The 72,089-nt window shown below is 40.9% G+C and overlaps 1 pseudogene; it reads right to left on the minus strand.

Moving 5' to 3' along the window:
• Positions 1 to 7,402: 7,402 nt before the first annotated feature.
• Positions 7,403 to 39,425, minus strand: LOC147886204 (2-methylene-furan-3-one reductase-like; annotated as a pseudogene).
• Between the last annotated feature and the right edge of the window lie 32,664 nt (positions 39,426 to 72,089).

Below are 72,089 nucleotides of genomic sequence, written 5' to 3' on the forward strand. Positions count from 1 at the left end.
GGTACATGATTTTGATTATTAGGATACTTTTGCTCCCACAGCTCGACTAACCACAATTCGCAGTGTTTTGGCTTTAGCTGCCCAGGGAAGTTGGCCCATGTTTCAGATGGATGTAAAATCCACCTTTCTGAATGGGGATCTCAAGGAGGAGCTATACGTGGAACAACCACCAAGTTTTGTGATCCTTGGTTTAGAAGGTAAAGTTTGTAAACTAAAGAAGGCACTTTATGGGCTGAAACAGGCCCCACGAGCGTGGTACCAGTGAATTGATGCCTACTTTTTGCAAAACGGGTTCAGGAGGAGCCCATCAGATGCAAATTTGTATATCTTCAGAGAAGGAGGCAGGTGTATGATCATGGTCCTTTATGTGGACGACCTTGTCATAACAGGGAACCATGAAGAGAAGATCTCGTAGACAAAGCATTTGCTAGGAAGAGAGTTTGAAATGACAGACCTCGGACTGATGCATTTCTATTTGGGGATTGAAGTTTGGCAAGAGCCAAAACAGATCTTCATTTCACAGCTGAAGTACGCTGGAGAGATACTGAAGGCATTTGGCATGGTTGAGTGCAAGACAGTTGGTACCCCTATGGAGGTTGATGTGAAGCTCTCAAACGAGGATTTATCACCATTGCTGGATGAAGCGAAGTACAGAAGGCTTGTGGGCAGTTTGATTTACTTATGCAACACACGGCCGGACATCAGCTTTGCGACTGGTGTACTAAGTAGGTTTTCCAATAAGCCTCGGGAGAACCATTAGAGGACAGGGATGCGGGTGCTAAAATACATCAAAGGCACACTTGATTATGGCATCACCTATGCCAAGGGCAACATCTTGGCCAGATTCTATGAGTTAGATTGGGCAGGAGACATGGACAATAGATCAGTGACAGGTTACTATTTCTCACTTGGATTTGGAGCTGTGTCATGGGTCAGCAAGAAGCAACCCACAGTTGCTCTTTCTTCTACCGAGGTTGAGTATAAATCAGCATGCTTTGCTTCTTACGAGGCAGTGTGGTTGAGGAGGATTCTGGGGGACATGGGTGTAGTGCAGAACAAGCCTACACAGTTATCATGTGACAATCAGAGTTGCATGGCAATTGCAAAGAACCCTGTGTTCCACGCTCGCACAAAACACATTGTGATTCAATATCACTTTGTACGTGAGCTCATCATGGATGGAGAGGTCAACTTGGTGTACTGTCTGACTACAGAGAATGCTGCGGACATCTTTACGAAGGCTCTTGGAAGAGACTTGTTAGAGAGGCATCTTCATCGACTTTGCATTGGACCAAAAAAGTAAGTTCACTTGCTGGTGGACATTGAAGGGGGGTATTAGATATCAATGCTCCACTCTTATGTAACTACACGGGAACGAGCTAACTCTACTTGTAAGCCCCCCATATGAGGAGAAGGCATTTTGAGTAGCTCAGTTATTAGGTAGGTCTTGGTTTGGACACCAGATGGGGGCCATGTGTGGCTTGATGGTTGGACGGAGTTGGCACACTGCCAACTAGGCTACATGCAAGTGCAGGAAGGCATCCCAGACCGCATTGAGGGTGGACGGAGCTTTTCATGAGGTAGCCCACTCTCGGGTTGCGAGGCCCGTTTGGAGTCCCAGATGATCCCGGATGGTTGTGGGCTGAACGGAGACCATAGGTTAGTTGCTCTATTTTGCGCACCGGTTCTATCGTGTGGTCGGTGGCCTATTTCAGGACCGACCCCCAGTCGACCGTTTTGGGTGGATTGGGTCGGTCACCCAATTGAGCCCAACTGACTACAACTGGTGGCTATATAAGAGCAAGCCCATGAAGCCCATTTTATCACTAGCTATAGCAACCCTGATTCCTTAGCATCCAACCTCTGTCCTCTATTGTTCCCAGCTCACCATCGAAGCTTCTTTCACAGGAGCGCACAGTTCGGAGGCAGCGCCATCTATTGTATCAGTTCTATAGTAATCAAATTTTTTATTCTCCATACTATCTCTCTTGTGTAGAGATCCTGTTATCTGTTGAGCACAGACGTTGTATTGTTTTCTTACAATGAATCGATGTCCTTTCATTCGTCTCACATGAAGTACTTGATGGTATGTGAAAAATTACTTGCAAGTTACTTGATGGTATGTGAAAATTTGCTTGTGAGTATAACTTGATGGCATGTCAAATGGTGCTGCCTCTAAATTTAAATCAACTCATGGATTCTACTTTGTCTCAAGGTTCAAATTCGTGATTGGTCTAGACATGACGTGGGATTTATTTGGGTCTAGCCATGGGAAGGGGCAAGGATGAACATGATGGATGTGGTGCTATTATTAAGCAATCTCTATTTAAGCACCAATTAACATGCCCTCAAGAAAAACTTAATGATGCCCATGATGCTGTAACATGGCTCATAGCCAACCTCTACACAGGCACGCATTCAACATACAATAAACAAAACCTTAAGAATAGTGTAGTACGCAGAGTGTTCCATGAAGTGAAAGTGGATGAAGTACAAAGGAGAAGCCGGCTTGATTACGAGAAAATAAAGGAGTTCATGGTTTGCACAGCATATGGGACTTTTCAAACAACCAACTAATTAAAACAAGAAAACTTTCTTGTTTCTAGAGTGCGTGCATCATAGGGGATCATGATGATTGTGAGAACATTGCAACTCTGAATGGTATGGGAGCAAGTTCAAGTTTTCCCTCTACGTTCAAATGGAGTGACAAATAATGGAGAGACAAACAATGACTTGCCATATTTGGGGAGAGTTTTGATGACCTCACGGATTATTTGGAAGAGGGGGATAACTTTGTAGTTGTCTCTGCCTCTAGGGAGAATGAGGAAGATGACCCATACTTTTTGTTACAATGCACAAAACCTAAGCACAAGGTTGAGCTAGCATTTAAGGGTATTTGGGGAAAAACCTATGAGCAGTGGGATGTAGTAGTCAGAGCTTTTTGGTACAAAAAAACATCCAAGAGAGGCTGCAATTATGAACTGCTACATAAGAGTCCACAAACATTTTTGTACTCTCATCTAATAAGAGCTATTAAGTTCCAGATGCAACATGTGCCACAACAAAAGAAGGGTAAGAGTGTATTCAAATTGGATTTAGACATGCATGAGCACATCTTAGGGTGTCTTGGAGCGGTGGACGAGGATGACTAAGATGGTACTAAGAAAATCTAGTCTCATTGCAAGGAAACAATATTCCACTTATCTTGGAAAATGGAAAATTTATTTGAGCCTATGATTCTTTTCGTAAATCCCAAACTAACCACCGTACTTGTTTTTGTAAATCCCAAACGATAAATCCCATGCACGGTTTTTACTATATCCTAGACAACCACCGCACTAGTCTTATTAAATTGTTTTTGTAAATCCCAAATGATAAATACCATGCTTGTTTTTAGTATATCCCAAACAATCACCGTGCTGGATTTATTAAATCCCATAACCTATTTTTAGTATATCTTAAACAACCACTGTGCTAATTTTATTAAATTGTTTTTGTAAATCCCTAATGATAAATTCCATGCTTGTTTTTAGTATAACTGCGTTGGTTTTATTAAATCCCATAACGAATCCACACATCCACAAATCCATTCATCTTGTAAAAATAGAAGAAAACCACTGCGTTAGTGGTTGTTAATATCCTAGTGTGCAATCAACCACCGCACTGGCGACCACTTATCCTGCACTACCACCGTGCTATCCTAAAACTCGTTGTAGAGTGCTATACTAAAATAGTCCCCTTTAGATTGGTTATCTTTAACTGTCATATTTCAACCACCTGGCTACTTAAAACATTTAAGTATTAACATGGAAGCATGTAAAAAAAAAATTAGTTATTTACGAGCACCATAGATCATGGATGATGGCAATCGGAGAGAGTCCACAAGTCCAAGAAATGCCTGCAAGATTTTTACTTTTTCAAAAATACAATGAAATTTTGTGGCTCGAGGAAATTTCAAACTCCCAACTATCTGATCCACCTCTCTATAGCAAGCATCTCCCAACTCTTTAGGCCAGTTTGATGAGCTATCGCAGACCTCGTTACACACTCGAACCACCAACTGCTTGCTTGCCTCTACCAACTTGTACACCCATAGTTACTCCTCCTTTTTATGAGTTTTTTTTGCCCTTTGATTTCAAAATTCTCCCACTTTGAAAAAATTGCCTTTATCAAATCCCAAACTTCTCCATACGAAATGCAATTTGAAACATCCCGTCCCATGATTTGAAGCTATCACTTGGCCTTGATGGATCTTTAATTGTTTCGGAAATCCTAGTCTCATTCAACAAAGACAGATCAAAGAACGATCCTCATTGAGTTTTGTAGCGAACTCATTGTGATAGAAATGAACCCATTCTATCCAAGACATGGACTTCCTATAGTCATTGTCATTATTGTGATCAAAAGCTAGTAAGTTTGCCTCCAAATTAGCAAACCAGCATAAACTGTACAATTACATGTCTTGTAATGAGAGTTGCACGAAAACTCAATATTCAACTGCCTTTTTGCCTCTGCTGAATGGAAGCCTCCAAGAACAAAGTATTTATAATCATTTGCTTTCCGACGATCAAAAGATGCCTTGTCTGGAAAATCTTTTGGATCCACGAGCATAATGTAGTTCACAACTTGTGCATGCGGATTGTCCTTCATTCGTGACTTCAAATTCTCAATATGGAAAGGATGTATTGCACACACCTCAAATGGCTGAAGGCTAGTCCTAGGATCAATAGGAGGTTTGATGACATGATCAATGTGCAAGAAGAAAGTCTATTGATCCACAAGGTTATCCTATTGTACCTTTGCTCAGACTCTATTTTGTTGTGTATCTGAGGTGCCATCTCCAATGTCAGCTCCTGGTACTTGTAGCAGACTTCAATGATCTCCAATCACTATACTCTCCTTGGAGCCTTTGATCTCGGTTTACTCCGTTTTTTCCCTTGTGCAATAGATGGAGTCTCCTCAACAACATCCTCATAAGACTCAAGAGGAAACGCACTTGCAGCCAATAGAGGTCATTTTTGTGCTCAAACCATGCCCACTTGGGGGTGCACTCAATCCATGATGGCCTAAAAGAGAAGGTGCTCTCAATCCATGTGAACTCGTGGGAGTTTTTAATCCTTGTGTATTAGACCAAAATTTTTCAGCTTCAACACAGGAAGATCCCTTTCCTTTTGACTTTGAAGAGTCTCTTGGTTTGATTGGTGATGCTACGGTAACCCTCCTTTGTATGCTCCTCAAAATCACTATTGGAAGTTGATACCTCCATCTCCTCGATTATTTCATCAACCTCCACAATTTGATTTGTCAAGTGATAAATAAGATCCTGGGCACACAAAACAAAATTGAATCTCTCATCGTATTCAAAAGAAATTACATAAACATAGAAAATTAGAAATTACTTATGGATAGTAACTAACCTTCCCTTCCTCTTTAATTTGTTTTAATCGTTCTGCTACAGTGAGCGGAGTAACAGCTTTCAAAGAGAACTTCTCTTCCATAACAATACAAACAATAGGTTTCTTATTGTTATCAATCCCAAGCATTTCAACATTTCAACACATTCCTCGTTGGACTCACTTCTTGCGATATCTTTAATCTTTATCATTGGCTTAAAAACTGATCTTCCAGTGGGAAGTGTCTTTGGAAGCAACAAGTAATCTCTTCCGTATCAGTGTCAACTTTGATGGTCCATTTTGAATCAATGTTATTGTGTACTTCCGCTATGTCCCATAATTTTCAAATTTGCAACAACAAACCTTCATCAAACGAACATCATAAATCTGTTGAAGCCGTTGCACCTCAAGACTTGGATCCTTGGCACTTTTCTTTGGTTCCTTGGTGCCTTTCTTTTCCACCCTTATCTTTTGGATCCTAGTGGAAGCATCCTCCGATGTGGGCTTTCCAAAGACACAGATTTCTCCAAAAGTTTGTTTGTTCGACATGATACCTACAAAAGACATAAACAATGTCAAAATATTATGATATCATGGAGAGAATATCTCAAGTTGAAAAAAAAAATGCTAGTACAACAAGCTTGATGGTTCTAAAAACACTTTGAGCTTCTAATATACATTCTTCATGGAAAAAGATGTCGACATGCTGACTACTGGAACATGATTTTGGACTAGAGAATAAAAAACAAAAAAGCATGAAAAGTAACAACACTATAATGCAAAAAAAACAAAATTATGGCCAAAACGCCTCTCTCTCTCAAATTTAATTAAAAAACACTAAAAACAAACTCCATAATTTGAAGAGAAAATTCTGCTTTTCAATACAAATCAACCAAAAAATAAACAAAATTTACAAAAAAACCCTCTCCTTCTCTCCAACTATCCCTCTCTCCCTCTCCCTAATTCTCTCTCTCTCTCTCTCTCTCTCTCTCTCTCTCTCTCTCTCTCTCTCTCCCTCTCTCTCTCTCTCCCTCAAACCCTCTCTCTCTCTCCCCTCTCGCTATTTCTTTCTCTCTCTCTCTCTCTCCCTCTCTTTCTCTTTCTCCCTATTTCTCTCTACCTCTCTCTCTCTCCCCTCTCACTCTCTCTCTCTCTCTCTCTCTCTCTCTCTCTCTCTCTCTCTCTTTCTCTTTCTCCCTAACTCTCCCTCTCCCTCTCTTTACCTCTCTCCCTCTTTACCTCTCTCCCTAACTCCTTAACTCTCTCTCTCCCTCTCTCCCTAACTCTCTCTCTCCTTCTCTCCCTCTCTCTCCTTCTCTCCCTCTCTCCCTAGCTCTCTCTCTCCTCTCCCTCGGCTAATGGCACGCCTTACACCATGCATGCAACCTAGTAGCCTGATCAATGATATCATCGATCGGGCTGCATGCATGGTGGAAGGCATGGCGAATTTGTGGGAGCACAGGCAAAAAGAAGTTGGGGAGGAGAATCGACGGGCGCATTAGCGAGGAAGCTCAGGGAAGAAGAAGATAGCAAGGAAGAAGAGGATGGCAGGGAAGAAGAAGATGGTGGGGAAGAAGAAGCTCCCTTCAGTCCAAAAAAAAATAAACAAATGCATGAGGAGATGGAGAGCTTACCTGGCAAAGCTAGAGAGCTAAGAGGGGTAGATGGTAGAGGGAGAGGTTAGAGAAACTAACAAGAAGGGATTGGGGTAGAATATAGAGTAATTTATTTTTAAAAATGTTTCTTGCATTGGATGTATCTTGTACTAGTGGTGGAACCGCTTTTGCCACCTTGGATGTGTCTCCTACTCCTTCATCTAAGCATGATGGTGGACATAGAAGCCCAGGTACTCAAATCCATATTCCCATTGAAGAGAATGAAATAATAGATGTTGAAGCAAGCACGAGAGGTCAACAAGTGTTATCAGGTATGTGGTCCATGTCTAAGTTCATTCAATGGATCTCTTTGTTTTGTTTTTGGAGCTAGAAATTATTTCTTACAAGGGACATCTAATACAATCCATTACCGATTGTGTCGAACACAGAGTCATATTTTTTCCGGCAGCTCGAAGTAGTTGGATTTTGTGTAGTAGATGACAACATCGGCTCCCAGGCTTTTCACGAATTCAATCTTCCCTGTGCTAGCTGTTGTGGCCACGAGCGAAGCACTGTAGACCAACTGGGGAATCACAACAGAGCATCAATCTCAATGTCGGTTCCTCCTTGACTCAAAGAGCACCGATATCAACAAATCTACGCAATTTTCATCTATTAGCTGGCCTGCAAATGCCTAATCTGATCGTACAACAGTTGCTACGTACCTGGATGGCCAAGCTGCCTACTCCTCCTGCGCCTCCTATTACCAACACCGTTTGCCCCGGCCGAACGTCAGCTCTGTCGAAGGCTTCTTCTGCCGTCTGAACTGCCAGGGGAAGGCTCGCTGCCTCAACAAACGTCAGTTTCTGGGGTTTCAAGGCGAGCAACTTCTATTCCACGGCAGTGAATTGAGCTAAAGACCCAAGTCGCTTGGGGAGATCCTTAGCACGTTCAGACAGGTCCCTATATACTTCATCGCCTTCATTGAGCTGCGTGACCTGGCTTCCTGCCTTGACGGGGGGCAGCCATAACACACACACTCTAAAAGTATTATCCCTTTCATGCTTTCTCTCCAGTCTACACGGCGTTTTCTTACTCCAGCCCCGTGTTCTCACTCTTCCCTCCCAAGGGGGCTCAAGGACTCCAACTACAAAGGAGTCAAGTCATAAGAGTAGTCTATAATTTCAAGTTTATCTTATTTGCAGCACAATTTCATGTTGATATTGCTCTCTTTCGAGATAACTAGTGCTTGCAACTAATGTTGGATGGAAGTGGTGTTTGTTGTAGGATTCTTCCTTGTGCATTGGGTTGGCCAAAAGCTGAATCCTTGCCAGCCTCAGTCTTGGAGCCATTTTCTCTAGTCTCTCTCTCTCTCTCTCTCTCTCTCTCTCTACAATTGTCCCCAATTTAAATATCTGCCTGAGTCCTAGTCATGAATTGAGTTCTTAGTTTGGGAGGTCCATTTGCAACTTGCTCTTGTATCTCCAATTCAAGAAATAAAGTGAGGCTGGGGGCACCGTCTTGGCCCCTCAACCATATTGCAATCTCAATTTGTTTTCAACAATTGTCAAGCTGTGTAAATCTTAAATTCAGCCTCCCCTCCAATCTCTATATTACAGCATATGTGTGTGAACAACTTGCAATAGTTTCATTAAAATAAAGTTGTAAGATTCCATTGCCTAAAGTGATAGAAAGCACTGAGTGGTTTCACTTCTGGCAACCATGTTATATCAGCTACTTACCACAAATAACACCCACTGCACTGTGATTTAGAAGCTCTACCAGTGGGTTACATATGTGCACTGATGTAGATCTGCAAGGTTTTTGAGACTTGATTAGATGCTATATCAGCAATCCTGTTTTTGCATGGTAAAGCTTTCTGGAGGGGGTATTTTGAAAGTTCATTGTGACGTATCTTTCACATCACTCGAGCCTATGGCCCTTCTCTCCTATCATTTGTGCTAATGTACTTTCCTTTTCCAACTAAGTTAAATAGAAGTGAAGCATTATGGAAGTAATAGAGGAGCTGGTATTATAGGTAGATTTGAATCAATCTTGCCTGTTGATATTCTTCTTTGAATACAAGATGAATCTCATTCTTATAAGCTCCAATGTAAGTTCTACAATGCACCCATGCTCCTACATGCATAATAATAAGCATTGCAACCTACCTATCTTTCTTTCACCATAGTGAAGCAAATGTTCACCTCTAGTTCTAGCGAAAGTGATATATACCTAGATGAATCTGGGAAATTGCCCAAACTCATCACATAGAAAAGTGCAGTTTATAACTTCATGGCGGTGATCCACTAGATTATAAACCATCAACTTCATTATGCATAGTAGGGACCAGCTACAATGACATCCACACTAACATCATTCAGCACGCAGTAGTGGATGCATAACTTTGTATTGACGTATGCTCACACACACCACAGGCACACACAAACCCGAGCATAAAATTCATACCAAGGTCTGTGCATAGTTCAACTCATGAACACACATTCATCAATTTGCACAAAGGTGCAATATATAACCTCATGTAGTCATCCATTAAACAAAAGATCAATTGCATTACGCATAGTAGTCAATGTTTAAATAGTAGTCATACTAAATGAGCATTGCAACCTACCTATCTTTCTTTCACCACAGTGAAGCACATGTTTACCATCAACTTCATTATGCATAGTAAGGACCAGCTACTATGACATCCCCACTAACGTCATCAGCACCCAATAGTGGGTGTAGAACTTTGTATCAATGTATGCTCACACACACCACATGCACACACAAACCCGAGCATACATTCATACAAGGGTCTCCACATAGTTCAACCCATGAACACACAAATTCATCAATTAACACAAAGGTGTAGTATATAACCTCATGTAGTCATCCACTAAACAAAAGATCAACTGCATCACGCATAGTAGTCAATGCTTATAAATGAGCATTGCAACCTACCTATCTTTCTTTCACCACAGTGAAGCACAAGTTTACTCGAGAAAGTGAGATACATAGTGGAATGTTCATATACATAGATGAATTCATGCACACACACAAATTCATCAATTTACAAAAAGGAAGTATAGAACCTCATGGTGGTCATTCACTAAACAAAATAGTAACTGCATCAGACATAGTAGTCAGCACTTAAATGGTTTAACTCATTACAAAACCCAAATCACAAAACTTATTGAACCCGATGAGATTGCACATCTCAAATCCTAAAATAAGATTATTCAAATGATATGAAATGAGATCACAAAAGATTAGACTATCAAAGAAATTGTAGCAAGTTAGAATAAAGTTTACAATACTTGAATCACACAGCAACCTCAGCTCTAATTGCAAAAAAACACCCAGCACACCTCTCTCTTCATAGCCCCGAGGAGTCTCACCAGTAACACCTTCTATGGCACAGCCCCAGTCATTTTCACTGGCATCATAGACACAAGCAATGATCCTGTGTGGCTGTAGTGCCAACTTGCAAATTGTGATACCTCTGGGGCCATCAGTAGCACTACTGGACCATCCACTTATAGCCCAGCTTCATGTAGCAATGAGCGCTCTATAGTTGATTATTAAGAACCCCAGGAGGAGAAGGGAAGAGGGGACTGGATTTGAAAAAAGCTATGGAGTATAGATGACATTAGAGGCAGTCATTAATTGGACTATAGAGCTCATCATTCAGTTTGCAATTACAAGCACTTGCTGCTATGTCATCGACACCATCACTAGACTGCTATCCCTTCACTCAATCTGTCACATGCTTGATTCTACCTCTCAACGCGTACTTAATTTTCAATGAATAGACGTCTTCAATCACAAACCAGCACTCAGAAGACACAATGTATCATTGACACCCATGCACAGAATTTACAACAGTAGCATGGGCTAATGGGATGACAATTTTCAACAGAACCAATGTCCGAGAAATATCAGAGATTGAAGGTATCACAAGAAGCAACAGACATTGCACCATACAATGGGGATTCATGCACTTGGGGAGATAGCCAATGTACAGAGCTGCTCTCATATAGCCAACATTAAGCTGGGTAGATTCATGCACTTGGGGAGATAGACGAGAGATAGACAATGTACAGAGCTGCTCTCATATAGCCAACAATTCCTCATCCTTTTTCTCTCTTCATTCGCATATACAATTCCTCATTCTTGAATTCGAAATACAATTTTGTAATGAGAATATGAACAAATTGCATGCTATATGACATGCTACAATAACCTCTGACACCTGGTACCTACAATCCCACATTCTTGAATACAACATCGAGTTCAGAAAAACACCATTTTCATTATAGCATGCCTTGTTATTGTCATTCTTGTGTTTGAAAAGCATATCCTTCATTAGATCCATTCATTTTCACATATTTTGCAATTCTCTTAAGGAAAATGCAAGTGTAAGCAGGTCCAAAGCAACGCAGCAGATACCAAGCTAGAAATCAACACACTTGCCTTAGAGATTTTGCATTCAATATTTTCTCATCTTTTAAAAAAATGCCTCTCATCCATAGGCACCTCTGGATTCACTGGCTTGGGAATTTCTCGATCATATGTCGTCCACATAGACCTCCTTGCAACTTTATACTTGGTGACTGTATTATCTTCAAGCCTAAGGTTGCCCTTGCATTCGGCCATTGGGTCCTTACAAAATCTATGGGGAGTTACAAAATCTATGGGGAGTACATTGTGGCTATGGGCATGGAAGCTAGAGTGCATTACGTGGTTGGTTTTGGTGAAGCATGAGTTGGAACACTGACAATTTTAGACAGCATGGATACTGTCTTCACAGCATAACTGATGAACCTTTTGTTGTCAATACAGTATCTCTAGAGTGTGCTCAGATTGGCCTTAGGAACGCATAAGATTTTGTGAGGTTTCATTAGTGTAATCCCATGCAACCAAAGGTCGTCATGGGTGTAATAACTGATCTCTTAGCCATGTGTGCACTATGTATATACCTAGATGAATCGGGGCCATGCCCAAACTCATCCTCTAAAAACATAACACCTAGTGCAGTTTCAATCTCATGATAGTCATTCATAAAGTTGAAGCCATAAACTCCATAACGCATAGCAGGGACTAGCTATTATGACATCCCCATTGACATCATCAACGCCCAACAATGGGTGTAGACCATAGTACAAATCCACACACCCACACATACTTGAGCATCCAGTCACGACTCCTGTATAAGAAGCTCGATTAAGGTCCTCGTTTGATCTTTACGGTCGAAGAAGCCGATAGCATCTTCCTGCTTCAGCTTTTGGATGGCATTTAACAAGCCCTCAACACACTATTCAAAATTTTTGGACTTGTGTAAAGTCCAATTTGAGAAATGGACTAAAAAACAGTCCAAAAATTTTGAATATACTAGTAATGTTGTTTTTTAACTAGATTTGCCAACTCAAAACAAAAGATTTAATGATTTTTAACTAGATTTGCCAACTCAAAACAAAAGATTTAATGATTTTGAACTAGATTTGCCAACTCAAAACAAAATATTTAATGATTAAGTACTAAGAACATCAATGCATAACCAAATCTCTTACAAAGGTGGTCTACATAAACATCTTCATAACTTCACAAAAATCTCTTACAAAGTGTTCTACATAAACATCTTCATAACTTCTTGTGAATTGAGCAACTATCACCTAAGAACATCAATACATGACCAATAATAGATGACCAATTCTCTTACAAAGTGGCCTACATAAACATCTTCATAATCACCTAAGAACATCAATAGATGACCAATAATAGATGACCAATTCTCTTGGAAAGGTGGTGTAAATAAACACCTTTATGTATAAGTGGTGTGCACACACCTTTATGACCATTTCTTTTAGAAAGGTGGTGTACATAAAGCCCTTAGAAAGGTAGTGTAGATAAATCCTTTTATGTGTAAGTAGTGTACATATACACCACACTTGGTATTAAAAAACACCGTTAAGTATAAAATGGCCCTCATAAACAATCTTTATACACAATAATGAGAGCAAAGAAATCAAAAAAGTAGTAAACTTTTTATTAGATATTAGCTTTACATAGAAGTTCAAAACTTGTGATTACAAAGCCGTTAGCCAACATGTTACTCAGTACCAATGTCCTCAATGCCAGGCCCTTGACTACCAGGGTCCTGACTAATAGGCTGCTCTAAGACTGGAGTCTCAGTAGCAAGGTCCTTAATAGTTTGCTCTTCAGTTCCAAGCACCTGACTAGTAGGGTGCTCTAGAGTCTCATGACCAAGTTCTTGGTAAGTAGGGACCTGGCTACTAGGTTCCTGACTAGTAGGTTGCTCTGGAGTCTGTAAGGTCATGGTTGAAGAACCATCTATGCCTCCTGGTAACTCCTTTTGGTCATGCTTTGCCTCGTCCATACCTTCTTTGAGTAAGGCTTCCTTGCTTGATCCACTTGCCTGTCCTTCACCCAAGATCGATCCACTTGCCTGTCCTTCATCCAAGATCAAGGGTGCCTTCCTCACTTTTAATTTTAAGGGAAGTGCTTCCACCTCTTTAGCCTTACCTTTACCTGTGACGTGCTGTACTACTGTAACTTATTGCTGCCGCGAACCTTCCCGTATGATGAGTGGAACCTCCTTGACTCTAGTTGACAATTGATCACCCTTATTCTTTGTGCGGATTTCTTCTTGCCGTAAGTCATCGGATGCAGAGCTTTCATCCTCATCATCACCTAAGCTAGAATCATCACCCTCAGACTCACTACACTCTTCTTTGATATTTTCCTCCTCAAAGAAAGTAGTGCAACTGTAATATGTGTCAAAGAACTCAATTTGATGGGGGGTATCAATGACATTTACATTTTGACCTTGGCGTAGCAATTTCTCAGCAGCAAAACCCATTCGATACAATGCTACTTCCCACCCATCATTCAATAAATTCTTTGTCATCTCTAGTATCACATCAGGATCCATCGGCTTTCTGTAATCCACCATTGCTGCATCAAGCTTAACCTTATGGTCCTCAAAGTAATGAAGCTCGAGAGTCCTTAAAGGAGTTTGGATTAGATTAACACCACCCCTCAATAAGAAGCACATCAAGAAAGGCTGCAAGACTTGAATGGCAGTGCCTTCCAAGACAGTCATATGATTACGCAGGACTATACCATGGTATACTTTTGAAAGTAAATACCCAAATGAAGATGTCAAACTCGCATATAGGGCATCCCTTTGTGATTTTGTCACGAACAGGACCAACGTTGATCTTTTCTTATCTGCCATAGGACCTTCAACAATAAACCGCACAAGTTCAACTATCCGTGACACTGCAAGGTCTTGCAATTCATCTATGAAAAATACGCATGGCTTCTCCCAAGCTGACCGCTCATTGTTATGAAATGGTCCGTATCAATGCCATTGATGTGTGCAAATTTTGTATCATTCTCTGATAGCAGGATATCATAAGAGAAGCTGAATGGAGAACCATCATCTAAACCACCAATTGCTCTACCTTGGGTACTGGACTGCAAGGCCTTTTTCTTAATGTCCATATATTCTGTCTCAACAACCTTTGGCATTTTAGCTCTTAGATCCTTTGTTGGTGTGGCATCTGCATCCATTGAAGCCAACCACTTTCTAGCCCATGTCTTATCAAGGAGTTGACCTAGGCTAAGTGCTTTCTTCATATCCACATCAATTGACTTGCCAGCTAACTCATCATCAGATTTCAATAAAAATAATAGTGCCGAGAGAGCAGCCTCACTTTGAATCATTCGGGTGACCACTTCATCTAAGTTGCTATGCTTGCTCTTCTTTCCAAAGAAGCAGTCACCACTTAGGATCTTCTTGCATACTTCTTCTGTTATTGCATCTGGAACAAACCTTAAAGCTCTCCACCAAACAATAGACATCGGTTTCTTTATTTCTTTCCTCTGAGTTGCAATGTGCTCTGGTGCCTCAAAGGATATCTTTCCTGTTTCATATGCTTGGCAAACATCCACGATGCTCTGAAACACTGAGTCCTCACGGAAGACAATGCAGGTAACATCCCTGTATCTTGCAACAGCGGTGTTCAAATCCTTTGCCTCAACCTTATTACCTGGTATGCCTTTCAAGCATCTATAGAACCGAGTCCTCTTTGCCATGTACTCCGATGTAGGTCTCCTGCCCTTCACTGTTTGTGGCTTTCCACAGCCCATCCATAACTCCCTTGCCTTTATCAAGATCTCAGAAAGAGAAGAGCTTTTTTTCAACCTAAATGGAGCAGAATTCAGCCTCTCTGATTCTAGAATGTACTTCGAGTCATCATTAAATATGCATATATGACAAATGACCCGTTGAAACTTTTCCATCCACTCAATCCGTGGCAAGTTTCCTTTTCTTCCCTCATCAAGGGCGATCCTGCAAGCCTCACAAAAGTGTTGCCCATCAATGGGCTCAAACCTGCATCTTTCTAAGAATCTATTCTTTGCCAGCATGTATCTCTTCTCGATGTCACTCCCATATCGGCTTTGGTACAAAGCCTCTCCACGAACAAAGTCACTCCTTCTAAAGTTCTCAAAAGCATCAAGAAAGTCCACGCGCTTTTGAAATGTGACATCAGGCAATGTAGGATCATCTTCTTGAAGTCTCTTAAACGCCATAGGACGAAGAGTGATATTAGTGGCAACGGGAGTTCTTGTTTTCCTTATATCTTCATACAATTTGCGTGCAAATATCTTATCGAGCTTTCTTTGATTTGTGAACAATGAAGCTCGATCAATAAGCATTGTGGCCACGCTGAATTGTGAAAATCCCCAAATGTATCCCTCATCCTCTGGAGGATGTAAGTCCGCCACACTTATAGAAAAGTCTTCGAGACTTATATCTTCTTCTTGCTGATCTTTCTCTTCATCGCTATCCAATTTTTCGCCTGGTTTTAAATAGCCTACACTTGAGCGATCTCCACGTGGAGTAGGAGTTATTTTTGCTCTCTTTCTGGGAATAGCTATAGCACTTGAGTCTGCTCCACGATCACTCCTTCTTGTTCCTGTAGTTGTAGCAGTCGATGGCGTAGGTACAATTGGAGATACTGTAGTTACACTTGTTGGAGTTACCGGAGTTACCGCCACAGATATTGACGGTACTTGAGGGTTATATGTTATAGATGGCATACTTAGTGCTGCTGAAGGTTCAACACCACCACTTGGAAATGCATCCCACATTTTCTTCAATGCTTCTAAGGCATTAAGTAATTCTTGGGATCCCTCAATTGAATCTGGTAACGGCTTCAAGAAGTGCTTCGGAGTAACTCGTAACTTGTAAACCACCTCGTCATTCTTTCCTTGGCACACAATTTCTATCAAATTATTTTCTTTAATATTGATGTTTGATACCATGCCACCATTTCTTACTGCCTCTGCAGAATATTTCGGGCTTGATATGTTCTCTGAAGTGATCACCAAAAAATACTTTGATTTGCACTCCATAAAATACCAAGCATGTTCAAGGTATTTGAAAGACACCTTGGAACCAAAACTGAAAGCCATGGAAGCTATAGTTTTCTGAAAAACAATCAAAAATAAAAAATGAGAAATACAATGATTTTCAAACTCAAAATATTAAATAAATTTTTAATTAAATATTCTTTTAAGTTTTATTTATTTTTAATTTTTAAAATAAAATCTTTTTTTTCTTTTTTAATTATTTTATTTTAATTAATTAGTTTATTTTTATATTTAAAATTTAATTTAATTTTTTGATTTTTTTTAGTTTTATTTATTTTAACTTTTTTAATTTTGACGGGATAGGACGCATGAAAGCGCGGGGAAGGGGGAGCGGGAGGGGACGGGCGGGAGGGGACAAGGCGGGGGCGTGGGGCAAGGGAGAGACGGAGGGGGCTCGGGTGGGGAGGGGGAGGCGGAGGGGCATTGTTGCCCCGCAACAGGTGAGCCCCTCCCCCTCCCCGCCCGCGCTCCCTCCCCCTTGCCCCATGCCCCCTTACCCTCCCCACAATCACCCCTTACCCGCTACCTTGCGATGTCCCCCTCCCCGCCCCTCGCCCGTCCCCTTGCCCTCCCCACGCCCACCTCTTCCCTCCGCTCGCTCCCTTCCCTCCCCATGCACCCCCTTCCCTTCCCCTTGCCCCTTCCCTTGCCCTCGCCCCGCACCTGTTGCGCACGCAACAGGTGTCCTCCCCCTCACCCGCCCCCTTGCCCTCCCTGACCCTCGCCCGCCCCATGCCCCCCTTCCATCCGCCCACCCCCTTACTCTCCCCACGCCCCCCCTTCCCTTCCCCTTGCCCCCTGTTGCGCACGCAACAGGTGGGGGATCCCCCCACCTCTTGCGTGCGCAACAGGTGAGGGGGGCGATGCCCCCCTCCCCGCCCCCCTCGCCCACTTGCCCTCCCCATGCCCCCCCTCCCCTCGCCCGCCGCCCCGCCCCTCGCCCTCGCCCGCCCCCTCGCCCCCCCTCCCCCTTGCCCCTCGCCCGCCCCCTCGCCCGCTTGCCCTTCCCCCCTCCCCTCGCCCGCCCCCCCTCCCCTCGCCCTCGCCCGCCCCCCCTCCCCTCCTCCCCCCATCCCCGCCCCCCCTCCCCCTTGCCCCTCCCCCCCCACGCTCCCCCCAACGCCCTCCGCCCGCCCCCCCCTCGCCCCCCCCTCCCCCCCCACGCCCCCCCCCCACGCCCTCCGCCCACCCCCCCCTCGCCCCCCCCTCCCCTTCCCGCGCCCCCCCCGCGCGCCCACCCGCCCCCCCTTCCCTCCGCCCTCCCCACGCCCCCCCCTGCACGCCCGCCCCCTGTCGTCGACGACAGGGGGCGGGCATGCGGGGGGGGCTTGGGGAGGGCGGAGGGAAGGGGGGGCGGAGGGGTCGACGGCAGGGGGCAGGGGGCAGGGGCCGGGGGGGCGTGGGGAGGGCGGGAGGGAAGGGGGGGGCGTGGGGAGGGCGGAGGGGAGGGAAGGGGGAGGGCGGGAGGGAAGGGGGGGGGGCGTGGGGAGGGCGGAGGGGAGGGAAGGGGGGGGGCGGAGGGGAGGGAAGGGGGGAGGGACGACAAGGAGGGGGAGGGCGGAGGGAGGGGGGGCGGAGGGAAGGGGGGAGTGACGACAAGCGGCAGGGGGAAGGGAAGGAAGGGGGCGGGAGAAGGGAAGGAGGAGGGAGCAGGCAAGGGGGAGGGGAAGGGGCCTTGGGGAGGGAGGAGAGGGGAAGGGGGAAGGGAAGGGAAGGGAAGGGAGGGGAGAAGCGGGAGGAGAGGGGAAGGGAGGGGAAGGGGAGGGGAGAGAGGAAGTTGGAGAAGAGGGAGGGAGGGAGTACCTGAGTGGAGAGGTGGTGGAGCTCCAGGAGAGTTGTGAGAGAGAATAAGAGAGTTGTGAGACAGAATAAGGAGAAGTAGAGTTTTATAGGAAATGGATAGCTTTTAGGTCAAGTCAGCTTTTTTTAGTTTTTAAGGTTTTTTTAGTTCTTTTAGGTTCACTATAAGTAGAACATTCTTCATTCTCTCTTTCATTCAAAGATCATTCGTTTACACTCCACGCTTCTCTCCTCTCATCAACCTGTTGCAGGATTCGCAAAAATTTTCAAAATGTTGCAAGAGGTGAGTTCATTTCTAACCTATTGCGTACACAAGAACTTCTAAGAATCAAGTTTTTATAAATTTGAATTTTTTTTCAAATCCGATCTTTTTCTCAAAAACTTGTGTGTACGCAACAACTTAAAAAACCATTTTAGCATTAAATCTTTTTTTCCACAAATTTTTCTCTTTAACTCAAACTCTCACAACCCCTCCCTACCTATTGCATACGCAACAACTTCAAAACAAAATTGAACACTCAAACCCTACCTATTGCGTACGCAACAACTTCAAAACAAAATTTAACACTCAAACCCTACCTATTGCGTACGCAACAACTTCAAAACAAAATTTAATCATAAATCTCTCAAAAAAACTCATCAACCAAAAAAAACAATCTATTACAAATTTCTCTCTCAACCTCAAAGCCACTCAAACCTCCCTACCTATTGCGTACGCAACAACTCCAAAACAAAATTCAATCATAAATCTCTCCAAAAAACTCCTTTTAAAAAAAAAACAATCTATAACACATTTCTCTCTCAACCTCAAAAGCACTCAAACCTCCCTACTTATTGCGTACGCAACAACTTCAAAACAAAATTTTATCACAAATCCTCCAAAAAACTCTTCTCACTACACTTTATTACAAATATCTCTATCAACCTCAAAACCACTCAAATGTCCTACCTATTGCGTACGCAACAACTTCAAAACAAAATTTAATCATAAATCTTTTCAAAAAACTCTTCTCACTACACTTTATTAATACAAGAAATCCATTTATAATATTTTTACCCCATAATATAATAAATTTTTATTAACTAATGTTAAAATATAATTTTGCTAAAAATATATATTATTAATCTATAAATTAATATAAATATTATATAATTATTATATAAATAAATATATAAATACATTAATTTAAGAAAAAAGTTGCAAGGAGATCTTCTAGCATATGTGCTTTATATAATACTTAGTCTTAAAACAATGAAGAATTAGTGAATATATTGCTCTTTTATACATTATTAACTTAAAAACTAATATAAATATAAATTAATTATTATATAAATTTAAATAAATATATAAATAAATAATATTATACATTAATAACATTTAAAATTATGTAGATTATATACTAATAATCTTTCAATTTTAAAAAGTAGTCAATAAAATAATTAAATTAATTTTAAAATTAAGAAAATATTAAAATTTACACACTTACTTTTAGCATGTATGCTTTTATTCCATGTATATAATACTTGTTAGTTAGTCAAAAAATGAAAAATTAGATAATGTATTTGTAAGGTAGGTATTTAAAACCATAGAATCTAGCAGACTATACTATCATTGCATCCATATCATTTTTTAACTTTAGTAACCATCAGATATCCATGATTCCATGTGTATAATACTTGTTAGTTAGTCAAAAGAATGCAAAATTAGATGATGTATTTGTAAGGTAGGTATTTAAAACCATAGAATCTAGAAGACTACAGTATCATTGCATCCATATCATTTTTTTTACTTTAGCAAGCACCAGATCTCCATGGTATCCATGATATGGAATACATATTTCTTAGAATGTCCATGATATGGAATATATATTTCTTCGAATATTTCTTATCAAATACTTTTTCATTTCTTCTCATACACCATGCACTTGTTCCTAATCAGTGTGCATACATCACTTCTTCGAATCGGTGTGCTTTTAGCCTATGTACTTGTTCCTAATCAATAGGATACTTTGAGTAGGTAGGCTTGTAACTACTTAAAGTAAAGCCTTTGCAAAGGATCGTACCTTTTGATACACCATGCAGCATGAATGTAAAAAAATATGAATCGGTGTGCTTTTAGCCTATGTGCTTGTCCCTAATCAGTAGGATACTTTGACTAGGTAGACTTATACTTACTTAAAGTAAAGCCTTTGCAATGTATCGTACCTATAAACAAAACACTTTGGAAAGCATATAACATATAGTCTATATATATCTAAACTAAATACTTTAGAATGCATATTTTATATAGTCTATATATCTTAAATCTTACACCCTAAATCTTAAATCCTAAAGTTTCCTAAATCTTAGGTTATATAATCTAAGCTCTTAAACTTATATAATAGTTATAATCCCTAAACCTTAAATCCTAATCCCTATAACTTAAATTCTAAAACCTAATTTTCAATTCTAAACCCTTGATTCCACACTCTAAGCTCATGATCTTATATACTAAACCTTAAAACCTAAATCCTAAACACTAAAACAATAATCATAAACCCTAAAAGCTAAGCCCTAAACCCTATATTTTAAACCCTAAACCCTAAACCCGAAACCCTAAACCCTAAATCCTAAACCCTAAACCCTAAAAATATAATCATAAACACTAAACCCTAAACACTAAATCTTAAATCCTAAGCCCTAAATCCTTAACCCTAAATACTAAACCCTAACCCTAAAATACAATCAAAATTTTATGATTTTTCTCGATTTGTGCAACATGTTAGATATACCCCCAACCTGTTGCTTGAGCAACAGGTTGGGGGGTATATCCGACCTGTTGCACAAATCGAGAAAATTCTCGATTTGTGCAACAGGTCGGATATACCCCCCTCGATTTGTGCAACAGGTCGGATATACCCCCCAACCTGTTGCTCAAGCAACAAGTTGGGGGGTATATCCAACATGTTGCACAAATCAAGAAAATTCTAGATTTGTGCAACATGTTGGATATACTCCTCAACCTGTTGCTTGAGCAACAGGTTGGGGGTATATCCCCCAACCTGTTGCTCAAGCAACAGGTTGAGGAGTATATTATACCCCCAACCTGTTGCTCAAGCAATAGGTTGAGGAGTATATTAAACATGTTGCACAAATCGAGAATTTTCTTGATTTGTGCAATCAAGAACAGGTTGGGGGTATATCCAATCTGTTGCACAAATCAAGAAAATTCTCGATTTGTGCAACATGTTGGATATACTCCTCAACCTGTTGCTCAAGCAACAAGTTGGCCAACCTGTTGCACAAATCAAGAAAATTCTCGATTTGTGCAACATGTTGGATATCCCCCAAGCAACAGGTTGGAGGCCTGTTGTTGGATATATCTCCCAACCTGTTGCTTGAGCAACAGGTTGCAAATCTAGAAAATTCTAGATTTGTGCAACAGGTTGGATATACCCCCAACCTGTTGCTCAAGCAACAGGTTGGGAGATATATCCAACAACACGCCTCCAACCTGTTGCTTGGGGGATATATCCAACAACAGGCCTCCAGGTTGGGGGGTATATGCAACCTGTTGCACAAATCGAGAATTTTCTTGATTTGTGTAACAAATTGGATATACCACCCAACCTGTTGCTCAAGCAACAGGTTGGGGGATATATCCAACAACAGGCCTCCAACCTGTTACTTGGGGGATATATCCAACTGTTGAACCTGTTGCTTGGGGGATATATCCAACTACTGCTCAACCTTGCACAAATCAAGATTTTTCAGTTGTAGGTTGGATATATTCCCCAATTGTATATCAAATTGTTGCACAAACAAGAAAAATTCTTGATTTGTGCAATAAGTTGGATATATCCCCCAACCTCTTGCTTGATATATCCAACCGGTTGCTCAAGCAACAAGTTGGGGGATATATCCAACCTATTGCACAAATTAAAAAAATTCATTAAATTTTGGCTGTATTTTAGGGTTAAGGTTTAGGGTTTAAGATTTAAGATTTAGGGTTTAGGACTTAAGATTTAGGGTTTAGGATTTAGAGTTTAGGGTTTAAGGTTTAGGATTTATTGTTTAGGAGTTTAGGATTTAGGGTTTAGGAATTAAATGTTTAAAGTTTAGGATTTACAGTGGTTAAGATGTTTTGGTATTAATTATTTAAAGTTTAGGATGTAGGGTTTAGGTTAATGCCTTCTCTGCTAGTTTTGATATAGAAGTTATTAAGTAATAATAAGCTCAATGATTATTTATTAAATGTTCATTTTGAGTTGCTAATTTACTTTTATACATAAAACAGGTATTCACCCTAACAGAGGGTATGGATGTGGTGTTATATAAGAAGAATGAAGTGGTGGCTTTTGGACGAATTCATAGTCTTGATCCTATGAATGTGTGTCATTTTCAACGTTGTGGTGAGAGAAGATGTGTAGTGATAATCACCAACATTGTAAATCCTGAAGTACATTTAAAATATCCACATGGAGACTTTGAAACATTGGGAGATATCTCACAATGTGACATATTTGATATGCAAGCACACAGAACACTCTGGGACCAAGACGAAATTGTTCCAAAGACATACTTTCAAGATATCAAGAAAACTTATATCCAGGGGGAAAAAGTACAGATGCTATCTCGCTCCGGAGAAGTTTTAGCAATTGGCAACTTTAAGGGCTATGCTCAGAGTTTTCTCTGTATAGTGGAGATAATTAAGTTGACTAGTGCAGGTGTCATTCAAAATGCAATGGATAGTACTTCACAATTAGACGTCCATAATACTACGTCTCAACTACAAGCTCATAGTACTTGTAAATGGGGGTTAGCTTTCTTGAAATCAAGTTTGCCCAAGACAGTTTCCTTCAATGTCATGGAAGACACAACAGAATATTATCAGAAGAAAAAGACTATAACACAAATGGGATCCAAATTGATAAGAAGCTATAGTAGTAATCAAGAGTATCATAGTGGCATGCTCACAGGTATCGAGGACATTATAGTAACAGATGTTGATGTAGAAAAGGTTTCTTGTGTTGCAAGTGACTCAAATATACTCACTGGTATAGAAGACTTGTCTTGTGTTGCAAGTGACTCGAACAGGCTCACTGGTATAGAAGACTTGTCATGTGTTGCAAGTGACTCGAATAGGCTCACTGGTATAGAAGATTTATCCTGTGTTGCAAGTGACTCGAACAGGCTCACTGGTATAGAAGACTTGTCTTGTGCTGCAAGTGACTCAAACATGCTTATTGATATAAAAGACAGAAGATGTGTTGAGAATAATAAGATGGGACCACAAAGAACAATACACGCAAAGATCAATGGGATAAGTGATGCAATAACAGGAATTGATGATATTAGTGACAATGATCATGATGTTACCACTCGAATACAAGGCAAAAGGGGCAGAGAATCTAAGAATATTGTTGCTAGCATGCCAGAGAATATAGATGGAAGAATCTTGAGTTACAAAGGAGAAATAGTTCAACCACAAAATTCAAGAGGCATTGGCAACAAATTGACATCAATGAACATGTCGACCAGATTGCCATTTCCAAGATATTATAAGGTATCAAATAATTCTCAAGCCTACACAGCATTTGATTATAAAGATGAAGATTCAAGGGAAATGGATTCGAGGTTTGATGGTCTTACAACTAGAAAACGCAAGACACTATTTACAAAAAGAAAGTATGTGAGTGTGAAGAGGCGAAGAATCATGGCATAAATTCCAGAACCAAAGAGACATGTGATGCTATCCGAGGAGAATATGGAAACGATGCTTATGCGAGTTTGTTGCAAGAGACTTTGCATTAGAAAAGTTGGGAAAGATGATTGTGCAGCCATACGCCTTGGTATTTGGAGTAAGACAGCACCTAATAGACATAACTATCTTCTTCAAGAGTTTTCATGCTTTCTTCATCAAGGCACTAATCAAGATTTGAGCACATGACACTGTAAACCTAGATTGAAACCCATGGTTAATGGGAGACCCATTTGCAATCAAGGATATCAATGGTTAACTGGACTATCACATGGCACATATTGGACCATCTGGGCAGAGGTGAAAGAAAAAGTTATTCATACAATTCATGGAAATACCTACAAGCTTAAATGCCATGGAAGCACTATAAATGCAACCGCAACATTAAAGCAAGTTCTCGAAGACCATGCATTACCGCAGCCTCATCTTCAACAAACAATGCTAGATGGACGTGTCAAATGCCAACAACATCTTCCTTTGGGAATGACAAAGAAGGTCGTCCTAGAGACTGTCAATAAAACTTTACAAGACAGAGATGAGAGCATGATTTCACGATCAACCTTGTACAAAATTTGGCGTAGAGATTTTTGCCATGTCAAGACACCATCAAAGCAAAGGATGTCAAAATGTAAGACATGTGATGAATTAAAAAATGCCACTGAACATAGTAAATGTGAGCAGCAGCGAGGAAGATATATTAAATGGCGATCAATCCATTTACGTCATGTGCAGGATGCTCGAAAGTTGTATGCTTCTTGGAGAGAGGAAGCTATTTCACATGTCGATAAGTCCATGTGCATCACCATTGATGGCATGGCAGAATACAACCACTTTGCCACGATATAGACATATCCCATCGGCATTGGAGGGCAAACGTGGACTAAAAACACACGTGTGGAGTATTAGTACATGGATACCGAATCTTTTGTGATGTATGGATTGATAGTTTGCATGACCATGATAGTAACCAGGTTGTTACATCAATCATGAAAGCAATAAGAAAGGTCAGAGATGCTCGCGGATGTTTGCCTAACACATTGCGAATACAAGCTGATAATTGTTGGAGAGAGAACAAGAATAAATATATATTTGCTTTATGCTCTATGTTGGTTGGTTTGAAAATATTTGAAGAAGTGGAAGTTGGCTTTCTTCTTGTCGGCCATACACATGAAGACATAGATCAAATCTTCAGTGTTATCTCTGGTGAGTTGAAGGCAATGGATGTTTTGACAATGGAGGATATGCTATTTCGAATTGGGAAAAAAATTGGAGGTTCTCGCAAGGAAGAATCAGAATTGGCTATCTTAGAGAGGATGGTAGATTGGAGAGCATTTATAGAGCCACATTTACAAACAGGAGATGATGCCCTAATAGGACACACAAATCCACACTACTTTCGGTTTCACATGCATAACAATATTCCAGTGATGCAATGGAAGCACTACTCAGTAGATGGAGATCATTTATGGAGTGAGTCATATGCTTTATTACAACAAATAATTCCATTGGAGGAAACTAGATTTGTTCTTGCAAAAAACAAATCACTTAACATAGATGAAATGAAAGGCTTGAAAGCCTTCATTAAACATCTTCAAAGTATGATGCAGAAATATCCTAAGCAATCAACTAAGAATTTGGAGACAATTAAATCAACTAAAGCACTTATCCAATCTTTAGAAAGACAAGAAAACTTAATGAGCATTGAATACTCTGAATCCTTTTGGCCGGAACAAGTTAGGTCACCAAGTTTTCCTTTGGATATAAATATGTTAGTAGATATGGAGGAAGCAGAGGAATGCCTTTTACCTCGAAAATATTGTGGCAGGAAGGGAGACAAACCCTTACCAGAGTTTATACCATGTAATGAGATTGAAGAGGGTCTATTTGTTGCAGTTTGGGCATCTGATCCGGGTTCAGAGTTGGATGACCAAGGTGGCCCAATTTGGGTTGCAAAGGTTACTAAGATAGAAAGGGATGACAAGGGAACTCCTATAACATTTACAGCTTTATGGTATGAACCAAAGCCATTAAAAAATCTCCCGAGAAGATATACAATAAAACAACTCTATGAGGGATGCTTGCAAAAGAAACATGAATGGGTTCCAAATAATGAGGGATTAACAGAGGTGGAAGTCAGTAGCATTATTCATTGCTGGAAATCGAGGACACGAAGTTTTAAAAAGAAGCATGGATACAATGTTGAAAAATGTATCACAATCCCTGATCCAAGTCGTGTCCATATTAAACATCATTTGGCAAGACTTGACCCATCAAGCTCAAATACATTACATGAATCTGATGACTCTGAACGAGATTCAGATGCATAAGATAATGTTTTGTATGCTTTTTCCCATACAAATGGTGTATCTATACACCACCAATAAGATAATTTATTGTATGGTTTGTTTTTTTAAAAAGGGTGTATCTATACACCACTTATGTATTGAATTCAACAAACTCTTTTTTTTCAAAAAAATGGTGTATCTATACACCACTTATATGTTGAATTCAACAAACTCTTTTCATATGGTGTCATATTTTCACTTCATAGTGTTAAAATTGAACTTGAGTTAGGAGACTACTATTATTATTATTATAGTTATTGGATGGGGGCACCATGCATGAGTTTGGGAATTATAGCTTCAGCGAGCCATTTTTTTTAAAATTAGAGGTTACCACTTGACTTTTTACTAGCTTAATAAGGCCATATTTGTATATAAGTGACCCATTAAGTGCTCAAAAAACCCAATTTTTTAGCTCACTAAGTGAAGTTGAGTGGAGAGGATATGCTCCAAAAAAAAGTCCAAACCAAGAGAGAAAGTCCAAAAATTTTGAATAGTGTGTTCCTCGTCCACAACAGCTGCCTACCCGGAAGAAGATGAAGAGGACAATCCTGAAGAAGATGATACAACAACAGTCTGGGAAGAAGCTCCACCCATCTCACGCCTTTCTGAATTCCCCGTGTGTGTGTGTGTGTGTGTGTGTGTGTGTGTGTGTGTGTGTGTGTGTGTGTGTGTGTGTGTGTGTGTATGATGTATGTGTGTGTGTGAGAGAGAGAGAGAGAGAGGGAAAATTGCAGATGCTTGCTAAATTCCATCCGAGAGTTGAAGCAGCAAGATGCTATCGGCTTCTTCGACCGTAAAGATGAAATGAGGGCCTTAATCAAGCTTCTTGCACAGGAGTCGTGTAAGATCACTCTAGTACTTGGGCCCATTGACTCAAGCAAGTCCAGGTTGCTTCTTCATCTAAAAGAGGTATCGCTTAGCCCCTTGCTATGGGAGACGCCTCGCTTTTCTTTCTTAGCGATTGTGCTATGCTTAAACTTGTCTCCTCATTATGTTTCAACTTTCGGAGCAACACTTAGAGTTACATCAACTCTTGGCTCCATCTTTACTTGTTAACATGAGAGAGAGAGATTGCTCCAACCCTGAAGAATTAGCTGAAGTTTTGGTGCAAGAAGTGGAGAATTGGCACGATTTACCATTAACAATTATAAAAAGAACTGGGAACCTTTCCTTGCCTGGAGGTTTTACATTACCTTTGGAACCTATAAGAGACATTATTGCTACATTTTCCAATTGGTTCAGGCAAAGCACTGGATTGGGTCACATTCAAAACACTATCCAAACGTACTTGATGTGCAACAGGTATGTGAGGCCTGTAATAATTATAGATGAAGCCAACATGCTAAAATCTTGGATTGAGTACCCAAACCAGCTATCTTCCCTATTTCGTTTTTTCATTTGGCTGATAAAGGAAACAAGTCACGGCCACGTGATTTTAGCCCCTTCAGATGACTTTTTTAAGTCGTGGATTTCAACCAATGTGGAATCTTCCAGGGTTAAAATTTCTCCCTTGGGTCATTTTGGTACGGAGGATGCAAAAGAATTCCTAATCAAGCATGTGATGTGTAGGTATGAGAACTTCTTACCACCTTTTGATTTTACAAATAATACTGATTGGAATAAGATTTACAAAGTTACAGGGGGCTGCAGCTCATCAGGTCAGTTGTGCAAGATGCTATTGAGTTTAAGTCATGGGATGATGCTATGGAAAATTTACTTGAAAGCAAGGTGGAGGAATTGAGGAACTTAGATTTTGTATCAGTTGGCTACACAAGACAAGAATTGAAAGCTCTTTCAAAAGCTATTGTTGATGGTGGAGGCATAGTTACAGCAAGTCTTCAAGTCCATGTTTAAATGGGGTGAAGAGAGGGGAAAGCAAGTGTTGAAAAGGCTCATTGAAAAAAATATTATCCATGTGAGGGTATGGAGAAAAGGAATAAATTATAAAGAGGTTCTGGTTAATAGGGGAGAAGATATAGAGTATCTCATGGCCACGACTCTAGCAGGATTTGCAGAGCGATGGAAGTGTTTCCAACTTGAAGTTCTACATCCCACCTTTTGGCATAATCTTCACAGGAACCATAATTCACAGGGGTTGTTCATGCACAACTGCATGGCTCTTCATCAAGACAAAATCAAAGAAACGTTTTTGGGGTAGTTTTCTCATATATAACCTCCCTCTTGGCCGACAGGGGTGCACAGCTGTGTGGCTCTTCATCAAGGCAAAATCAAAGACGTTTTTGTGTAGCTTTGTCAAATATAACTTCTCTTAGGCATTGTTATTCACATAGTTGGATGCTCATGAGAGTTTTTGGGTGAGTTTTGTGAGATATAAGCTCTCTGTTGGCGACTCTGGTGGTTATTCACACAAATGGATGCTCGTCTGGTAGTTTTTGGGTGATGTGAGTGTTTCAAGATGATGGTCTATGGAGGGTTTTGTTTTTATCAAAGATGTCGTCTAGGTTTGCAGTGAAATATTTAGATGTCATGTTTGGTAGCTGTTGATGTATCAAGCTAGGTAAGAGTTGTGTCGTTCATCTCATGATTTCGATAATGTATTTTGAGAGAGTGGTGAGCCATATATGGTCATCTAGTGGTGAGTCCTGCAGAGGTATGGAGCTTGAATTCTGCGAACATCATAGAGCGACTGCATAACTTGACCATAAAAGTACCTCATCCCCGCAAGGATGTCTTCACTATGTGACTAAGCCTCAAGTAGTACCTTGCCTATAGCCACTCTCCTAGCTCCATGCTGGAAGGAGTGTCTCCATTGATACACTCAGCAATTGCCTTGCGTGAATAGTCTAAACTTGTGCACGAACTGAAGCAAGTTTCTCCTCTGATAGGCTGAGGGAGGGGGCGTGGCTCACCAACGAGGCCCCCAACTACTTATAATGTGGCCCAACAAAGCTCACGTACTCCATAAAAGGTGAGGTGGGAATGGAGGGTGGAGAGGATGAAGAAGTGAGCAGTTGAGGATGATACCGCTACATATGCTCCAATGCAATGTGCCCACCAACTAGCACCGCAGAATGACAGAAGCCAAGAGGAGATACACGGTTGCATGTTGTCTAGAAGCTTCTCTCAACCCCCTATCAAGCTGCATGATCCAAACCTGAATTTAAACATGTGTCAAATGTGGTGGTGGTGTTCGATAGGAGTTCTTCGTTGGATTGAAGAGGGGCAGGGTAGTGTAAATGGAGCGGTGCAGCATAGCAAGGCACAGGTTTGGTGATGACATGCAGAAAATGGAAAGGAATGGGGCACACGAGAGGAGGTTGATAGGGTAGCAAAACACGGTTAGTAAGAGACAAAAGAAGGGGTTCGGAGTCCAGCGTTGGGGGGGGGCAGATAGGCCATGAGGTGGAGGGATGAGCAATGAGGTGGAGGGTTGGGCAATAAGGTAGCGATGGGGGTGAAGATGGAGCAGCCAGGAGGGGAGCACCAGCATGGATTGTTCTTGGTATTGGTGTGCCAGATGTTCTCATACTATTCGAGGATGACTCCAAGGCATTGTATGTGCTTGCTTCCATCATTTCTACACTTTGATTTTAGTGGGAGAGATGTACTAGATCATCTAGAGCTACTAGAGAGAGATATGCTCCATTCATGGGGATTTGGGACCGTTCCTCTTTTTTTTTGTATAGCCCCTCATGGGATTCGGTGATTTCATAAACCACCTTCATGGCTTTTTATTGATTTGGATGAGGACAGGGACAAAGTTCTTGTTCTCTCACCTCTTATATAAAAGGTTTTGAATGGAATGTAGTACTTTTTCTTTTTCTTTTTTTGAATTGGTTGTGTTTTGTTGTACACCATAGCATACTTATCCTGAAGAAGCAGAGTCAACATGTACCACGATTTATCATTGCAATCTTTTGTAGCCTTATCTGCCCCAGCTATCGCTCTTTATCATAAGGCATACATAGAGACTAAAATGAAATAGTATAGTCTTCACACGCAATTGTGGCTTGAGTGAAGAGAATGTGGACTACTTTTTTATTAGCCTTCTCCTTTAGTGCTAGCCGTTGTCACAGCTGAGTTTGCCCTTCACCTCCGGAGTGTCGATAGAAACTGAGTACGAAGACCTTTGTATAAATGGATGCTCAAGTATGTGTGGGTGTGTGGATTTGTACTATGGTCTACACCCACTGTTGGGCATTGATGATGTCAGTGAGGATGTCAGAGTAGCTAGTCCCTGCTATGCATTATGGAGTATGGTTTCAACCTTATGAATGACTATCATGAGATTGAAACTGCACCATGTGTTATGTTTTTAGAGGATGAGTTTCGGCATGGCCCTGGATTCATCTAGGTATATACATAGTGCACACACGGCTAAGAGATCAGTTATTACACCCACAACGACCTTTGGTTGCATGGGATTACACTAATGAAACCTCACAAAATCTTATGCGTTCCTAAGGCCAATCTGAGCACACTCTAGAGATGATGTATTGACAACAAAAGGTTCATCAGTTATGCTGTGAAGACAGTATCCATGCTGTTTAAAATTGCCAGTGTTCCAACTCATGCTTCACCAACACCAACCATGTAAGGTCTATGTGGACGACATATGATCGAGAAATTCCCAAGCCAGTGAATCTAGAGGTGCCTATGGATGAGAGATATTTTTTTAAAAGATGAGCAAATATTGAATACAAAATCTCTAAGGCAAGTGTGTTAATTTCTAGCTTAGTATCTGATGCGTTTCTCTGGACCTGCTTACACTTGCATTTTCCTTAAGAGAATTGCAAAATGTGTGCAAATGAATGGATTTAATGAAGGATATGCTTTTCAAACACAAGAATGACAATAACAAGGCATGTTATAATGAAAACAGTGTTTTTTGAACTCGATGATGTATTCAAGAATGTGGGATTGTAGGTACCAGGTGTCAAAGGTTATTGTAGCATGTCATATAGCATGCAATCTGTTCATATTCTCATTATACTGAATTGTATTTGGAATTCAAGAATAAGGAATTGTATATGCAAATGAAGAGAGAAAAAGGATAAGGAATTGTTGGCTATATGAGAGCAGCTTTGTACATTGTCTATCTTCCCACGTGCATGAATCTACCCAACTTAATGTTGGCTATATGAGAGCAGCTCTATACATTGGCTATCTCCCCAAGTGCATGAATCCCCATTGTCTAGTGCAACGGCTGTTGCTTCTTGTGATCTTGGGGCGCCAACTCAATATGTATTATGTTACTACCCTCGTCCAAAATCTAGGGTATGGGGGGACAAGGTCCATATACAATATATGCATGGATTTCCTTTAAAATTTTCAAATATGCAAGGGAAAAATATGAAACTCTCATGTCCCCCCTCCCACAAAATATAAGTTATGTACCTTGAAAAATATGCAAGATTTTAAGATTGGTACATATTTTTCATAATATGTGAGGCCCAAGGGAGGGGTCTTTTGGATGAGGGGCGGGTAAAACAAAAAATACACTAAAACGTGAAAACCTATCTTCTTTCAAATTAATGAAACTTTTCCATGTGCTACCTAAATTTGAAGGTGTAAAGACATATTTGAAGCTCTTTTGGTGTAGAACACAACCATGCTAATTTGACTGATTTCTACTCATGCAATATTGTAAAATTCATCTCATACTCAAGATTTTGATAGGCATTCTTACTAAAGGGAGTTGCCGCCCCAAGCTTGTGATACCTTTATTCGCAGATATATATCGGACATTGGTCCTATTGAAGTCTATCATCCCATTAGTCCATGCTACTGTTGTAAATTCTATGCATGGGTGTCAATGATATGTTGTGTCTACTGAGTGGTGGTTTGTGATTGAAAATGTCTGTTCATTGAAAATTAAGCACGCGTTGAGAGGGAGAATCAAGCATGTGACAGATTGAGTGAAGGGATAGCAGTCTAGTCATGGTGTGGATGACATACCATAGCAAGTGCCTATAATTGCAAACTGAATGATGAGCTCTATAGTCCAATTAATGATTGCCTCTAATGTCATCTATACTCCATAGCTTTTTCCAAATCCAATCCCCTCTTGCCTTCTCCTCTTGGGGTTCTTAATAATTAACTATAGAGCGCTCATTGCTCCATGAAGCTGGGCTATAGGTGGATGGTCCAGTAGCGCTACTGATGGCCCCAGAGGTATCACAATTTGCAAGTTGGCACTGCAGCCATAGAGGATCATTGCATGTGTCTATAATGCCAGTGAAAATGACTGGGGGTGTGCCATAGAAGGTGTTACTGGTGGTGAAACTCCTTGGGGCTATGAAGAGCAGGGATGTTTTTATTGAAGCTATTCTTATGTATTAATATAAAATATTGGCAAAAGTTTTCAATATCATTTTTTTAGTTTCACAATATTAGTAGAGTAGTGTAGTAAATTTTTAATATATTTTCTTTTAAATTTTCAAGGAAAAAATGTAAATCTTGGCGAAACTTTACATTTTTTTGCATAAAAGTTTCAAATCCTGGCGAATGTTTCAAACATTTATTTTTATTAGGGCATACAAACTTTCAACACCAATATTAAAGTTTAGCTTCTTAACAAATCTTAACTTGAAAAAATCATCCCTAATGAAGAGAGAGGTGTGGTGGGTGTTTCTTTGCAATTAGAGCTAAGGTTGCTATGATTGAAGTATTGTAAACTTTATTCTAACTTGCTACAATTTCTTTGATAGTCTAAGCTTTTGTGATCTCATTTCTCATCGTTTGAATCATCTCATTTTAGGATTTGAGATGTGTAATTTCATCAGTTTCAATAAGTTTTATGATTTGGGTTTTTGCGATGAGTTAAACCATTTAAGTGCTAACTACTATCTCTGATGCAGTTACTGTTTTGTTTAGTGAATGACCACCATGAGGTTCTATACTGCACCTTTTTGTAAATTAATGAATTTGTGTGTGTGCATGAATTCATCTATGTATATCAACATTCCACTATATATCTCACTTTCTCAAGTAAACATGTCCTTCACTGTGGTGAAAGAAAGATAGGTAGGTTGCAATGCTCATTTATAAGCACTAACTACTATGCATGATGCAGTTGATCTTTTGTTTAGTGCATGACTACATGAGGTTATATACTGCACCTTTGTGTAAATTGATGAATTTGTGTGTTCATGGGTTGAACTATGCACAGACCTTTGTATGAATGTATGCTTGGGTTTGTGTGTGCATGTGGTGTGTGAGAGCATACATTGATACAAAGTTCTACACCCACTATTGGGTGCTGATGACGTTAGTGGGGATGTCATAGTAGCTGGTCCTTACTATGCATAATGAAGTTGATGGTAATTAACCACGATGTAGCGCTTGCATCTTTGGAAGAAAGGTTATAGGGAGAATCTTCAAAATAGCAATTATGGGGCCATGTGCTTCATTATGTGACGAGTTTGGGTGATTTCCCATATTCATCTAGGTATATATCACTTTCGCTAGAACTAGAGGTGAACATTTGCTCCAGTGTGGTGAAAGAAATATAGGTAGGTTGCAATGTTTATTATTATGCATGTAGGAGCATGGGTGCATTGTAGTAACATACATTGGAGCTTATAAGAATGAGATTCATCCTATATTCAAAGAAGAATATCAACAAGCAAGATTGATTCAAATCTGCCTATAATACCAGCTCCTCTATTACTACCATAATGCTTCGCTTCTATTTAACTTACTTGGAAAAGGAAAGTACATTAGCACAAATGATAGGAGAGAAGGGCAATAGGCTCCAGTGATGTGAAGATATGGCACAATGAACTTTCAAAATACACCCTCCAGAAAGCTTTACCATGCAAAAACAGGATTGCAGATGTAGCATCTAATCAAGTCTCAAAAACCTTGCAGATCTAGATCAGTGCACATATGTAACCCACTGGTAGAGCTTCTAAATCACAGTGTAGTGGGTGTTATCTGTGGTAAGTAGTAGCTGATATAGCATGGTTGCTAGAAGTGAAACCACTCAATGCTTTCTTATCACTTTAGGAAATGGAATCTTACAACTTTGTTTTAATGAAACTATTGCAAGTTGTTCACACACACATGCTGTAATATAGAGATTGTAGAGGAGGCTGAATTTAAGATTGACACAGCTTGATAATTGGTGAAAACAAATTGAGATTGCAATATGGTTGAGGGTCCAAGATGGTGCCCCCAACCTCACTTTATTTCTTGAAGTTGGAGATACAAGACCAAGCTGCAAATGCACCTCCCAAACTGAGAACTCAATTAATACTAGGACTCAGGCATATAAATTGGGGACAATTGTAGAGAGAGAGAGAGAGAGACACTGGAGAAAATGGCTCCAAGACTAAGGGTAGCAAGGATTCAGCTTTTGGCCAACCCAATGCACAAGGAAGAAGCCTGCAACAAACACCACTTCCATCCAACATTAGTTTCAAGCACTAGTTATCTCAAAAGAGAGCAATATCAACATAAAATTGTGCTGCAAATGAGACAAACTTGAAATTATAGACTCCTCTTATGACTTGACTCCTTTGTAGTTCGAGTCCTTGATGCATCTGCAGCCCCCTTGGGCGGGAAGAGTGAGAACATGGGGCTGGATTAAGAAAACTTAGAAAAATGCCGTGTAGACTGGAGAGAGAAAGCATGAAAGGGATAATACTTTTAGAGAGTGTGTGTTATGGCTGCCCCCAAGATGGTTGGGAGGTGAAAAAGGGATGCTTATATAGTTCCATTAGTGCAAAGAAGGGGTTGGAATTGTAGAGAGAGAAAGTATTGGAGAAGAGAAAGAAAAGTTGTAGTAGAGATAGAAGCCTGCAACAAAAGAGAGAAGGGTGTTGCTGCTGCTCATAGGCTGGGAGAAGGAAAAATTTATTGCTATTCTAGAAATGTTGAGAAGGGAAAATTCTTGAAGAAGAAGGGTTGGAACTGTAGAGAGAGTGTGTGCTACAGTAGAGAGAGAAAGTGCTGTAGTAGAGAGAGAAAGTGTTATAGTAGAGAGAGAAAGGCTTGTAGAGAGCTAGCTGAACCCAAGGCGCTAGAGGTGAGCTGTTGCATCAAAGGGTAGGAGGAGAGGGAGAGAATGGCGAATTTTTCAATGAAGAATTGGGGAGGGAAGCCCTTCTTTTATAGGATGAGCCCCCCCCTCAGCCTTGGTTGGAAAAGGGGTCACTTGTCAGCAGCAAGTCCTCAGATATATCTTTTTCTAAGCACAAAGAAGGCAAGAAAAATTTGCCCCAAATCTTCGTGATTTGGGGCCAACAAATACTTGTCCCTAGTGCCTTTTCCACTTGCCCCTCAGGCTACCACATGTGTGGGACAACTACCTTGACTACCAGCTCAACTGTGCCATGTGGCAGTCCGCCATGTGTCATCCCCAAAACCCTAAAATTATAAAGTGGTCAGAATTCAATTCTGATTTTTCGGGTTCCTAACAGCTTGTGCTATCCAATGACATACTCTAAAGTCACAATTGGACTAGTAAGACAAGAGAGCTACTGGGTTTGATCAAAATCCCCTGTCTAAGAGTCCTTGGACTTGTTTAAAAATTTCATCCTATTGGCATTGACTGACTCTATAAGGGGGTCTATTTGGAGATGAAGTTCCAGGAACTATGTCAATTGTGTGATCTTCTGGTCTTTCAGGAGGGAGGTGACTAGGAAGTTCTTGAGAAAAGCAACTAGGGAATTCTTGAAGAAAATCTAATCTTTCTTATGTGAGAGGGTTTGAGTTTTCTTCTCTTGTTTTCTTATCACGTACAAACACAAGGTAAGAGCATACTCCTTTCTTAAGTAAATTGGAAGATCATGCATGACTTACCAAAGGAATGGTGTTTCTTGAAACTCTCGCTGCAATGCTAACATCCCTACCCATATGTTGGAGGGTTAGAACATTGTTGACATAATCGATCCGTGGGTTGACTTGCTTAATTATGCAAGGGCATGCCGAGAATTACATTAGATCCTTAGAGTGGTGCCACCATGAAGGGTAGGTGGTCCAAATATCCTTGAATGTGTACCCGTAGCTTGCCAATGATGAGGTGCACCTTCTCTTCTTGATTCTTGAAAGCTACAGATGCTTCTGGGGACTCTCCTTTGTCTTCTAGGGCTATCCCCAAATTCTATGCCATCTCATGAGAAATAAAATTGTGAGTAGCTCCACTATCCAACAAAAAAAGAGTGGATTGATCCTTTACCTGACCCCATGTTTTCAACAAACTATGGGCATCAATTGTAGCTCCTTTTTTTGGAGGTTCCTCCACCTTATTGACGACCAGGGCTGTCTTCTTTGGGGCTGCTTCTTTGTTGTTGTTGTTTTTGGTAGCCTGTGGGCATTCGTAGAAGTTGTGGCCCTGGTTGCCACACTTAAAACACCCTCCCTCAAAAATGTACTTTTGTTTTTGCTGTGGAGACAAAGAGCTGAAAGTTTGGGCTACTTTCTTTGGAGGAGGTGGCCGGTTGCCTTCAGGTCCTTTGGCATGTCCTTACCCTTTTGCTCCCTGGAGGAGGGCCCTTGGAACTTTCATTTGTTGCTACCATTGTGCTTGTTGGAGAAGAGCTGCTTCTTTCCACCTTCAAAGCGACATTGATGGTATCTTCTAACAAAGTAGGGGCATTGATGTCTATCTCATTTTGGATGGAATACCTTAGACTAGTGAAGAACTTCCTTTGCTGCTCCTTTTTATCTTTCCTACTAAATGCGTGAACTTTCAACAGGTATCTCAAAACGATCAACATACTCACTGAATTTCTTTTCTTGTCATTGGTGGAGTATGTCCCATCGAACCATTGTGTCCCTCTTGAACTCTTTGGGTAGGAAGTGCCTCATTAGATGCTTCTTGAAGCGCCTCCAAGTGTGGGCATACTGTTGAGTATTTAACATGGCTGCCTACCAGAGTGATTAAGCATAGTCTTGCATATGCAGGACTGCAAATCAGAGCTTTTAGCCTTCTCTTCATACTTGTCTCCTTCAAAGAAGTACTTGAGGTCTTGGATCCAGGGCAACAATATTTGTCTTGAAAAGGTACTTTATGCTTTGCATAGCATTGTTTCCTTGAATGTTTAGAAGGAGATGGACTTCGGTGCCGCCGTCTTCCTCGAGGAGGGGATACAGAGTATGATCTTCCCTCCCTTTCTCCAAATTTGGTGAATACTTGAACCATGAATTGTTGTGGGTGTTTCAATAAGTTGTTTTATTTTATTAGTCAACATTAGGCTTGTGAGTTTTTTGTTTGCTGTTGTTTTTGTGTTGAAGTCACTAACAATGTACGTTGTTGAGTTTGTTTGTATTGTGGCCAATATTGTTTCTATGTCTTTTAGTAGTTGCTCTGTTTTTCCTTTTGGGGACTTGTAAATGTTCAAGATTGCGACATGTTGGCAATTTGCTAGTTTGAGCACTGTGAGTAAGCACTCACACCCTTGGTTGTTGGATGATTGTTGTTGGAGTAGCTGAATGTCTTCCTTGAAGTATGTTGTGAGGAATGCACCCATTGCTATGGATACCTGTTTTGAATGTTGGCAGGGGCTCCCTTCTTTGTTGTGGTCGTGTGTTTTGTGCAAGCATAGGATTGTTGCTGCGAGTATGCTTTCACCAGGCAAGGAAGTCCTCTTTATGAGATGTTAGTGACCTTGTATTCAGACTTGTAAAGTTTCTTGTACTTTGTTGGTGCTATCGAAGTTTTGTTGGTCCAATGCCCAATCACATACTGTTTGTTACCTTGCAATTTCTTGCATGACCACAGGGCCCACCCTTATGTGTTTGTGTTGTATTGTCGAGATGAAGTAAAGGTTCTCTGGGTTACTGACTCTTGAAAGTGTTGTGTATGTAAGGCCGTGTCCTTTGATTTGAGTTGGGTCAAATGCTAGTGCTTCCATTGCTAGGCCTTGGGAGTGGTGTACTCTTCTTGCGGCAGCGGGCTAGATCAGGAATTGTGTTCTTGAGATGGTGTTTAGTGGTTTGGAAGTCATGGGTGACTTGCAAGATTGGTGTCCATGGTGTAGGATAGCCTTCTTTGTACAGTGAAGCATAAGCGTAACCTGCTTTTGTGCCTGCAGTCTTGTCGCTAAGGCTCGACCCACACCACAGGAGGTTTGCCTTTGTTGTTCGAGACTTTGAATATGCCATCTGCTCCGTTGATGATGCCATCCTCCACATCAATGTTCTCAGAATAGAGTTCAATTATCATGCCTGGTTTGAATCGCACCTCGTAATGAAGGCCACATGTTCTCCTCGGGTCAGTTGGAACTATTATCATTTTGCTGCACTTTATATGCTTTATATCGGTTGCTTTAAGTAAATGTGGTTGTCCTTGTAGTTTGTTGAACACGTAGTCATTGTGCTTGTCCTTTGCAGCATTTGTGTAAAACAAATGTGGAATACCAGAGCATCCTCTCACGTTAGAAACCAACGACTGCTACAAATCCTATCAAAGAACTGGAGGGGAACTGCGTCAAATCCACATATGACTTCTTTTTCTGATCGAGGAATGCACCAGATAGGTAATCAGCAAGGACCTTCAGTTTTGTGACACAATGACTGGTCAGAAGTGTTGCGGTACAGAATGGCTGATGGGGCAGAGGATGGTTCATGGGAAGAAATGAATTCAGATCAAGAAGCTAGGAAATCTGCGTAGCGGTACAGAGACAGGGCAACATAGAGATTCTTCTACGTATATAACCATGCACTTTTCACATCCAAGAGAACTCCGAGAAGATACAAAGTAGGAAAATTTGGGAGAAGACGCGAAACAGAGCTGACGTGAAAGAGGGCAGGCAACTCAGAAAAGGCTTACGACCACAGACTTGCTCCGTTCATAAAAGCCATCCGATTTGTGTAATCGGAAGGGACAGAGTAAACCAAAATTTGAGAGCCTATGCTACAGCAAAGTCAGAGGACACTTACTCAGCTCCACGATAATTGCAATTTCTTGCCCTGTATGCACACCAATCGGGTTTCCACCATTCGAGTTGTCGATCACCTCTACCAAGTAACATACAAAATATCAACAAGATAAAAAACTAATGTCCAAGCAAGAAGGAAAACAAGAACGGCTCTCCTTACCACGCAGTACTGACTGAGCTTCATCAACACATGCATGTTTTGGGTCAGCAATGTTCATCATCTCTACAGGTATAAGCATAACAGATAAACGAAATAATACATGCACATTAGGAAAAAAGGGAGCTCATTTTGGGGCCTTTTACGGTTTGGAAAAATAAGCTCTCAACCAATCAATAGAAGGCCAACGTAACGTTGAAAATTCACGAAAATAAGAGAAAATAGAAAAAAGAAACAATACTTTATGTAAGTACAAGCGTGCTACATTAATGAGGAGATTGGTTTTTTATTCGTAGAAGATCTTTGGACAAGAAGATAGAATCTAAACTGACATTTTATCTGACAAGATCCTTCCCGCTTCCACCTTCCTTTGAATTTTCAAATGTTGTGCCACCTTTCGTGCGAAAGGTCTACCATTCTACACCATTGCCTCATTGTGCAACAGTCTTCCTTTTCCAAAACTGCTCCCTTGATCCTGTTTGGCGTAGAGTAAGATGTTTCTCGTCAACTGTCTGTTTGCCCACTTTCTCTTTCTTGAAACTTCAAATTGTTATCTTAGTTACATTACTTTGCTATTGTTACAGATTCAGAAAATCTCCATGGTGAACCAAAACCACGGCCGTTCTTGTGCAAGACGCTCTGTGGATGATAATGCTACGAAGGCAGAATTATACCAAACATCCTTACCCCGTCGACCTGCTTCTTCTATTTCGTCGGTAGAGAATTCAAGTACAGTCAAAACAGAAGGAACTTGGGAAAGGTTTAGTGTTTCGAAAGGAGCATGGGTGCTCATGCAACCTAGCAAAAGAAAAAGACCCCAGACAAAAAACATTTTCTTGGCATCGTGGAAGGGAAGAGTACAAGATTTTAAAATCACCAAAGGGAAGATATCCGTGAAAGAAGTTTTGATTCAGCACGTGTACATGCATAAAGAACTTGTCTTGCGAGACTATCCAAAAAATCTTCCGCAACACAGGCCTAATTGTATATTTTTCTATTGTGGTTTTTTCCTTCATGAGGTGTATGGATTTTTAAGATGAAGCTTTCTCTCTTAACTTATTGACATTCTTGTGTTGTTTTATTTCAGATTTATATCCTTCATCGTATGAGACATGGCAAAACATCGATTGTATTCTGGGATTTATAGATGTTCTGCATGGATCGATAGGAGAACAACAATACCAAGGTCGATGTGCAACAGAGCTAGCTCAATCGAGTATATTTTTTACTGATCATTTTTATCAGTTGCTGGACAAAGCTAACACACATGGTGTATTAATAAAACAAGACCTTCCGGCGTGGAATTCGGTGGATTGGCCTCACCCACATTCTAGTGTTACAGAGGCATATAGGGCGAAGCTTTTTACAGAAGTACAGAAAGCTCTGAGGCCCAATATTGCCACTAGGATAGTAAAAATTTCTTTGTGCATGCCTCTCACAGTTTTTGTAGACTTGTTTAATACCTTTCCAGTAAAGGTTTCAAAAACAATGTTCACAGTTAAAGCAACAAATTCGGCATGCATGCCACAATTTTTGGATAAAGGTTGGGATAAGAAGACATGTAGTTCAGTGTTTTGTGAGGTGGTCCAACCTTCTATGCAACTGAAGTACATGGTTGCATCACAAAATTTTATTTTCTCTTTTTATTACAAGTGCAGTCGAATGCTAGGCTCAAAGCTTGTCCCAATGGACCAAGATGAAGAGTCGTTTGGTGCACAAAATAAGCTTATTGATATTGATGTTCTTGAGAATGGTGATGTGGTAGCCAATATCTCGTTAAGAGAATGTTGCTCCCTAGCTCAATTACGCAGTGACATTCTGTTTGAGACTGAAGGTTCTATCTCAAACGACTTTTTATTTATCTACAAGAACAGAAAGGTACACCATCTGATTTATCCTAGTCTCTATAAGCATTGCTATTAGTTTAATTTACCACTCTAATTCATATTGCTTTTTTGCAGTTACTCAGAAGAAGAGAGAGCTCAGTTAAATGCAAAGACATAGAAAATTTTAAAATTGAGATCACACATACTCCATAAAGAAAGGTTTTGTATTCAATCAAGTAAGATTTTGTACAGAATTGTTTAGCTGAATCTGTAGAACATATTTCTAACATCCATTTTCTATTTATGTACAGTTTCATCCAGAGGCTGCTCTACATTTTCTGGAGGATCTTCTCTCTGCTGCTCCATCCTGTCCGTGCTCCATCATGTCTCCTCCACTGCCCCAGAAGCCTCTCTTTGCTGCTTCTCCACCTTCTCCTCAACATCAGCAGCAGGTCTTTGCTCCCGTGTCTGCTCCTCCTCAGCACTCTGTGATTGCTCTTGTGGCTTCTGGTCCTCAAAATTAGGTGCTTCATATGTGGGATCAAGGTGTATGACACCTTCTTGTACTTTAGAGCTTTCACCCAGCTCCACAGTAGCTGCTACAATAGGTTTGGGGGAGGCATAGCTCAAAAACCTCAAAATTGTATGAGCTCTAAAATTATGTACATAGTTGGGGCTGAAGCTATCCTCTTTCATCTGCAATGGCAGAGGATAATTTAGAACACTTTGTATCATTATGAATTATCTTCAAGCTAAATGAAAAGTATTTTTCCTTACCAGATCTGGCTGTTCCTTTTCAAAGTAGCTTGAAAGTATATATTTTGCATTGATCAGCACCCTCCATCCACAACTACTTGAATCATTTTGTTGTGGTGTCTGTACAGTTAGAAAAAAATGTTAGAAACTGTGAGCATCAGCACAAAACAAAATTATTCAATAAGTTCAAAGACATAGCATTTAATAGACTTTTTACCTCTAGACTTAATGGCTCTATTGAATCCAATAGAGAGACATTTGGAGGACAATGATCCAATGCATCTAATAGCCTTCTAATACAACTGCAATATGTATAATTTAGTTAGTATGGTATCAAAATAATGAAGTTTTGAGTTCAAAAAGCACACACAGTACTTACAATTTCAGCTCTCTGTGTGTGTTTTTTAGAGAGTTGAATAGAAAGCATTGCTTCTGCTGGATGTCAATAGACACAAAACTCCAGTAGTCACTGCATAAGGAAAAAAGCATAAGAAAATGAAAGGCTACAAGAGTTCCCAATATTAAAGAAGAATCTTAAAAGAAGTAGTCACCCACATACCTGCTATGATATGGAAGTAGCAAAATGTCAATTACTTCAAAATTGCAGTGTTTGAACCAGCTGGAAATACTCATGGGAGTCTCCTTTGCATCTCTTAATCTAGAAGAAATGGCTGGATCAACAATATGGACTGTATGTTGTACAGAGGGATGAAGCCAGCTTCTCATCATGCTGCATAGGATCAGAACATAATTAGGGTAGGTTATAAAAGAGTTACAAGGAGGATTGATTTGCCAAAAATGTAAAATTTAAAGACACTTACTAGAGCATTGCAAGAATGATAGTATCTGAGCAATACTCATTCTTGTTAGCCAATGCTGCTAAGCATTGTTTTGTCAAATCAAAATCATTGACTGAAACTTCATCCTCAATATGTACAACTACATCAGGGCCCAGCTCCTTCAACCTTCTATGTATGTGTAGCTCCTTCTTTCCAGTCTCCACATCTATAACAGATTTTGTTTCTTTTACTTGCTGCTTCAGTGAGTCCTCATAAGCAGCCTTCCCTCTAGTGTTCTTTGAGTGTGTTACCTCAACAACCTTTACCTCATCAACCTTGACCTTCCTTGTAGGTGGCATTAGCAATATATCTCTCATTTTGATGTCCTGCCATTCCACAGGATGAACCAGCTTGTCATATCTCCATCTCACTCTGGACAAAGTGTTGAAATCTTTGGCCATCAAAGTCACCCTGTGAGCATGGGCTGCTACAAGCATTGCATCCTCAAAATATTTCTCCAGGTAATCCTCTGCCATTTCCTGCAAGGAAAGAATGGCAGTTCTATTCCACCTGAACCCAAGGTTCCAACTGTCACAAATTTCTCTCACCAATCTTTGAAAGGGTGCTTTGGGTATTGCAAAACCTATGGCTTTCTATTGCCTCCTTATTTCCCTAAGCACACCTGCACCCTTATTCAATCTTTTGGCCTTTTGCTTGAGCAAGCTCATTGGCTTACCCTTCCTGCCATGTGAAGCTCTTCCCTTTGGAGGCACACTAAACTTCTTGGAACCTGTCCCAGCTGCTGTTGCTGCAAGACCTGGTCCTTTGCCAACTTGCCTTGCAGTTGATTTGGTTCTTGCCATCACTCTGAAAAACTGCATACAAAGGATTGGAAAGAGATCACAGACATGAAGAACATGTTCTAACAAAGAAAAGGCAATCACAGGGGTGGAAGAAGCCAAATAGAGAAATTTGCAATAAAATGCGATATGAGCAGTTTGGAATTTCAAACAGGTCCACATCGCATTTTGCTGCAAATTTTTTAAATGAAATGCTGGTGCACTCCTACAGTGATATCTATGTTTCTCCAACCAAATACAGTATGAATGGAGGTCATGCAAGAAGATCACATGCAAATATCACACTTGAAGATTTGCATTCCTTCAGTGATTTCTCTGTCTTGGTTTGAGCCTATGCATTTCCATACAGGATGTAATTTATCTATTTTAGGCAAGAAGATTGCAGAGACTAAGGGGAGTCACAAAACCAGACATGTTCTCACAAAGAAAAGGCAATCACAGAGGTGGAAGAAGCCAAATAGAGAAATTTGCAATAAAATGCGATATGAGCAATTTGGAATTTCAAACAGGTACACATCGCATTTTGCTGCAAATTTCTGAAATGACATGCTGGTGAACTTCTATAGTGATTTCTTTGTCTCTCCAGCCAAATACAGTATGAATGGAGTTTATGCAAGAAGACTACAGCTATGGAAGTCAAAAAACCAGAACATGTTCTCACAAAGAGAAGGCAATCACAGGGGTGGAAGAAGCCAAATAGAGAAATTTGCAATAAAATGCGATATGAGCAGTTTGGAATTTCAAACAGGTCCACATCGCATTTTGCTGCAAATTTTTTAAATGACATGCTGGTGCACTCAAACAGTGATTTCTATGTTTCTCCAACCAAATACAGTATGAATGGAGGTTATGCAAGAAGATCACATGCAAATATCACACTTGAAGATCTGCTTTCCTACAGTGATTTCTCTGTCTTGGTTTGAGTCTATGCATTTCCATACAGTATGTATTTTTTCTATTTTAGGCAAAAAGATTGCAGAGACTAAGGGGGAGAACCCATTGTTACTGACCTGGAGTCTATCTGTGGATGTGCTGTGCTGCTGAGGAGTAATCTGTGCTGAGGATGATTCTGTGCTGCTGGACAAGATGCTGATGCTGCAGAGTATGGAGGTAGGGAGGCAAGAGAGCAGAGACTGGAGGGCAAGAGTTCTAAAACAGGATACCACAAAGAAAGTGCAAATAGAATTAAAGAATCACTAAATCCCACACGTGTGGAATCTAGTCGTTTTTCACACGTGTGGATGGGACCCAGATCTCTTGGAGTTTGAAATCTGGCACGTGTGAAAGTACACTTTATTCCTTGGAACTTGTGCCATTCATTATTTCATCATGAATACCACAACCACTTTTCCCTCCCCTGGATTCCAATCTCTCATCCCTGCCACGACTCTCTCTTGATCCTTTCTCTGATCCTTTCCTACCCAGCACACTCCATCCAGACTGCAACCTGCCTGAAGACAGTACTGCCAGATCTCCAGGTTACCTAGAGTGCAAGGTTCAAGCTAGAGAAAGAGCAGGAGATTTACCAGTGCAACTCAATCAGCATGGAAAAGGAAAAAAAAGGTCAGAGTTCTAGTTTGGTTTCAATGTTTTTCAACATTTATTTCTTCCATCCATTGGATTTTTGATGTCCCAATGTCTTCACTCAGCTCCATCCTTCTTCCACAATGTGGTAAATCACCCAGAAATTAGATTGTAGGTTGATATGAATAGAAACAAGAAATTTGCAACAAAATGCGAGGAGAGTGGTTTAGAATTCTCTAAACAGCCCATATCGCATTTTGCTGCAAATTCCTGTTGTGGACTCCTTGCTCATGAAAAGTTTCACTCATTCCATTTTTTCTCTTGCATATGAGATCATAGTGTCCAGGAATCACTGAAATGAACCAAGTGCTTGATTTGACATGCACATGAACAGAACTTGAGAATTTGCAACAAAATGCGAGGAGAGTGGTTTATAGTTCTCTAAACAGCCCATATCGCATTTTGCTGCAAATTCCTGTTGTTGACACATTCCTCATGAATAGTTTCACTCATTCCATTATTTCTCTTGCATATGAGATCATAGTGTCCAGGAATCACTGAGATGAACCAAGTTCTTGATTTGACATGCACATGAACAGAATTTGAGAATTTGCAACAAAATGCGAGGAGAGTGGTTTACAATTCTCTAAACAGCCCATATCGCATTTTGCTGCAAATTCCTGTGTATTATTTGTTTCTCACTTCTACCTCATTAATTTGCTATCTTTAGCCCTGTGAAAATCTTCCTTGATGATGAGAAATGTTTTTGTTTTGGAACAGCTGGCTCCCAGGCCCCACCTTTCAAGAGGAAGCTGGACTTTTCTGCTGCTATAATTAGACCACAGCAATCACCAGGTGAGTGATGAGATGTCATGAAGGATTTATCTGGTGATATACAATGCATTCACTGATTGCATATGTCAGCATATAGAATTCATAGTATATAAGTTTTTGAACAGGCAAAAAGAAGAGGCTGGAGCAGAGTGCTGATTCCTCCATCAAAAAACAAATGGAACCAGAAGAGGACAGTTCTCCAGATTTGCTCCTATCTGAGTTTCTTCACAAATGCAAGGCTCAGAGTAACTTCCATTTATACCACAATATTTTCAACATGGAGTTCTCAATGAGCTCTGTACTGGAGCAACACAAAGATTTTCTTTCAGACTATTGGGATGCCTTCAAAGAACTGACAGAGGCAGGAAGAATTGTGGGAGGTGAAAAGGTTTTTGTGCACCTTAATCATATTGTCTCCAATGACAGGCTGAGGTACCATGTGAGTAGAAGATTTGACAGCCTGCCTGATCACTATAAATTCAACTGTACTTTGCACACCAGAAAGTGCAGAGTGCTGGAGGAGAGCATGGCATTTCTTATGTACATTGTCTTCAGTCAGGAGTCTTTGGATGAACAAGGGCAGGAAACAGAAGAAGAAGACACATCTGAAGCTTCTAAAAAGGAGGATGTTTCTTTGGGCTCTGAAATGGCAGAGCAAGAAGAAGATATCAACCTTCAGGATGAGGGGCTACAAGTGGCTGCTCTTGACCTTGTTCAACTGAGGAAAAAAACTCTGAGGGGAGCAGAGCCAGTTGAAGATTTTGATGTTCAGAGCAGCAACTATGCAGTGCCCATGCTTCCAGGTGTGTTGATTGGTGGAAAGGATTATGTTTTCCTCCATGATATAGAGTGTATGTTTGATTTGAGGGAGGACTATGCCATTTCCCTTATTGCCCAGGCTTCAAGGCTTGACAAGGAGGTTGGCATAGAGGATGACCATTCACTTCTGGCTTTGGAAACAATGTTTGATCCTGTAGAGGCCCTTTCATTTTGTTTCAAAGAGGCTGAAAAGTTCCAAGAGCTAGATGAAGCTGCCTTCTAGCTCACACAGGAAGCTATGAATCTCTCAGCTCTATACACAGAAAAGACTAGAGAAGAGGCTGTACAAGAAGGGAGAGGGATAAATCTTTGGAAAGATGAACTGCTTGTTGCTGATGAAAATGAGAAGGTACTTCAAATCATATACTTTGACTTCTGCTTAACTTTAGTTTTGTAGGTTGTGTATTGTCTCACTCCAATCCTTTGATATGTTGCAGCTACAAATTGAGGATGACACATTCCTCCAGAGATCAAGTGGAAGCAGGCAGGTTGGGTTTCGCAAAATGTCAGGCCTAGCTCATTATATTCATCCTCTTAGTCCATGTTACTTTGTCACAGAACATGAAGAGTTGATCAAGAGACCTCCACACCTCTGCCTTCCTATTTCGTGCTTCCCCATCTGCCTCATGATCTTTCACAGCATTATGGACTTGCTTCCACAATCCATAATTAATCTTTGAAACTGCTCTACCTTGCCTTACTTGCTTACTGTGTTTGGGTCGAGACAAGAATCTTCTTGCCTTAACACCACCAATAGAGGGCTTGATTGGTACCTCCTTGCCATTGGTAGACTTTTTAAAATCCTTTGTGATTTGAACATCTCCTCCATGCAGACCTATATCGGATAACACTTTTTCCAATGCTTGAAGAGCATCCTTTCTATTTTTTTCGGGACGGAGTTTCCAAGCAAATCCAATATATAAAAATACCAATTTCTCAATAATTCGACATAGACCATGCAATGTGCAGATGTGAACATTACATAGTGGAATGTCCAGAATGGCCTTGAAGTCAGGGTCAACTTTATCTCTATTAGGTGCTCTCTTCCACCATTTTGAATCCATTACTTGAGCTGATTCTTTGCAGTAAAGACAAGGAGACTTTGAGTTGCCTCCTTTACTAATGTTATACATGCACTTAAGTGTTTTAAGATCCCTGGCCATGTGCCACTCTACTTGAAAATCACCTTTTCCTGCAACATGGAGATTCTCGCCTTGCACTTGTCTTTTGATTATTGTTGGTATTTTCGTGTGATGAAACACCCAATCTAGTGTTTCATGGTCTTCGGTCTTCACCTGTGAGATTATAGAAAACAAAAGTATTACTATATCAGATTTGAAAACAATGACCAAAATCAAGTATAAAACAACCCATGATCATACCTGGAACGACGAGCCTAACCACCATATGTGTTTCTCTGACTGCACACTAAAATACTTCGAACTCGCTTTAGTCAATGATGTATCAATCGCTCCATTCATCAATGTAATAGTAACTCTTTCCATTTTCTTTTCCTTTACAACCTCACACTCATCCAGTTTGATAACAAATTTCAAAATGCCTTTGCACTCCTCAAATGTTATTCCATAAAACTCGACCATTCTTTTTTGAAGTTGTTGCAGATCTAAAAATATATTGTTCCAAGGATCATACACAGTGGTTCCTTTAACACCATGAAATATTTCTTCAATATGGATATATTGCCCAATAAATTCATCTATACTTTCATTCAAATGACCTCTTATCCTCCACACGGTTGCTAGATTTGGCAGTAAAACTCGTTTAATCCTTTGATATTTCAAAGTTGAGGATATCGCATGGAAAATCAAACTATATCCCTTCCTGCTAACTCCACTAACATCAAGAGCCTCTTGGATTATAGTGCCATCAACTTGATTATTGGATACAAAGTCCTCTACAACATTGCGTTTGACTGTTTTGTATTTTTTTTCCTCAATCAAACCTTTTGCTACACCGCAAGAAAGCAATCCTTTCATTTGTTTAACAGGAAGAAGGTTCGGGTCCATATTTTCTTTTGCAGGCTCCAATAATTTCTTGTAATAACAACACAATATGACTATATTATTCAGCACCTCCATTCTTATTTTGCGACAATCAACGAAATAGATATAGTCTGGAAGAGAGCCTTTTTGAGTATACAAAATGATAAATTTCAATCTAACCTTGCTTCCTGAATTCGTCGCTTGCATCCACCAGTCCCAGCCTTCAAATTTGCAATGTTTTTAATCTTCCTGCTACGTTGTCTGTCTCCAAGCACGGTTCTCTTCTTTCTTGCTCCTGTCAATTCTTTTTTACTCTTTGAATGCTCCTCGATTTCATTCTGCAACTGCTGCTCCAATTTTGCACGAATGGCTATCTCCTCCATCTTGGCCCCCTTTTCTTGTAGGTACATCATTTTATACGTTTCCGCAAATGCAGACTGCGCTGAAATATAACCAAGAAGTCCATTTTGTCCATCGCCGGCAAACCTCAGTAATGTGGTGGGATTGACAATAGGATCGACGCTACAATGAACAACACCTTTTGCAATCTCACCTCCCAACCCCTAGGAGAATCCGAATGAAACTGAAGACACTATAAGGCATAGGCCCTTTTCCAACGGTTAAGCACCGACATTTAGTGCATGCGGGGCACTAATCGTTGGTATGCAAAGCAGGCTGAAAAAGTGTCGCTATATAGTGACACTTGCCAGACTTGTATAAGGTTGTTATATAGCGATGTTTTACAGAGAGTGTTTTTCCCCATATCGACCTTAAAGATAGTTTTACCCAATGACAAAAAAAATTTCTTGTCATACATGTTTGATCCTTTGAAAGAATAAAAGTACAAGAGCATGTACATCAAGTTTGAAGCTCATATATTCATGTCCACGTTTGAGACTTGGCTTCATCCTGAGCCAAGTCTAGTGCACCAAACAAGTCTATCTCCAACTCTATACTGAGTTGATCTCCTATATCATCATCGTACTCTGGCATCATACGTTCACCATAGGCTTGATCATCTTCTTCAATAAAGTCGAGTGATTCTTGATGATCGTCATCTTCTTCCTCAATATCATGATCTCCATCTTCCTCCCGTATGATGTCATTAGTCACATCTTCCTCTTGGCTCATATTGTGATCTTCATCTTCTTCTCTAAATCCATCTGGATCAATTGTATTGGGCATTGGTAGTGGCATCTCCATATCCACATCTCTATCTTAAAAAAATTGCTTACTTCATGGTGCAACTTGGATCACATACCACCATCTTGGATCAGAGCGATCCGGATGAAAAACCACCTATATTGAAGATGGGTACCAAATGCCATCAATTATATGAAACTATGCTCAAGTACATGTACCAATTGATATTTTAAAATGAAAGATTCAATTAATTAAATCATTAGTATGCACCTGCTCACAATGCTCGGGAAGAACAAAGACCGTCGTAAATAGTTCTAAACCATTTTACATCAAGAATGAAAATACTAAATCGTCTCAAATCAATTTCATAGATTTTGTATATGGTCCCATAATAATCCAACTGCGAGGAGAGAAGATTGGTATGCGAAGCACTTGCTCGGGTATCTTGTGTGAAGTTAGCAATGACTCCACAATCATACATGATTCTCTTTGAATCGATGTGTTCCACACAAAAATGTCATTGGTATGTCTAGGAGCTCTGGAAATATCAAAGACTCGCACTCCTGTCCATAAGATCTGTAACTCCTCTATCAAAGGTACCATGTACATGGCCTCATACTTGGACATCACGTGCATTGCCCCTAGAATTAGAATCCATCATGTCCACCATACCCTCGTCATCATTTGGCACATCCGGGAGACTATACTCCTTCTCAAAGTGTGAAGGTATACGCACACCACCCTCCTCATCCTGTCTCAAGGTTTCGTGTAAATATAAGATCTTGTCTCAAAATTTTGTGCCGTGTACGCATGCAATATTAATCACGAACTCAAATAGCATTGACTTTCTAATGATTCATCACCACGTGCACCACCAACGGTGGAAAATGGTTTGGGCTCCTCCTCGTACATCCTCAAGTGGCACATGACAATATGGCATTGATGTCGTACTTCTCGCTTGCAATGAGTGCAATGATAATACAACCTCTCTGTAAGTGAGTCTACACTCCCAAGCATTGGCGCATCATCTAACAAGCTTTCACTCATCCCTTCCATCTGCATACCTCCAAAATCACAACACAAAATGTAAGGAAATCCATCAAGATCCAAAAAATAGCCACCCATGAGCTCCTTCCCTCTCTTCTTAGATCAAGTGCCCTGAACTGTAGCTATATAGCGATGCTTTGCCCTGTTTCATCGCTATATAGCGATGCTTTTAGGGTATAAGTATATAGCAATACTTTTAGGATATAAGTGTTACTATATAGCGACACTTTTAGGGTATGAGTGTCGCTATATAGTGACACTTTTAGGGTATAAGTGTCGCTATATAACAATTGACCAGTGTCACTATATAGCGACGTTGGGGGATAAAAACCCAAAACCCCGCGTGACGCCGCCTTTCACAACTCTATTGCGAGAAAAGCAAAAATCTCTCCTCCCATGCTTTCCTCCTCTATTCGGCGACCTCGCTTTCCTCCTCTATTCCCCACACTCCTCACCCCTACCAAGCCCCTCTCCCATTGACACTTGTGCTCCCTCTCCACCCTTCTCCCTCTCTACTTGTGTGAAAGGAAGTTTTTCAAGAAGGTGTGTCTCTTTAAGCAATGTAGGTTCATTTTTTGTGAAATTTCATTTTGTGAGAGTTGAAGCACCCATTGACACTTGTGCTCCCTCTCCACCCTTCTCCCTCTCTACTTGTGTGAAAGGAAGTTTTTCAAGAAGGTGTGTCTCTTTAAGCAATGTAGGTTCATTTTTTGTGAAATTTCATTTTGTGAGAGTTGAAGCATGTTTCTCCTTGCATTACTAAGCCTATGTGCTAATTTTAATGCTTGATTTTCAGAGATTAAGGACAAAAAACGAGATTTGATCTTCTCTTTTTGGTATTTCTCTTACTCCTCTTTCCCTTCCTTTCGTGCTTTCTCCTTGTTTGTAGGCTTATGCTTGTCCCCTCAATCCAATCCCTTTGGAAAGTTGCTTCTCCAAACTCTTTCTTTCTCTAACTAGTTATCTAAAAAATGGTATGTTTGCTCTCTTTTGTAGAGCCAATCCACGAAACACCGAGCGAGACTTTTTCAGGTAAGAAAGTGCTTTCTCTTTTTTCCTTTTTTTGTTTCCGTTATTTGCATTGGTTTGCAGCTAGCACTTTAAGCGCTAGCTGCAGTGATGGGCGTAGGAACTATTTCTTCCCCTCTCTTCTCTTATTCCCTCTTCTTTTCCTCTTTTCCTCTTTTCCTCCCTCTTTCCCCCCTCTTTCCCTCCCTCTCTTATTTCCTCTTCTTCCTCTCTTTTCTTCTTTTCCCCTCTCTTTTTTCATTCTCTTTTCCCCTCTTCCTTTCTCTTCCTTCTCTTCTTTTCCCCTCTCTTATTTCCTCTCTTTCATCCTCTTTTCTCTTCTTTCCATAAGCATATTCATTTGCCTATGCTTATGCTCATATGCTTATGCTTATGCATGAGCATATGCTCATATGCTTTTCCCCTCTTTTTTTTCCTCTCTTTTTCCCTCTTCCTTCTCTTCTTTCCCCCTCTCTTATTTCCTCTCTTTCATCATCTTTTCTCCTCTTTTCATAAGCATATGCTTTCTCTTTTTTCCTCTCTTTTCTTCTTTTTCCCTCTTTTTTCCTTCTCTTTTCCCCTCTTTCTTTCTCTTCTTTCTCTACTTTTCCCCTCTCTTATTTCCTCTCTTTCATCCTCTTTTCTCTTCTTTTCATAAGCATATTCATTTGTCTATGTATCTCTCTCATAAGCTTATGCTTATGCATGAGCATATGCTCATATGCTCATGCATAAGCATACGCATATGCTTTCTCTCTTTTTCTCTTTTTTCCCCTCTTTTCTTCTTTTCTCCTCTCTTTTCTTATTTTCCCCTCTTCTTTTTCTTTCTCTTATGCTTATGCTCTTTTCCCCTCTCTTTTTTCATTTTTTCCCCCCCTCTTCCTTCTCTTCTTTTCCCTTCTCTTATTTCCTCTCTTTCATCCTCTTTTCCCTTCTTTTCATAAGCATATGCATTTGCCTATGCTTATGCTCATATGCTTATGCTTATGCATGAGCATATGCTCGTATGCTCATATGCTCTTCCCCTCTCTTTTCTCCTTCTCTTTTCTCATCTTCCTTTCTCTTCCTTCTCTTCTTTTCCCCTCTTTTATTTCCTCTCTTTCATCCTCTCTTCTATTCTTTTCATAAGCATATGCATTTGCCTATGCTTATGCTCATACGCTTATGCTTATTCATGAGCATATGCTCATATGCTTTTCCCCTCTCTTTTTTCCTTCTCTTTTCCCCTCTTCCTTTCTCTTCTTTTTCTTCTTTTTCCCTCTCTTATTTCCTTTCTTTCATTTTCTTTTCTCTTCTTTTCATAAGCATATGCTTTCTCTCTTTTTCTCTTTTTTTCCCTCTTTTCTTCTTTTCTCCTCTCTTTCAAAAGGGTAATTTTGTAACAAACAATGTTGTATATCTTCGACATGTATATGCTTCTGTCGCTTGGCTCGTTTGAGCGATTTTGTATCACCCTTTTCACACAAAAAAAATTTAACAAACAACATTCTTTTGTAATTACTTTAAAAAAAACATTAGTGGGGCAAAACAGGGCTTGCTGTGGCCCTATTTAGCCCCACTAATGTTTTTTTTAAGCTTCTGTTAATCGTCACTATATAGCGAGGTTTACCAGCGTCGCTATATAGCGATGTTTATTAGTGTTGCTATATAGCGATGCTTATTAGTGTCGCTATATAGCGACGCTTATATAGCGACCATTCTTTTTCGACGCTTATAGCGACGTACATACCAACCTTTGCGTCCGTCAAAAAAAAACTTTTTAGTGTAAAAAAGGTCAGTATTTTCGTCGGAAAAGGGCATGTGCCTTGTAGTGAGAGATGGGTTGGATAGAAGAGATTCATGATGACACAAGGGAAGAGCACAAGTGAATCCAAAATCATGTGTATTGAAATGAAGGGAGAACCTCCCTTATTGTGGGGGCCGTTGAAGCAAGCTGCTTGTCAAGCTTTACTTGTGAGTTCGTAAGATTGAATAGATTTACGTTTGAGTTGGTAAGTTGAATAGCTTCCACTAACATCTTTTACCCTCGATCCAGTCAACAGCAAGGCGGTTCTATAACCTTATTTGTTTGCCATGCTTTACCTTTGACTCGGTAAGATCGAATAGCTTTGAATAACATATTTTACCCTCGATCCACATCAAAAGCAAGGCAAGTTCTAAAACCCACATGGTTTTTTTCCAAAGTTGGTTATTGAACTTACTATCTTATAAGGAGTAGTAACGTCTAAAGCAAGGCACTTTTTTGGCCTTCTCATTCATTTTGAATACAATTATTTGTATTTGAGTTTGTGCTTCTTTTTCTAGATGCTTAGGAAGAATCAATTAAATTAATGCCAGTACACAATAATCTAAAGTCCATCTATCCATTGGAAATGTTGACGAGAAAATCAATTGGACTACCTTATGCGAAGCATTTAAATAATGTGTTTTGCCCTGTTTGGGGCCTTGATGGCCCTATCAGTCAATGGTATGAGGTGAAATAGAATGAAGTGAATCTCCTCATGGCTATATTACTAGAATTAAGTAATTGAATGCACGAAGTGATCCCCATGAAAGGATGAGTGATGCACAATTGTTATCAAGCTTCCTTCTAGGGCTAGGGGACTTCAAACTTCATGACCATCTATTTGCCATGAATTGTTGTGCAGCAAGATGGCCATATGCTTAAGTGACAACACAATAGAACAAAATGAAGGTAAATCTCTTCATGACTATATTACTAGAATTAAGAAATTGAATGCACGATGTGAGCCCCATGAATTGTTATCATGCTTCCGTCTAGGGCTAGGGGACCCCAAACTTCATGACCATCTATTTGCCATGAATCCCACATTATTTGAGTTGTGCAACAAGATGGCCATATGCTTAAGTGACAACATGATGGAGAAATCATCCAACGAGAAGTGAATCCATCGGTAGCCTCCTGTTCTTCTAAGGCATCCACTTCAAGTAAGGTCAACGAGGACAGTGCAGGATCAAAGGAGCCAAATATGGAGGAGATGGCTACTAGCTTACTCAACCAATTGAGCCAACAATGAAGGACAGGAGCAGAGAAGGAAGCTCCCTCAAACCCTCATCTATTCCCTCAAAGAGATTTGGCATGGTGTGTCATGTGTGGACAATACCATGCTAGCAATGAATTCCCACAACTGCAGCCGTGACCAAACCTCTATTGTGCACATTGTGCAAGGGAAATCATGAGACATCAATGTCGTTATCCAAAGAATCCCAGCCTCATCACATACCCAACAAGGCAATCCCTTGCCTTGCCACCAGCACCTCCAAATGCTTCAAATCAAGTGCAAGCATCACATCAAGTGGTAAATCAACTATAAAGAGGCATGTATAGGGTACAAGACGTACCATTACCTCCACCAATCTTGCCACCATAACCACCACCACCTAGAATCACACCAATGAACCACCAATACAAGAGGTGCAAGATTTGTACTAGTGCAACCACCACCACCTAGAATCACACCAATGAATCAGGTGACAATAGAAGAGGTGCAAGATTTGTAGTGTACCAACTATGAGCAACATGAGAGTGATTACCCACTACATGAGGATAATGCCTCAATGAATTTCAGCCACTACATAATGCATGATGAATATCCAATCCCTGTATTCCAAGATGCAATGCAACCTCCACATCAAGACATAAATAGTATTGTGAGGAAACCCTCTCTACAATGTTATCATTGTCACGGGCCCCATCTGGATATAGAATGCCCACATAATTGTCACAAGTCTACACAAACCTAGGGACCAATAGTGCCTATGTGTAATGTGTGTGGAAATGACCATCTTTACCAAGATTGTCCATCAAGAGTTAGGTCTAGCACTCTAGTGGTAGACCCATATGCAACAAGTATAAACTTACTAAGTATACAAAGAGGAGAAATTCACACGGTTCCTCTCAATGCAAGGATGCAAGCCAAAGCAAGGGCAGACCATAAGGCCAAACAAAAACCTCTTCAAGAAAGCACAACCTTGATTACTCAACCCGACAAAAAGGAGCAACCAAGGGGTGAAGGTAGAAAGAAGGTAATGCATGTTGGTAAGGGAAAAGAGAAAGTATTCATCTATAGGAGGTCAGATGAGGACATAGCCACAATAAGTTCATATTTAGAAACTACAAGAGATGACTCAATCCATGAAAGCCTAATCAACCTTCAAAAACCAACAAAGATCAATGCATGAAGTGGACCATCCACTCCAAAAGGAACTGCTGAATACCTAGACCCTAAATTTGAGAAACAAAGGATAGAAGAAGCCCAATCCCTAGTCTAAGAATGCTAAGAAAGATTTGAGCAGAAGCTCCACGCAAGCAAGGGACCCAACACCATCCATCCAAATTTCACTCCCATATTACCCTCAAAGAAACCCCTGAATGTACCAGTGAGGGTTGAGAAGAAGGTGCCCACCAAAGATTCAGATCCTAAATTAGACTTGCTAGGAAGACTCGGCTAGTCAGAGACTTGAAGAGCAAGAAGGCAATTTGTTTTCTTATGGTTTTGTAGAACCGAAACCATCCACAATGGGATATATACATGAACCAAAACATATTGCAAGACCCACATCCTTCTTGTCCATGAAAATAAAGTTGCCCATTGCTACATTGTTGCATAATAGTCCAACTTTATGCAGAGATCTTTCAGACTGGATGAATGGGAGGTTGTATGCAATGGAAGCAGATGAGGTAGACCATAAAGATAACTCACAAACTGAACCTAGTATTGGCATACATGATCAAGGGAAAGAGCACATGTTAACAAGCTTGGCCATTACTTTGAAAGTGATGACACTAATGCAGTACTACCCATCTCCTACCATGATCACAAAGTCATGGCTATCTTGGATGATCGACTGGGGTCAGCATTAGCTTGCTGCTTCCTGCTTTGGAACCTGTGGTAGGAGTGGGTGTTCCTTTAGTAGGGGTGGTGACTGCAGAGGCTACATTATCTAACAAGGTGTGGGACTTCTCAACATAGCCAAAATGGTCCATGGGAAATGGGAGGCCCAGTATGTGGGAGATTAGGACCATAAATAGCATGGGATTTTCTAGCTTATACTAGTGTGGTGAATGCATACCATCATTATTTCCGTGGAGAAATACTCAACCCAATTCGGAAGCTAAGGCTTGGGTTTGTGCAATTGGAGAAGTAGGTTGGAGATTATAACATTATGGTGCTCATACATGTCCACCTTTGTGAGCAAGTGGTCCACTCAGGCTACCTTTTCCATCGTGGTGGGGTTCTAGATCTCATCAAATGGTATGCCACATTTGTGCTTCTTTGTTGAATAGTTTACCAGTCCCAAGAACTGCTTCTCCATCCCCCAGAAGTTCTTGTATGGATCTAAAATTTCTGAAAGACCTAGGACATTGCTAATAGTGTCAATTGTGATCGAGTAGTGATGGCGGTTTCCTTGATGCATCTGTCAATTGAGTCATATGATTGGTGTCGTTGAAGTTCACAAAGAACTTGGTGACCCTGGTTAGGTCTAGATGGCAAGGTAGCCAACTGGCTTTACTCTTATTTCTTATATGTAAAGGACGACCTTAGGATCTCATAGCGCCTGGTATGCCATCGCATTATGGTAGTGCAAGATGAATTCATGGCTATAGTATGGAATATGGAGTGGATAACAAGTCCCTCGAGTGCATGTAGCCACACTCCGCTCCCAAAGGAGAAAAGTTGGTGACTTGAATAGCATGTTTGATGAACAACGGGACCTTGTTGAGATCTCTCACTTTGAGCTTTTTGGGCATGTGGGAAATAGGTTGTGATGAGCCATCCTTAACTTGAGATTAAAAATTCACTGAAGGGGTGAGGAAAGAGGAAACGGGCTAGTCAGAGGATGAGATGGGCTTGTGTGAAGAGGACGAAGTGTATGATTCAAAGTCAAAAAGTGGTTCCTCCTTCATGAATAAGTCGAACAAGCTGAGGGATCGAGAGGGACTAGAGGACATGGAATGACAATGGGAATGCAAGGATGGCAGTGGGGAGGCTGTAGAATCTGCAGAATTTTTGGCAGAGGCTCTATACAAGTACTAATGCAGTAACTGAGGGAGGCAATGGCCTATTTATGGGAGGTAGCAAGCTAAGGGTGTCCACTTCCAGACCACTTGCGGGGGAGTGTGACACCCCCTCAAGTGAAAATACAAAGGTTTTGCTTCAGTGTGAAATACCTCGATCGAGGTATCGTCTCCAATGAAATTGGCACACGAGGACAACTGAACCAAGCCAATACCTCGATTGAGGTCTTCCATGTGCTTCCACCGAACCGAGCCTATACCTCGATCAAGGTATCATGGCAAGACAACTATACCTCGATCGAGGTATCGTGGCAAGTCTAAATACCTCGATCGAGGTATCGTGGATAGATGACATGGGTCGTGTCAAATACCACGATCGAGGTATGTGGCATCCGACATGGCAGTTGACATACCTCGATCGAGGTACCATGGCAGGTCCACATACCTCGATCATGGTATGCTCGACCGATGACATGGTCACATGCCAAATACCATGATTGAGGTATGTGGCATTCGACATGGCAGCTGACTTACCTCGATTGAGGTACCGTGGCAGGTCCACATACCTTGATCATGGTATGCTCGATCGATGACACGGCCGCATGTCAAATACCACGATTGAGGTATGTGGCTCTGACATGTACCGCACTAGTAGCTGACATACCTCGATCGAGGTATGGTGGCATGTCAATACCTCGATCGAGGTATGATGGCATGTCAATACCTCGATCGAGGTATGCTGAACCGATGATGTATATGGCATGTCAATACCTCGATCGAGGTATGCTGGACCAATGATGTATTTGGCATGTCAATACCTCGATCGAGGTACGTGGCATACCTCGATCGTGGTATTGAAACCCTAAATTTTCGTATGTAAAGAGAGGGACCCCGCTCATTCTTCAAACCTCGATCGACCTCCTCCTATCGAATTCGACGGAGAATGATAGACAGAAATCGACGGAGAACGACGGAACGATGGAGCGACGGAGATGGACGGAGCAGGAGATTCAAGGTAAGGTTTTTTAAGTGTAGCTTTTTTTTTTGCAAAAATTTATTTAAATTTTAGTTTATAGGAATATCTAATTTAATTATAAAATATTTCAAATTTTAAAATGCATTTTAAAAATTTTTAAAGTTATTTTTTAATTACTTAAGTTTTTATTTAAATGTCAAAACGTATATATTTTGTTTTTAAAAATCATCTATTTAAAAAAAAAGAGATTAAAGTAGTTTTTCTGTTATTTTTTAAATTAGTGAAGTTTTTAATTAAATATAAAAACGTTTAAATTTTATTGTTAAGAATTATCTATTAAAAAAAGAAAATATGAGTTTAAAGTAGCTTTTATATTATTTTTTAAGTTAGTGAAGTTTTATTTAAATGTCAAAACGTATATATTTTGTTTTTTTTTACATCTATTTCATTTATTTTAAGATAGAGATTAAAGTAGTTTTTATATTATTTTTCAAATTAGGAAAGTGTAGCATCTTTAACACAAAGTTTGAAATTTCTTTGAAAATGAAATAAGACCAAGGATGTACATCTAAATCCCTTTTTCAATAACACCGTTAAATAACTATTGTGTGTGCATCTTCCATTGAAGAGTGGAGCAACTTAGAGCATGTAGGGAGTGCATGTGTTGCATTTGCAACATAGCACTTTTGTAGGCATAGCCACACATTTGGCCCATCTACCGTTAGGTGCATAGGATGATCCCAATGACATCCTACCTCATCAAGGAGTATGTGACTAAGTGTAATCAATCAAACAAATAGGATGATTTGAACAACACATTCGCCTACACATCATTTTCAAATCATATGGTGCGAGAGGTTGATGCAAGGAGAAGGTAGATCATGTGGCTAGCAATCCCTTTAGGTGGCACGTGAAACTATAGAAATAGGGAACTAGGGAAGGTTGTAGATCTATGTATGGATATAGTTACATAGACAAATACAAAGACTTATGTGATTCCATGAAATCTTGTCATGAGCTTTTGCAAAAATTCAATCAAAATTGGCTAGCTAAAAGTTTTCATTACCCAAATAGATTATTAAGTCCCATTGAATAGAATATTAATTTTCATTACCCAAATATAATATTAATTTCCATGTGTTTTTTTGTGCATGCGCCAGCAAGCACGCAGGTTCTGGCACCACTGTTCATATGCAGATAGTGATTTTGAGAGTTGAGATGAGGGCACTGCAGGATGCTGGGGCACTCCCTCACTTGGTTGTGAGTCTCGATTCAGTCATTGATGCTCTAGGTCGATTAGACACAGTTGAGGACGTTTTGGATACCTTTCAGGCACAGGCTAAGGTAGAGATCGGTGGTCATGGCTTGGATTAGAGAGCCATTCGAGAGTTGTTTGAGTGTGAGTCACCTCAAAGGCAGGCTTTAGAGGATATATTTTGGGATGGTCACACTAAGGCGATGCAACCACGATCAGGGCAGCCCTTTTATATTTTACATTATAGGCACCCCGTCATAGCAGTACACATTTATCCGAGATATCTCACCGCAAATGGTGGTCAATTGCCTCACAACCGTCAGATAGCCACATCATTTGCCATGCAGCTATACGCCGAGTTTGTGCTTGGTCATCGGGTAGACTACCTTAGTACCCGTCTAGGATCAGGAGCAGGACATGGTAGGATGGGGCATCAGGAGCGTCAGACTGTAGGTGTTTGGCATCGACGCGAAGCACCAGAGCTGCACACTATCCCTGCACTGGCATTGTGAGCTATTGGAGGACGGATTAGGAGGGATGTTCATTCAATGGCCTCATCCTTGCATGACATGATCTTTGCCCTATCGAGATCACTTTTGATTCCACCTCCCACATCTATGGAGCCTTCCACATCTACACCACCTCCCACATCTAGACCGCATCAGCATGAGTTGGATACTCGAGACGCACAGATTGCAGGGTTGGAGGCATTGTTGGCTGAGTCTAGGGTTGAGGTTAGTTATTCTAATTATTTTAGTTTATTTTTTTATTGCCTGTTTTGAACTGAAGTTTTTTTGTTCATTCTCACCATGTACGTGACATGTTTGCTTGGCAAGCACATCTATTGCAACAGGATATGGAGACTCATGTACAACAGTTGGAGGTAGATTTGGAGGAGCAGAGGATTCGGATGCACATAGCCTACCATCGAGCGGAGCACTATATTTTGCAATTGAGACATATTAGTCGTGATCCATCTCGCCATAGGATCCACAACAGTGTGGCCCTGTACCCCGCTCCTCTTGTAGATGTGCCGACTAGGATACCCATAGATGCACCAGTCATAGCCAGGCTTCCTATCGCCACTTGTGTCCTTTGCCACGAGGATTTTGACACCGTAGGGTGGTTTGGACTAGGGTGCGGCCACATCGCACATCTCCATTACATGACTCGCCACATGATGGCACGATCAGTGTGCCCTATATGTTTTGTTGACATTGATGTGGCCACATACAGAGGACTAGGCATGGATTATCTGTATCCTAATCATCGTCAGGCCATTGATCCATTTGCTCGTGTGGTCTTGATAGAGCACAAAGAGCTTTGCTGCAGTAGGAGGGTGTTGATACTTCAGTGGTTACAGCGTGTGTTCTGCGACACTTCTCATATGGTGATTTCATGCCAGGTGACGAGGCACGAGCAGAGGAGGGACATCGTATTGAGTGAGAGGCAGAGCTTCATATATCATTACGACAGTGGGTGGAGTAGCAGCTTGGGTGGGGCCGAGACCAGCATCTTCTACATGTAGAGACGGTTACTAGAGCTGGATTTGAGGCACGAGTATTCACAGTTGCATGACTTTGGGAGCTGAGGCACACATACATAGAGGAGGCGAGGGAGGCAGAGATGGCAGTGATGGCTCATGCAGCATGCCCTCCTCTTCATCAGGATGAGGCTGGCCCATTTGATCTAGGAGATGAGGCTGGCCCATCTGATCCGGCTTTGCCCGAGGACACATAGCAGACGGTTGGGCAGCGGGTCATACAAGAGCCACGTCAGAGGATGACTAGAGGACAATATGTGGAGTTATGAGATTCTGATTCAGGATGATTGTTTAGGCTTCACACATATCTTGTTTAGGGATGCACTTCTGCATGATGATGATGATGATGTACACATTCATTTTGGTACTTTCATGATGTTGTTCTTACTTTTATGATGTATGAGCATTTTGGTACTTTCATGATGTTGTTCTTACTTTGTTTATCTCATTTTATAGTTTGTTCAAATCTAACACAAACATTTAAAATTAGGAGTATCATTTTGAATTTCAGATATCTTAATTCACACATCTAATAGATAAGGTATTTTAAAAATAATGCCGTGTGAAGTAATTGTAAACATTAAGCATTGAAAAGGTGTTCAAGTAAGCTCTCTCTCTCTCTCTCTCTCTCTCTCTCTCTCTCTCTCTCTCTCTCTCTCTCTCTCTCTCTCTCTTCTGCTATGAACTTTATCAATTTGAATATCATATTAAATTTCGTATATATCAATGCTTGCAATTATTACACTAATATTGTCACTAATTTTTGTAAATTGTAGATTAAGAAAAAAATGTCAATGTTTAGCATGGAATGGTGCTCATTGGTAGTAACATGTGTCAAACATTAATACATGATTATGTACGATTGGTCCAAAATCATATAATACATATATAATTTTTCATAGGTAGTCACTAGTAGTGGGTGCATACAAAAATGTACGCATTATACCTTCCACGTGGTACATACCAAATCAATTGGAGACCGAATCTTGCATGGATGTAGGTCTAGAGTAGCCTAAGAGCCCTGCCAAGTTTCGTCCCCAACAAATAAGTCCACATGTGTATTTGGTTAGTACGTGCGCCATTTTCCATACATAGTCACTAGTAGGGAGTGCTTACAAAAATGTACGCATTATACCTTCCACGTCGCACATACCAAATCACTTGGAGACCAAATCTTGCATGGATGTAGGTCTAGGGTAGCCTAAGTGCTGTGCAAAGTTTCATCCCCAACAGATAAGTCCACATGCGTAATTGGTTAGTACGTGCGCCATTTTTCATACCTAGTCACTAGTAGGGAGTGCATGCAAAAATGTACACATTATACCTTCCATGTGGCACATACCAAATCAGTTGGAGACTGAATCTTGCATGGATATAGGTCTAGGGTAGCCTAAGAGTCGTGTGAAGTTTGATCCCCAATAGATAAGTCCACATGCGTATTTGGTTAGTACGTGTGCCATTTTTCATATTTAGTCACTAGTAGTGAGTGCATGTAAAAATATACGCATTATACCTTCCATGTGGCACATACCAAATCAGTTGCAGACTCAATCTTGCATGGATGTAGGTCTAGGGTAGCCTAAGATCCATGCCAAGTTTCATCCCTAACAGATAAGTCCACATGCATATTTGGTTAGCACATCCACCATTTTCCATACGTAGTCACTAGTAGGGAGTGCTTACAAAAATGCACGCATTAGACCTTCCACATGGCACATACTAAATCATTTGGAGACCAAATCTTGCATGGATGTAGGTCTAGGGTAGCCTAAGAGCTGTGCAAAGTTTCATCCCCAACAAATAAATCCACATGCGTATTTGGTTAGTACGTGCACCATTTTTCATACCTAGTCAATAGTAGGGATTGCAAAAAATGTACGCATTATACCTTCCATGTGGCACATACCAAATCAAATGGAGACAAAATCTTGCATGGATGTAGGTCTAAGTTAGTCTAAGAGCGGTGCAAAGTTTCATCCCCAACAGATAAGTCCACATGCATATTTGGTTAGTACGTGCACCATTTTCCATACGTAGTCACTAGTAGGGAGTGCTTGCAAAAATGTACACATTATACCTTCCACGTGGCAACATTAAATTAGTTGGAGACCAAATCTTGCATGGATGTAGGTCAAGGGATCCTAAGAGCTGTGCAAAGTTTCATCCCCAATAGATAAGTCCACATGCATATTTGGTTAGTACGTGCGCCATTTTTCATACCTAGTCACTAGTAGGGATTGCAAAAATGTACGCATTATACCTTCCATGTGGCACATACCAAATCAGTTGGAGACCAAATCTTGCATGGATGTAGGTCTAAGGTAGTCTAAGAGTGGTGCAAAGTTTCATCCCCAACACATAAGTCCACATTCGTATTTGGTTAGTACGTTCGCCATTTTCCATACGTAGTCACTAGTAGGGAGTGCTTGCAAAAATGTACGCATTATACCTTCCACGTGGCACATATCAAATCAGTTAGAGACCAAATCTTGTGTGGATGTAGGTCTAGGGTAGCCTAAGAGCTATGCAAAGTTTCATCCCCAACAGATAAGTCCACATGCGTATTTGGTTAGTACGTGCGTCATTTTTCATACCTAGTCACTAGTAGGGATTGCAAAAATGTACGCATTATACCTTCCATGTGGCACATACCAAATCAGTTCGAGACCGAATCTTGCATGGATGTAGGTCTAAGGTAGTCTAAGAGCGGTGCAAATTTTCATCCCCAACAGATAAGTCCACATGCATATTTGGTTAGTACGTGCGCCATTTTCCATACGTAGTCACTAGTAGGGAGTACATACAAAAATGTACACATTATACCTTCCACGTGGCACATACCAAATCAATTGGAGATCAAATCTTGCATGGATGTAGGTCTAGGGAAGCCTAAGAGCTATGGAAATTTTCATCCCCAACATATAAGTCCACATGCGTATTTGGTTAGTATGTGCGAAATTTTTCATACGTAGTCACTAGTAGGGATTGTAAAAATGTACGCATTATACCTTCCACGTGGCACATACCAGATCAGTTGGAGACCAAATCTTGCATGGATGTAGGTCTAAGGTAGTCTAAGAGCGGTGCAAAGTTTCATCCCCAACAGATAAGACCACATGCGTATTGGTTAGTAGGTGCACCATTTTCCATACGTAGTCACTAGTAGGGAGTGCTTGCAAAAATGTATGCATTATACCTTCCACGTGGCATATACCAAATCACTTAGAGACCAAATATCGCATGGATGTAGGTCTAGGGCAGCCTAAGAGCTGTGCAAAGTTTCAACCCCAACAGATAAGTCCACATGCGTATTTGGTTAGTATGTGCACCATTTTTCATACCTAGTCAGTAGTAGGGATTGCAAAAATGTATGCATTATACCTTCCATGTGGCACATACCAAATTAGTTGGAGACCGAATCTTGCATGGATGTAGGTCTAGGGTAGCCTAAGAGCCGTGCGAAGTTTTATCCCCAACAGATAAGTCCACATGCATATTTGGTTAGTACGTGCGCCATTTTCCATACGTAGTCACTAGTAGGGAGTGCTTACAAAAATGTACGCATTATACCTTCCACGTGGCACATACCAAATTAGTTGGAGACCAAATCTTCTGTGGATGTAGGTCTAGGGTAGCCTAGGAGTTGTGCAAAGTTTCATCCCCAACAGATAAGTCCACATGCGTATTTGGTTAGTACGTGCGCCATTTTTCATACCTAGTCACTAGTAGCGATTGCAAAAATGTACGCATTATACCTCCATGTGGCACATACCAAATCATTTGGAGACCAAATCTTGCATGGATGTACGTATAAGGTAGCGGTGCAAAGTTTCATCCCCAACAGATAAGTCCACATGCATATTTGGTTAGTACGTGCGCCATTTTCCATACGTAGTCACTAGTAGGGAGTACTTGCAAAAATGTACACATTATACCTTCCACGTTTCACATACCAAATAAGTTGGAGACCAAATCCTACATGGTAGGGTAGCCTAAGAGCTGTGCAAAGTTTTATCCCCAACAGATAAGTCCACATGCGTATTTGGTTAGTACATGTGCCATTTTTCATACCTAGTCAGTAGTAGGGATTGCAAAAATGTACACATTATACCTTCCATGTGGCACATACCAAATGATTTGGAGACCAAATCTTGCATGGATATAGGTCTAAGGTAGTCTAAGAGCGGTGCAAAGTTTCATCCCCAAGAGATAAGTCCACATGCGTATTTGGTTAGTACATGCACCATTTTTCATATGTAGTCACTAGTAGGGAGTGCTTGCAAAAAAGTACGCATTATACCTTCCATGTAACACATACCAAATCAGTTGGAGACTAAATCTTGCATGGATGTAGGTCTAGGGTAGCCTAAGATCTGTGTAAAGTTTCATCCCCAACAAATAAGTCCATATGCATATTTGGTTGGTATGTTCACCATTTTGGCACATACCAAATCAATTGGAGACCAAATCTTGCATGGATGTAGGTCTAAGATAGTCTAAGACCGGTGCAAAGTTTCATCCCCAAAAGATAAGTCCACATGCCTATTTGGTTAGTACGTGTGCCATTTTCCATACGTAGTCACTAGTAGGGAGTGCTTGCAAAAATGTACGCATTATACCTTCCACGTGGCACATACCAAATCAGTTGGAGACCAAATCTTGCATGAATGTAGGTCTATGGTATCCTAAGAGCTGTGCAAAGTTTCATCCCCAATAGATAAGTCCACATGCATATTTGGTTAGTATGTGCGCCATTTTTCATACCTAGTCACTAGTAGGGATTGCAAAAATGTACGGATTATACCTTCCATGTGGCAAATACCAATCAAATGGAGATCGAATCTTGCATGGATGTAGGTATAGGGTAGCCTTAGAGCTTTGCAAAGTTTCATCCCCAACAGATAAGTCCACATGCGTATTTGGTTAGTATGTGCACCATTTTTCATACGTAGTCACTAGTAGGGAGTGCATGCAAAAATGTACACATTATACCTTCCATGTGGCACATACCAAATCAGTTGGAGACCGAATCTTGCATGGATGTAGGTCTATGGTAGCCTAAGAGCCGTGTGAACTTTCATCTCGAACAGATAAGGCCACATGCATATTTGGTTAGTACGTGCGCCATTTTCCATACGTAGTCACTAGTAGGGAGTGCTTGCAAAAATGTATGCATTATACCTTCCACGTGGCACATATCAAATCAGTTGGAGACCAAATCTTGTGTGGATGTAGGTCTAGGGCAGCCTAAGAGCTGTGCAAAGTTTCATCCCCAACAGATAAGTCCACATGCGTATTTGGTTAGTACGTATGCCATTTTTCATACCTAGTCACTAGTAGAGATTGCAAAAATGTACGCATTATACCTTCCATGTGGCACATACCAAATCAGTTTGAGACCGAATCTTGCATGGATGTAAGTCTAAGGTAGTCTAAGAGCGGTGCAAAGTTTCATCGCCAACAGATAAGTCCACATGCGTATTTGGTTAGTACGTGCACCATTTTCTATACGTAGTCACTAGTAGGGAGTACATGCAAAAATGTACACATTATACCTTCCACGTGGCACATACCAAATCAATTGGAGATCAAATCTTGCATGGATGTAGGTCTAGGGAAGCCTAAGAGCTATGCAAAGTTTCATCCCCAACAGATAAGTCCACATGTGTATTTGGCTAGTATGTGTGCCATTTTTCATACGTAGTCACTAGTAGGGATTGTAAAAATGTATGCATTATACCTTCCACATGGCAGATACCAAATCATTTGGAGACCAAATCTTGCATGGATGTAGGTCTAGGGAGCCTAAGAGCTGTGCAAAGTTTCATCCCCAACAGATAAGTCCACATGCATATTTGGTTAGTACGTGCGCCATTTTTCATACGTAGTCACTAGTAGGGAGTGGATGCAAAAATGTACGTATTATACCTTCCACGTGGCACATACCAAATTATTTGGAGACTAAATCTTGCATGGATATAGGTCTAGGGTATCCTAAGAGCTATGCAAAGTTTCATCCCCAATAGATAAGTCCACATGCGTATTTGGTTAGTACATGCACCATTTTTTATACTAGTCATCACTAGTAGTGAGTGCATGCAAAAATGTATGCATTATACCTTCCATGTGGCACATACCAAATCATTTGGAGACCAAATTTTGCATGGATGTAGGTCTAGGGTAGCCTAAGAGCGGTGCAAAGTTTCATCCCCAACAGATAAGTCCACATGTGTATTTGGTTAGTACGTGTGCCATTTTTCATACGTAGTTACTAGTAGGGAGTGCATGCAAAAATGTATGCATTATACCTTCCACGTGGCACATACCAAATCATTTGGAGACCAAATCTTGCATGGATGTCGGTCTAGGGTAGCCTAAGAGCTGTGCAAAGTTTCATCCCCAACAGATAAGTCCACATGTGTATTTGGTTAGTACGTGCACCATTTTAAATATGTAGTTATCACTAGTAGTGAGTGCATGCAAAAATGTATGCATTATACCTTCCACGTGGCACATACCAAATCATTCGGAGACCAAATCTTGCATGGATGTAGGTCTAAGGTAGCCTAAGAGCCGTGCATAGTTTCATCCCCAACAGATAAGTCCACATGCGTATTTGGTTAGTACGTGCACAAATTTTCTTAGTCACATTTTTAAAATGTCCTAAAGCACAAAACACAATTACAACATTATTACTAATAAACAATTTTTTGTTTTATAGAAACAACAAATCCCATTAAGAAGACAACGGACATCATGTATAAAACAGAATCTAATACAATGATGTGAATGAATGTGTATAAAACCATCATAGTGAAATACAAAATATGAGTCCATGAAAATTACAATGGTATGGTCACACAGTGAGCCTATACATATCAAATATGAAAATATGTAATCAACTAGTGATACCCAATAAAAATCTATCTGATCAACTGATGATCCCAAAACTATGATATGTGATGTGCTACTCCTCAGGATCGGCTCTCATGCCAATAGTTGCAAGTATGCTCTCGTGATCCTCCACTGCAAGGCACCATCGTGGAGTGGACGTCGCCTTGCAAGTGCGAACACGACTCAAAGTGATCTTGATCGCAACAACAAGATGAGAATACATGTATGCCTCCTGATCCGCCATGTATCCTGGAACTCAATATAGCGACCACGCCTCAGTATCTGCTAAAAATAGTGGCCACCTATGATCATGCTATGAGCATTGAAATGCATCCCATGCCCATCCCATTGTATCCTCATTCAGCACACTCTTCACCATAGAGCATCGCAACAAGTAATAATCCACACCCTCCTCATTGCCCTCCGAAGCAATGACCTCGAAGATATCACCAATACGCAACATATCTGTAAGTTGGTCATAATCTCTAGAGGAACTGAATCCTAGATTCTGATCATCATGTACCTCCTCCCAAGGTTGGAAGGGAGAAAGCACTCGCCCTACCCATGGATCAGCCCATGGTATCATGGAGCACCCTCCCCAATCATCATCAATGCATGCGGAGCAAAAACATGCAAATTCTCGAGAAAAGATCGTGGGGTGAGACTCACCTATGCTCCTAATGGAGTGGAAATCAAGAGTGCCAAATAGTGAACGACAATCAAAAGGCCTAGACCGATCAAGACTCCCAATGTCCACGCATCAAAAATACTAGCTCACCACCCTATCGTCACGCGACTAAAATGAGGAGACAGCACTAGTGGATAAGTGCTGGTTGCACCACCGCACCACATCATGTGCATCCTTGAAGTGATCGGCACTGTGACGCAACTGGTATCGATGCAAAGCATGCTTCACGCAAGCACCTGCACCATCATGCTCTCCCTTACCATGCCCTGTCTCGAAGTAGCTCCATGTGATTGGAATGCCTGTCTCACGGTGCCATCTGCAGAACCAATAAAACTGTCTATCAAATTTGAACTGACCACCACAGCCGTCTGACTAGATCTAGTGCCGCTGCCATGTGACACCATGATCCCTCAAGAAACTATCATGCAAAGTGAAGCAATGCTGCACAAAATGGGCATCATGCGATCGATCATCACTAATGTAGAAGTGATACTCTCGCACAATGACGCGTGAGTCCATGGTGCTATCAATGCCATCCACATGAGCCTATGCATGACAATAGCTAATGTGCACAAATATAGCAACCTGCAATATGGCATTGAAAAAAAATATGACTATTGAAATAATTCAATATAATGAGGCCATAAAAAAACCAATAACTCAATCACGCGTCACCTGTTCGGAGAAATAATACTTCGATTGGATCTCATGCTCTAGTGCAAAGGTATAATTCTCCGCAAAGTCCACCACTGAGACAACTACCCCTATAGGAAATGTCCTCAAACATGCACGGAACTGACGATCCTCCCACTTCGCAGTGTGTGAGTGGCATATGTAGCGGTACAGCTTCCCTCGAAAACTATCAATGAATACAACACGTGGTGCCTCCTTCCCCACAAGCTGCAACCTCCTCAACTGTGCACCACCATCTAATGTCAGGGTACTATACTCATATGGCTGCCAATGAACCATCTGCATGTCACAAGTATCTAGTGCAACTCATGGCACTCTAGCAAAGTCACCACACAAAGTACACCTACCTTCCACACAATCAAGGGAGTGGAATAAAGCATCGCCATCTCGTGTACACAATATGGAATGAATGAAGTCATGAGGGCTAGTAGGAACCACTCCCCTATGACCATCAAGGGAACCGAATACGTCATACATTAATCCAAAATCCACATGGTAGCGACAACAACATGTGTCACGCTCCTGAGAGCATCGCACAAACCATGGCTTGCATCGCTCAAATGACCTCTGCCCAATCCTGAACTCCAGGTGTGCCTCTACAAACTGAGTGTACAACTCAGTCTGGGTACACTCCAAAAAACATGCACCATGCTCAATGTACACACCGCGTGACACCCTCTTCCGCAATGCCTTCTTGAACACCGGGGATGCTCTGCAATGCTCCTCCCAAAAGTGACGTATGAAGGACCTAGTGGAATCATCCAAAAATCAATCGCTGTGAGGTGCACGACCACTCGAAGCCCAAAGAGCATCAGTCTCACTATCCTCTAGACTCTACCTCCTAATCATGCGTGCTCGCAATGTGCGCGGTGCAATCTGAAGAAGACGTGAAGCGGTACGCACATGGCCTGTCATATGAGGTCTACTAATGGCAGCCACAATAGCACGACGTGCTGCCAAGGCATCACTAGAGTTCCTATGCTTAATAGAAGCATAGGAACGTCGAACACTGCTAAGGACCTCACTACATACAACCCTATCTCTATGTGCACCAAGACCAGCAAGCCTCCTACACTCTACCAAGTCAGGGTGATCAATCAAGGACGTGAGAAGAGCACACTGCGAAGCTGGCATAAGGTCACTAAAAAAAGATTACACAATCTTGCTAGTACGACGACGGATAGTGGACTTCGGCAAGTCACGTCATGAAGCAATACTGCTACTGCAAGGTGGGGCAAGGGGATCAATGGGGGATGGTAGGGTGGGGGGGGGAAGGGAGGTGCCAAGGGGAAGGGGGGGAGGGGGAGGGGGAGGGGGAGGGGGAGGGGGAAGGGTGGAGGGGGAAGAGGTAGAGGTGGAGGGCAAAATGTAGGTGGCTCGGAGGCTGGAGGTAGGGGAGCGGATGAGGATGTGGAGGGGGGGACAATGGAGGTGGGGGTGGGGGTGGGGATGGGGATGGAGGTGGAGGTGGGATGTAGAGGTGGAGGTGGATCAGTGGTGGCAGTGTGAGCTCTAGCTCTAGAGGCTCTCTTGCGCTCATGAGCCTTCCACTTGCGCTCCGCATCAATGAGATTTGGGGGGGGGGTTCCTACATCTTTCACGTCTACTAGCTCTATGGCTTTGAGAACCCATTCTCAATGAAAGTAGGATGGAAGGTGTGGCAAAGTGATGGGGAGGCAAGAATGGCTAAGAATGGGTGAAATGAACCAAAACGTGGTGTCTTATAGAGAGCCTGGACTCATCCACTAGATTGCTCTTGATTATTATTGGTGGAGAAGGTGCTAAGATTGAAAATAATTGGCTACTAAAATTCCATTTGATTTTGTTTTGAAACTAATTTTTGTAGTCTACTCAAATACGTTGATTTTAATCATATTATATATACATGGAATCCAATGTTAATTTTGAATATTTGCATCATTTGATTTTATTTCAGTTTAATATTCACATAACATGTGTGCCTATCTTGATTAATATATTCATTAATGCAATTTGAGAATAACCTATGTGATAAACCATGATAATTTGATTATTTTGCCACTTCCAAATACCTCGATC

Source organism: Dipteris shenzhenensis, chromosome 24, assembly GCF_047967505.1.
Source record: "Dipteris shenzhenensis isolate YYH24624 ecotype China chromosome 24, Dip_SZ_1.0, whole genome shotgun sequence".
Taxonomy (NCBI): domain Eukaryota; kingdom Viridiplantae; phylum Streptophyta; class Polypodiopsida; order Gleicheniales; family Dipteridaceae; genus Dipteris; species Dipteris shenzhenensis.